This window comes from Merops nubicus, unplaced genomic scaffold, assembly GCF_000691845.1.
Source record: "Merops nubicus isolate BGI_N331 unplaced genomic scaffold, ASM69184v1 scaffold22747, whole genome shotgun sequence".
Taxonomy (NCBI): domain Eukaryota; kingdom Metazoa; phylum Chordata; class Aves; order Coraciiformes; family Meropidae; genus Merops; species Merops nubicus.
Genome location: NW_008621283.1, coordinates 20,640 through 85,063, shown reverse-complemented (window position 1 = coordinate 85,063; position 64,424 = coordinate 20,640). Strand labels below are relative to the sequence as shown.

General features: G+C 38.4%; 1 protein-coding gene across 1 annotated transcript; it reads right to left on the bottom strand.

Annotated features, from left to right (window-relative positions):
- Positions 1-3,730: 3,730 nt before the first annotated feature.
- On the bottom strand, positions 3,731-33,723 carry B3GNTL1 (UDP-GlcNAc:betaGal beta-1,3-N-acetylglucosaminyltransferase-like 1; the record flags this gene model as incomplete). Its single annotated transcript, XM_008944440.1, has 5 exons — positions 3,731-3,805; positions 5,520-5,588; positions 15,305-15,440; positions 24,453-24,577; positions 33,628-33,723. Coding segments are annotated over 5 exons (501 nt in total), but the record flags the coding sequence as incomplete, so codon positions are not given.
- Positions 33,724-64,424: the final 30,701 nt, after the last annotated feature.

Below are 64,424 nucleotides of genomic sequence, written 5' to 3'. Positions count from 1 at the left end.
CACACACACATATATATGTATATACACACACATATAAATACACATATAAAAAAAAAGAGCCCAGATACTAAATTAAGTGAATTAAAACCATATTTTTCGTTTCCAGCGCACAAACCTGAGCTGACACAACAAGGAAGGGTTTACAATAACTGGTCTAATGGTAAATTTACTGAAAGCTTTATACAATCAAACTAGTGGAATTACTGAGCTAGAAAAATAAATCCCTTTCATTTCAAGCACTTGGAACTCACGCCAAAATGGGGCACACAATACGTCATTCCTAAGAGTTTTGATTTAACCCCAAAGTGAGAGAAAATAGACCCTCAGGTGGAGTGGTCCTGCTGGCTGCTACAACATTTTGATGAGCTAAATGTGTGATTTTATTCTCTTCAGCAGTATCTTACACCCAGAGCAGAATTTCAGCCACAGCCCTTTGTGAAGCCCTTTTAAATGCAAACTGAGCAGAGCTCACACATCCCGACTGCTTTTCCAAAAAATGATGTCCCATGGCAATGAAGTGATACTACTGCTAGCAAGGGATGAACTGCCTGAACAAATAAACAAGCAAACACTGCTCCAAGAGCATGGCCAGCAGAGTCCTCCCTTGCAAACGACCCACTTTATAAACATTTCTGATCTCCAGAAGTGCCCTTAGAGCTGCACATAAACACGCACGTTTTGCCTGCATTGAAACTCAAAATACTCCCCTGCAGTGGACAGCAAAATAAAAGACAATAAGGCCCCAGGACACTTTGTGCTTTAGAAGGCTGGTGCAGAGCCCATGTTGGTAAAAAAAATATAGTTAAGTTTGGAAGTTTGGGATGTTGATGAATTTGCTAGTGACTGTTTAAGGAATTAGCTAAGACGACTGCAGCTAATTCTGCCATACATGAACTGGCCCTCGTGCCACGCACCACGGAGCTGGGTGTAGCTGGTGCAGGGACAGCTGTCTACACAAGCCATGCCTGGACATTCACTGGGGTTTTCTATGTGTTTTCTTGTTGCACGACCTGCAGAGCTGGGCAAAGCTACTTGCCCAAAATAGGTTGAAAATATTGGTTATTTGTAACATCTCTAACACAGGAGTTCCCTGCCCCAGTAAGCACATAGGTAACAACTTTTTGCAGAGGAATTTTATATCTCCAGTGCAGTCTTTCACATCAGCCTGGGACTTTAACTTCCAACAGCAACATTTTTTGTGCCATTTGATTTGATAAATCAGGGTGGAATAGCACCAGAGAGGCACCAGCAGCCACCACAGAAAAGACATTGTTCATTTGGTGCAGTTTTAACATTTTACATACTTATCCCCATCCTACTTCTTCCTACGCTCCCACTTTGAAAAAGCATGTTGAGAAGAAGAAATGTAGAAAAGGTGATTAAAGAAAAGCAAGTGGGAAGTTTTGTTTGTAGCTGCTCCTTTAGATGTGGGCTGCATGGAAAGCAGGGGAGACTCAGACTATAAGTACAGCAAAGCCCAGCCTTCAGGTTGTACTTGGCCTGCACAACATCAACACAGATGAATGAAAGAGTTCAATACTCTGCTCTTCTCTGCCCGTTTAGAAACCATTTCCTTTAGGGGTCAGGTCTAGAAGCTTGAAAGCTGCTGTAGACAGGACACCTGAATATCTTAAACCACAGACATTTATCAAGTTGCTTTGTTTTAGTAGAAGACTACTGTCCATGACAAAAGTCCTACTGGGAACTGTGGCCACTGCAATCCACTCACAACCCTCCAGGAAGGAAAAGCGGGGTTTCAGGGGCTGCAAAAGCCTCCACAAGGACTCCCAAGAGTAATAAAATTCAGAAGAATTTTATTATACTCTTGGAAGAGGTTGCTAAAAACTATTCCTTAAGATGAGCTGTAAAACCCAAGGGTAGAGCAAAGGAGGGTCCAGCAAACTTGGTTCTGGGGTGGTACCCAGAGCACTGCTGCTCACTTCCTGAGGCCTTCTGGTTCCTTCTGTCTCGCCACTGGGTTTTACACTTCCTGCACCTCAGTACAGATATTCCTGGGGTTTATTTCTTTCTTACACTGTCTGTGGTTTCCCAGGTGGTAACAGGGTGTGAGGCACCACTAGCAGAAAAATTTTGTTTCAGTTGTTCAAAATTTGTTTTTCTAACAACCTGAATCTCTGTCTTCATGATATTGCTGATAGGGCATAAGGACATAGGTGTACTGTGAGGCTCAGATTATCAACAGGTATTGGTATGTTTAAAACCTGCAGAAAGGTCACCCCCATGATGGACTTTCTCTGTGTTGTTATGCAAGCTTATTATCACTGTATTTGATATTATTATTTATTGTTCTTGTCTGTTTGGCCACTATTTATTTTGTTTCTTCAGTGTATAATGCTGCTGGACGCCATGTGCACTGGTCTTTATTTCCCTCTGCACTAGGATGCTTTGCCATCAGCTCCTGTAACACCAGCTTTCCCAGCAGCCAACTCTGCAATTCAGTCATGAAGTGCAAGGGGGAAGGAGGTGACCTGCCTGCAGGTTCTATAGAGCTGGCTCCATATGAATGCCTGTTGACTTTCGTAAATTCTCCTAACTGAGCTGCTTCAGAGACAGATTTTACAAGCAACTTTGCAAACTCTGAAACTATGTCAAGTCGATCAGATTGTATTTACAAAGAAAATGCTGCATGCTACCTAACGGTGCTACAGCCCACAGCCTTCTGTGACCAGCAAGTAGAAAATGCTCAGTGGCCATGAGTGGAAAAATACACTGAAGTCACAACTGAAGTCACGGACCAGCGCTGCCAGGCAAGATGTTGTGTAAGAGTCCCATTGTCAGGGCTTCACAAATTAAATGTGCTTTAAAACAGGGTTGCACAGATGTTTTGTCTAGGGACTTCCACCCACCATTATACATAGTATGAAAAATTAAATTAGTTGTAACGTTACTATCTTATCCAAGAGTTTATCAACCAACAGGACATGATAATGCCCTAAGGTACTTTCAGCCTGGCTTTACAACTCATAGTTATGATCTCAAGAGTTGACCAAGAAGTTGGGAGTGTTAAGTTAAAAGCAGACTGTACCAGATGAGATGAGATTCAGCTGATCAATCTTCAAACAGATCTAGTACAGCCTTAGAATGTCAGTGTTTATATGGAGCTACAGGGTTTAGTTACTGTTAGAGACTCTGTTACTAGTGTTTGCAATTACAATGCATTTGCTATTTTTGCTTTAAAACTTCTATGTTACTCTGTCCACTGTGCTTTGCTATTTTAAATATGGCAGCAAAATAACTGCTGGTTATCTTCTTCTACTTACGTTACTAGGTCAGTTAAACCCGTTGAAATAAGAAAGGTACCACAGTCGGGCAAAGAAGAGGCTTCAGAACTGCTGGTGCCAAACAAATCAGCTTTAAAGGACTGATTAAACAACAAAGCCTTGGCCATGCATAGCAAGATATTAGGAATAAATGAGGCCAGGCAGCTGTGACTATAAATCCTCATTTGTGTCTATAATGTTGTCGAGCAAGAAAGTAAAACAGATTCAAGCTCCTTTACAGAAGCTGCACCTTTAGTATTCTTAATACTACATTACTTACTACTGCTGGTTTAAATCCTGACATACTCTGCACAATCACTTTGATAAAACAGGCCATTCAACTGCATGGTAAAAGCTGCTGGGAAAAGCTACTTACAGTAAACAAAAATAAATTTTCCAGAGCAAATACTGATGTTACTCGTGAAGCTGAGGCTCAAGGGGGTACTCACCAGCTTCACGCAGATGATGAACGGTGGGGTCGCGTCTCTGAAGTGACATATAGGAACTTTTGGTTTTGGTCTCTCCTGTAGGAAAAAACAGTCACCTTCAGTAGAGAGGCACACAGCGTTACCTGTTAGCTTAGTTTTAGGGGCTACGAAAGACTAGAAGGGGGAAAAATCCCAACATTTTGATACATCATGCTAAATAGTCCAGCTGGTCACGAGCTCATTATTTTGCCAGTCGTTTCACGTACCCTTTATTAACCATAATCTTTCAGTACAATTGTGTTTCTTTGGAAGAAGCTACACATTACATCAGAACTGAATGAAGAGCTTTCTGCTGTTGTAAGAACATCTCACTCCTCTCATCCACAGCTTCTTCCTCACCTCCAAGCAGTACTTTTAGCCCTTTCCCAAACAATTCCCTCTCGTAATAACAATTCCCTCTTTTTAATAGCCCAGCCATAAAAAAAAAAAAAAGTTCTTTCTTTTTTTTGGCTGGTTAAATTTCTGCCACTTCAGTGAGCTGCATCAGCTTACTGAGCCACCAGGGAAGCACTGGAGGAGGCATGACAGTGGATACTAAGGAGAATCGTTCCCTCTCTGTGGGAGCTGTTACATGGCTCAAGTGGGACTTCACAGACCCGGGCTGCAGAATGTTTTAAGGAATCCCAGCAGGCTACAGTAAAGTCTTCTTTGTGACTGATCTGAGAGGATGAGTTTGTCTTAGGAAGACAAATACACAGGATCTGTAACAATTACCTGGCACTATTACTGGTAGGGAGTCCTCAGTGTTCCAGGTCAAAATCCTGACCTTCAATTGTACAGCTGAAAGCACTCCACAGCTTCCCAGTATAGAACCTGGTGTTACAGTTGCTCCAGAGCACAAGGTGTATCTGAGGAGGTCTTCTCCTCTCCCTCTACCCCTCTTTCCAGTCCTACTCCCATCAGATCTAAGGCTCATGCAACCTCAGGGTAATTTGATTCACAAGATAATTTGCTGCAGAACTTTTTATTTTGAGGGTTCTTTTTCTGCCAGATCAGCCCCCTGAAAGAAGTCATCCTCCAGCCACAAGACTGCGAGACCCCCAGTAAACGAGACAGTGGGGGTGTGTGGCTGGGACCAGTGTGCCCAGTCAGACCACCCCTGGGGTGTGACCGGCAAGGCTGGGATGGTAAAGAGCTGAGGACCTGAGCCAATGCCCAGGGAAACCAGGACTGTCTTTTCACCAGCTGTTGTAGGGACTGCATCAGGATGAAACTTTACTCCAGGTCTTGAGGTAATTGCTGTCATGAAATTAATACTGCAACAAGACCATTGTTTTCTGTCTGGCTTGTTTATTGCCATCTAAATATCATGCTGCTTTGTCTAGGGAAGTACATGGTGCTGTCTACAATTTTAGGCTCCCACAGAACCTATCAAAGTTTTATTTGGGTACAGTATAACTATAATATTCAGAAATGGTTACAATTAAAATAAAGAAAGCTTATCCATCGTGAGCCAAATTCTACTCCCACTTAAAAGAAAAACCTGTCAGTGAAGGCTATGTTCTGTCTCATCATTAGAATCCTTTCAAGGTGTATATATATTTTTTTTTCTTTTTAAACAGACTTGAGTGAGTGTGAGGCCCGTAGTTCACAATCCAGGACTAATCCCCAGCTCTCTAGTCTTCTGTCATGGCCTCGTTACCAAAATGCGTCGCTATGCAATATTTAAAATCAGTGATGTATTCTTTCATCACACGTCCCAGAACACTTCCAGATCACAGTAAAGAATGCAAGAGTAATTGTGACTAACCTCAGATTCTTCATAAGTGTAGAAACCTTTTGTTATTTTCTTTTCATCAACATCACAAAATGCAGTTACCTGGCAAAACAGAAGCAGAGCCTTTCAGTACCATTCCTTGCTGCCAGCAGGTATCTCACCTGTAGTCTATCTATCTCTGTGTGCAATGCTACAGGCATGTGAATAAACACAGGAATGGGGCAATGCACCCTTGTCTTCCTCTGGAGCTTCAAAATGGATTTAATAAATCCCTTCTGGGTGTCTCTTAAAGAGATGGGCCAATTCTGCAGTTGTCTATGAGCACATTATGTTTTTATGAACATGAGAACAGGTGACCTAAGCAACTGGATGCATAAGAGGAAACATCTATGAAATAATCAGCTTCATCCTCAGTGATATGCTAAGTAAACTAAAATCAGAGACTGGTTGCCTCATTCTGGCATTCCCACAAATCACCTAAGATGAGCTAATACAAACCTTCCTCTTTCTGTCCACCCACACACATCATCCACCATCGGACACCTCTGTGCAGCAAGTGCTGCACTGTGGCTTTGGAAGCTCTGGTAACACCAGCCTCAATTCTATGTCCTAACACAACAAGTTTGGGAATTCTCATGCTTTTGGACTTTGTATTTTTCAGCTGAAAAGTTCAGCAGATTTGGTGTTTAAACAGATATAGTTACTGCTTCATGTTGGTTGCTCTTACTGTAGTTACAGAAGCATTATTTGTAGCCCTAGCTGCCAAATATTTCAGATGTTTTTTTATTTGCATTCCTCATAAATAAGCAGGCAGAATGAATGCCTGCAATCCAAAATACACAGTGGCCTCATTTTTGAACCATTAGGTTTCCAGTAATGTTTCAGATGACTTTTTAAAATAAACATAGCCATATTTCCTCCGACTTCCATCGGATCTATTCATATTATCTACCCAGAACTCTTACACTGAAGCAGAACAGTCAAGATAGTTGAGGTCTTGCAGAAATCAATTTTTCTGCTGAAAGCTGGAGAGCAGTTTGCCTATCTTTTTAATTGTTGCATTAAAAATTGATTAACAACACTTACTGCTGAGTAAATCTGAAAAGCCAAACAGCTGTTTATGAATTTATTAAGTTAGAGAAGGCTGCAAGAGGCTGGCTTGCTTGCTGTGCCTACAAATCTCTCCCAGGCATTTCCCTTCTGTGATTAAGAGTCTTCTTTTACCTAAAGTGACCTCACTCTGTTTGTGCAGAGGAAAACACTGACACAAAGCACTGGTGTCATAATGCTGAACTTTTGCATCCTTCATTGCACTCCCAAGGCAGTGTCACCTTTACAGCCAAAGGGCAAAACTGCAGAGGAGCAGAACTGTGTCACGTGTGTCCTCAGGCAATGGCCAGACAGAGCTGCCTTCTCTTGCAACATAGAAGGTGTTTCTACATTAAAAAAACTCTGGAGATCTTTCCACTATGCAATGGAAGAGTTTTCTATCCAAATCCTTAAATACCATACTAGCAATTTTTCCATTAAACATAAATAAAAAGAGAATACAAAAAACAAACTATGGCTAAACACCACCAGCACATAGTGTCAGTGTGGAAAATACAGCAGGGATAGTTCTTGAAGCACCCAGAGGCAGATGTTCATACCTGGAAAAGAGGTAGCTTGAAGTCAGGCACCAAAAGAAATAAAGAACATTAAGGAAACTTTCCTTTTTCACTTTGGGGCTGTAAGACTAAAGGAATCACACCACAGGCCAGCAGGTCCAGACCTTCCCTTGGATGATCCTGAGGCAGGGATCACACTAAGGACACTTCCCCCTGCTTCAGGCATTGCAATGGAAACAGAAAGCAATGAGGGAATTCGGGGCAGTGCTGGGAAGTTACTAGGCATTGCACAAGGTCCTTGTGGCTGATACAGGCTGCAACAAACAAAACTGTTTGCTGACAGTAGCTAACACAAGCAGCTCCTTCAAGCACAAAGACTCAGGACCAGGATCTTTCTCAGGCTTACTTTTTCCTCTTAAACACAAGTTAATACACTTTACATCCCTGGCCCTATTTCCATAACCACTGTCATGACTTATTGTAGTTGAAAAATCAGATGGTGCGGACTGAGCACAGTAAACAACATCCCAAGATCTTCTCTACCCATCTTATTTATATGTGTACATACATACACAGATCTATAAATACATATATAGATGAAGGGAAACAAGTAGAAGTCACTGTGGAAAGAAAGGTTACTTAGCTGTATGCTTCTAGTTTTGTGTTAAATACTTTTACAATTCTCCAATATTCTGCAAACCTCAGTTCCGCCACTAATGTTTTATTGTCCTAGAAGAAGCTCTGATCATTATCAACAAAATTTAGCAGGATATGTCTTCATTGCCAACCCAACAGAGTTCTGGGAATACAGTCCAGAACATCGACTTATCTCCCAGAAACTGAAGCTCTATTTTTTTTCATCTGCTTATACCCCCATAGACTTTAAAACAAAACCAAATACTTTTGACATAAGGTAAAGTGAAATTCTACCTACATTTTAATGTCAGTAACTGAGAATTCAGCTGTAAGATCTGTGCCGGTATCACACTGGTCACCTTCAGCATGTTTTAATGCAGTTAACAGAAACCTCTGACTGGCGCATGGATTTCTTTTCAACATGAACAGTGTTAGAGAACCAAAGATAATTCTTGTATCAGCAGATTAATAGTAGTCATACTACTTCCTCTCCTCCTGTGCCCTAACTGCCACTACAGTGTGTGGAAGTTTCTGCAGACTGCCTTTGCCACAGTAACTGCCCAGCCCCCAGATGATCTAACACATGAAACTCCTGCTAACAGCAGCTCTGTGGAAAAAAAACCCACTTGACAGGTAAGTCTGTAACAAATTTCCCTTGGAGGATGGAAAGGACTCTAACCTTTTCTTGAGTTGCTTCAGCGAGTTTAAATGTGATATTTACAGTATTATAAACCAGGTCAGACTTGAATGGGCAATTTTTCTGCCAGACTCTACAGCACGTGGGTGGCCAAAATGCAAGTCAACTATTTTTCTGACACACACTATTTATTTTCCAATTAAAGAAAATCTGTGTCTGGAGCCTAAATACAGGACTTACTTACACACAGTTGTTTATCCTGTATGGAGAGCTCAAGGCATCAGGCTTACATGAGCTATTTACTTTATACTATTAGGATAAGCCCAGAGTTACCTATTTATTTTCCTACATTAATGGGCTTCTTTTTCCTATCTTATGAAGACCATCTATCCATACATGAACTACTGTCTCCCAGGGAGGAGCCTATGAATTACAAAGCTATAAAGAAGTCTCAGGTTGTTTTTCTTTTCCTCCTCTTTCTAGCAAAATCACTCTTTTACAATCCCTCTGAAAATATGACACCACCAAAGCTTACAGAGTCCTCAGATGGCACTTCAGTTTTAAGCCAATACATAAATGATTACGTATTTTCACTTTGAATATCACTTGTACGAAAATCTGCACAATTCCAAACAAAAAAGACTGCTATTTCTCTAAGCTAAAAATTGGAAGACACAGCTAGATATCTGTTGTATACAAGCTACATCATTACTATAAATAATTTTTATAAATACAGATTGCAACATACATTAACGATGGTGTAAGGGAAAAAGGAGAATTGTTTTCTCCCTTGTAAGAGAAAGTTTATATGGCTCAAAAGATAAGATATTTACTCAAAAACAATCTCTTCAGGGGAAGACACGTTTGAAGAAGATAAAAGCACTTCTCTGGCTGGTTCTTTGTAATAAACACAGCAGCTGTGTGAAGGGACACACAGGCTGGGACTATGAGACCTCCCTGTGGGAGGAGATTAATGGGCAGCAGATTAATCCTACTCCAAACGACCAGCCTAAGCAGTCAGTCAGAGTGGGCCTGGGGTGCCACTGTAATTGCCTAGCTGTGGGAGCTGTGCTGCTGGTACACAAGAATTAATCATTTGTTTTACACTTGACTTGTTTACTGCCTTGTTGGCTACTGCAGAGGATGTTTCCTTACACTTCCCTTTCCACTCAGGTTTCCTCATAGAAAACCAGAAAGATTTCATCAGCTGAATAATGTCCTTTGATAGTGAATGATCTTCACAGGACTTGATTCCCTCATCTGACTTTTACCTGTGGTCTGGTTTAGCTCTGCAATGAAAGCAGAAAAACAACCACAGCAAATTCTCGAGCTCTGCTCTAGCTGGAAGGTTACAAGAGGCAAGTTTTACAAGGGAGAGTGAAAAACTTCACAGAGCATGGTATTAAAAATGGACAAATATTTTGATAAATGGTCATCTGCACATTGTCTCCCCTCCCTCCTCATTACATCAATAGATGTCATAAAATTTCTTCTTTAAAGACGCCAACCTGCAAACTCTCTACAAACTCCCATATGAGCAGATCCTCACTATTGCACTTGCTCCACTTCTCATGCAATCCTTCAGCCATTTTAAACTTCTAGTGACCTTGTTGATTCTTCTATTTATAATTCTTTCATTCAGACTTACATAAAACCTTGGAAGCATGTTAATATACATCGCCACAAAAGTTAAATCAATTCTGGCCATTCATGTCAAAACAAAGTCACTGAAAGCATTATATTGCAAGTTTAAATAGAGTTAATGACAAACAGAACAAGAGACACACAGAAGCATAAACATCATCCAGTACATCACAAGCACAACCATGAAAGTAGCAAGCAACCCTCCGTCAGAATCTGAGTGACTATCAGTATTGGGGCGCTGCTTTTTTCCACCTCTTTAGCATTACAGCCATGACAGAAGCTGTTGGGTGTATTTAAATTCCAAGCATGCACTTCATGACTCCACTTAAAGACACTATTCCATTAAAGATAGCTGCATCTTCTCTCCTTGCACATACACTTAGCAGGGTTGCACAAGAGAAGTTTAACCCCTGAATCCAACATGCAAAATAAGCTTCTAAATACTGTATATGCAACATTTCCCTTCTCACACACAACTGCCTTTCTAAGTGCCAGTGTGGGAAGTAGTCATGAGTCCCTCATTTCTCCAGAGCAGGCAGCTACAGGAAATCTGCAGGTCACTCTTCAGGGGTGCCTGTGCTGCCAAAAGAGCCGCTGCTAAGAGCCCACCTTCCCGAACGGAAGCAGCAGGGAGACTTCTCTGCCATATTTCAGCATGAATATTTGCTATCATGCAAAATGAAGCCTCTGTTTTATAACCCTGTCATTTTAGGATGCTTTATACCTGGATTTAACTGAAGCTTTCCAATTTAGTATCTCTTCTTGTTCTGTAGGGTCTCTTTTAACTCACTTTCACATCGTCATTCTGTCTTTCACCCCACAGCCAAGGTGGGTGGAATATTCTGCCCTTTATTTATGTTTATTTGCATTTCCATGTACCCACTTCAGTCTCTCATACTGCCATTCATATACTTTAGAGTAGTTAAAATGCTACAAAACTTAAACGTTTCTTGCATTTGGGGTTGAACCAAAGGATCATAGTTGAACTACATGGTTTGGTGATGTTCCTCTTTGAAAAAGGCGAAGAGAAACTAACAGATGATTTTAAATGGTGAATGAGTTAGGAAAAAGTGTGTACAAAATACTTTCTCAAAGCCTTCAAGTCTGCAACTGGTGGACAGGGTTGTCATAGAGAAACTTCATGGGCTGGCTGTGTACTAGTACTGTTTCCATGCCACTAATTAGCTGATGCTTATTTTGTCCTTTCCCCCTCCTTTTCTGTTAACTACTTGAGCACTATTTTCAGCTATCAGAAATGAGACAAAATGTTAATGCTGAAGTTCTCCTTTTAGCTGAAGTTTGATGGAGAATAAAAGAGCAGACAAGACAGCTCAGAAACCCTCGAGGCATATGTAGCATCCCAAAAACATTTGGTTTCCATCTTCAGCTGCAAATTATAGACAAGACGGATGTGTTTTAAACAAAAAAAGGTCTGTTTGACTTCATTCTTGCAGAAATGCTAATACTGAACCACTGTCAACTGCATGAATCAAGACAGGGACAGCCAGGAAGTGGAATTTCCCTAAGAATACTGAGGTCCTGGTAATTAATTAATAAAAAAATCCTACTAGTTGAATAATTTTTTTCTTGTGTTGCTGTTTAGCAAAAATACTGAGCCTTGGAGTTTTGCCTGAACTCTTGGAGACAAAGTATTATTTTAATATTCACCATACAGATGTCTGGAGGAAAAGAGAATACTGCTTAGGTGTCCTTTTCTCTTTTAACAAAGCCATAATTCAAATTCAGATTGTTTTCCAAACAGACTGAAGTAATAATTTGTTGGTGAGTATGAACAAACACAGGCTGCTGCTTCCCGGAATTACCAAAATTTTGTTTTCTAAGAAACAATACTCTTTGGCATACAACATTCGTATACTTTTCAAACATCCCACAAAAACCCAGTCATTGTAAGAAATACAGCTGCTTTGTTTATCAGGTTCTAAAAATACTAGAAACATTCATTTTTTAAAAAGATGTTTTCTTACATGTCCTAAAGTTGACAGTTCAGACTAATTAATTATCTTCCTGAAGATTTAGTAGTGTTTCTGTCTTTTCCATAATTACAAAATAATACAAACTGTATGTTACAGAGTGTGTAGGGTGGTATTGCTTATTGTAGGAGTAAGTGTCCCAAGTTTTCTAAAGGTACTTAGTGTTAATTTAGAAAACAGCCCTGCTGTCACTCCACATTCCAACCAAAACCATTCTTATGATAGCTAATGAAATTCTGAATCTCAATGAAAGGATGCAGCAACAGTGAAACACAACGTACGTGAAATTTTCAAAGTCTAAACTGACTTAAAAGTATAAAAACAACTGAAATTAAATTCACACAGTTAAATTATACAGTTTATTTTGGCAATTTAACCTGCATTTCAAAGGGCAGTAGACCTTTTAAGATCACAGTGGATTACACAACTAGACCTTCACAGGAGGAGATGGTAATATTGATGTAATACATCATATTTTGTCTCAAGGGGCTTTTGGAATTGTTTTTTAAAGGTGTCTATTTTATATAATTGATTAATCCATATCCCAGGGCATCCATTTACAAGACAACACTAGATTCTACTTGTAGATTAAAAATTATATTGAATCTCCAGTGTTCTCATAATTAACAGAATATATGAAAGCTTAAATCTTCTTAAGGTCGTCTTTAAAGGGTGAGACAGGGAAGTATTCTATTGTTTTTAGGGATGGAAAGGATGAAGCAACAACTATTTACAACCTCTGTTCATATGGGATTTTACAGTCTTTGGCAAGAGTTGAAGATTTGTCACCAAATACCTGAAGGATGTTTGAGGAAGAGTATAACATGGAGTTTAACTAGCCTCCTTTTACTGTTATTAATCTAGAACAAAATGAAAGCTGCCATAAATTTTATTAATTTATTTCCTGAAACTCCAGCAGCATAATCTCTTGATTAGCACTTGGAGAAGTGAGATGTTTTAACTACTTCTACAGCCTCTTGCCAGTGACTTCCTACGAAATATTAGGATATAATTTAAGCTTCAGTTCTGACTGAGATGGATAGACTTGGGATCTCACTTTTGGAAAAACCAGGAAGTTACAATGGTAATCATAATGAGCCAGAACAACTACATAAAACTAGTCCTTTAATCACTACAGGTAACACTAATTTCATCTGAAATTAGCTATCCAAAAGCTAGACCTCTTCTCAGGATGGTGCAAGTCACTTTCTGAAGCTTTTTATCTTCACTGGTTATTAAGGAAACCTCTGAATTCTTCAGATAATACGTCAGACTTAGTTGATAAAGTTTGATTACCCTGTATAAGGTATTAAAGATCAGCTTGTGACTGCATTTTAGCAGTTTTCTGCAGTACATTTGCAAAATGAGTCATACCTGGCACGTGCAACTGCATCTGGTGTGTAAGCTTGCTAAATCTCTCTGGTATAGTGCCCAGTAATCAGTGGGTTAATGCTCAATGCAATATTTCAATATCCAACTAAAGCATACTGGAATATGTGCAATTTTAACCTTGACAGAAGCAAAGCAGTGTGATGGCCTGCACCACTGCCAAAGCAAACGTTACGGGAAGGTCAGCGGGACGGAACGCCGAGATCCAGTTAACTGGAACCACGCTGCCAGTGCGAGCGAAGTGGGAGTAAGGGGTGTCCTCACTGAAGGACAGGTAAGCTGCAGTGCTTTGGCAGAAAAGTGGCAAAAAGAACCAACAATATTATTTTTATCTTGCTCTTTTTCTCTCTCTGCAGTGACAACTTCACATTATCATTGTGTTTGTTGAACAGGATGTGAAGTCCAGAATGAGTCACCTATAGAAGTAGGTGGCAAATGTAACCCAAAGCTAGAGAGGAGTTCTATCTTAACAGCAATCTCCACTCTCACTTAAACAAAAAAAAGCTAGAAAAGAAAACAAAACTAAAAAAATCCAACACCTAGGATGGTGAGAGACTGCTACAAAAACAACACAGTCAACTTTTTCCAAAACATGTCAAAAATCTACCAGACAAGTTGCCATCTCTTTCCTTAGAACTTATTTTCTAATTCTCAAAATTTTGCAGACAGAAAGCGCAACAGTTGCTGGCAAGTCTGGCAAGTTAGTGGAATTCACAAAATGCTCTGCAAAACACTAACAGAGAGAGTATTTTCATAAACCCCTTCAAAGTCACATGCACACTGCGCTGCACGATCCAGAGAACTCAAAACATTTCAACGACAGCTCTTTGAATGAAGTGACTGATGGGAGAGACATATCATTTAATCATCTTTCTTCATACAGTTCACCCACTGCTACGTGATTGCAATGAAAGAGGGATGGCATTGGAATATCAAGCATGAAATCCAGGTTCAATTCTTGTGTTCGATATTTAGTGTGTCTCCCATGTCTATTCGGTAATTTCAACTGTGCGTATACAAAATTCTTCTGTTTTTTTTAATGTGTGTGGTCTGAGAACCACAACATTAATCACATTTATATACATGTATGTCATTTTGTCTTCCCATCCATATTTTTAAGAAAAGAAAACACATTCGGTAATAAAATGAATGTTCTATGGCTCTTGATAAGAAACAGCCATTTGACATTAGCCCTAAAGCCTTTATCTAACAAAATGTTATTACACAAAAAGCTATAGAAATAAGATATTTACACTCTCAGACAAATGTCTCCTGAGAAATATCTACCATTACCAAATATAAGTAACCTCCACATTTACAACCAGTTGTAAATGGAATGAGATAGTAATATACAAGTTTGTACTCATCTATCCACCCCACCTTTGTTTTTAAGCAACCATGATTTTTAGAAGGGAGTTACAGTACAACCACCCCCCCATCAAACAAACCAGGTTGATCAGCATCTGACAGGGACCTGTACAGGATCCACTCAGGAAATGGGCAAATTATACATGTATGAATTATCCCAAGCAAGGCAGTTTAGTATTATACCACCCAAATAAAGTTATTCTACTCACCTTGGGTACATGGCTACTATACTGTTAGTTACACAGCAGTGGGCCATAAACAGCTATGTAGTGTGTCTAACCTGTTACTATGCTTAGTCACCAGGGAGCAGAAACATGGGTTCATATGTTCCCCTACATATACATCCTAAGCTCTAAATAAAGTGATATGGCATTTTAAATGAAGAAATACATTATGAAGAATATTGAGAACTTCCCCAATTTATATTAACTCTAGAGACACAATACCTTTTGAGAAGCATGCTGCATTATGTTAGAAGCAGCAAGGGGACATATGAAAAAGAAGAAGGTGGTTTGGTACAGATATTACCAACCCTTACTATCTCACCTTTTCCTGATTAGCTGGTGACAAGCTTCTGTAGAGCTTCTTGCCTTGCTTGCCAGCATTCCAAATGGTGAATGATGTCCAGGAGCTCAGAACTCTGTCTTCAAGAAACCTGACCCGGTAATTCCAGATGGTTCCCCTGGAGAGTTAGAAATTAGCATTATTATGTACCTAGATGCATATGTACATACTCACATACACATAAAAACGACCAAACTGATTCACACATGGTACAAAAATATCACACCAAAACATTACACTAGAAATTTCCAAGGGAAATGCAAACTTGCTAGAAAAAAAGAAATTCTGTAGAAGTTCTCAGATTAAAATAATTAGGAAAGGTTTGAAGCTCTAGCTAAACCATTATTTTCAAGTAATTAAAAGAAAGAAAGAAATTCAATTCCAACTGCCCACCCATACAGTGTGCCCATACCCGTACTCACCACACGACCTGCTCTAGAACCCTGCAGTGCATACACACAAACGGTCTCCTAAATCCAAGATGACCTTTTCATGTTCCATCTGCCCTTGCATTCCTCCTCCTTTGTCAATGTGAAGACAAAATCTCACGAATTCAGTATTTCAATCGACCCAACTACACAGCCCAATGCTACAATCAAAGTCCATTTACATAGTGGTATTTGGTTCAAATCTTCAACAAGTCAGTTTTCGAAGCTCTGAATCAGCACCGTACAGCAGCAAAAATACCCCTGAACTGCAAAGTCACACGCAAGACTGAAACTCCCCCTTTTGCTGTCCATGATTCACACTTAGGAATGCACACACACTCACTTCAGACCAAATAAGTTTGATTTTATTTTAAAGGTTCTGAGATATTATTCAGCAGTGACACGGGTGTGACTGTGCCTTTACCTGAAGATGACTTTTACCAAAATAGCATTTCTAGAAACAAAGAAGTTTTTTTGAAGAAGTGATATGCCACACAGAACTCCTTAAAACATGCTTTAGAAAAGCAAGCTGGCAGATGTCTGTGCCCAATTACACCTCAACATCTTCATGTTTGTAGTAAGACCCACAATATAATTTAAGCCAAGCAGTCGAGGTAAACAACTGTGAGACCAACACCAGGTGATGGACCACATGGCTTTGGAACCAGTAATAAGGGAACATCTACCACCCTCCAATACTGAACACCTGCTGAGATCTTCAACAAGTTCAAGACAGGTTCTCAGAAAGAGAAGACGAAAGGAAAGCATTTTGATCATGGACCATTCCTCTCGACCATCAAATTCACTGTGACAACGACAACTCTTTTTCACATGTGTGTGTACAATGTGCACGCCATATTTCCTATCAGTTAGGCTTTTTGAACAGCAATTCCCATCCCATAATGTAATATTTAAGACTACATCATTTACAATGGCTTTCTTTACACCATTGGTTTTCTTAAAGCCTGCTGTAAAGAACATCTGTGTTATGTCCAGGGTTCTTTTAATGTCTCATACTTAATGAATAGTTTTCTCGATACGATAAATTGATTTCTTTCAATTTATGGCTTGACGGTTGTATCTTCCTAATCTACATCTCTTGAGTAAGGCACACTGAGCTGAAAATTTCTATCATAGGAAATGCTGACAAACACCTAATCGTCAGATTTTTCCATTTTGTAATGGATTATCAAATTTCACAAAGCCCTGTAGCAGATACAAATTTAGTACTCCAAATTATGCTTATGAAGTATACCTCTGAGGTACAAATGTAACAGTTGAAAGTATTGAGATTAATAGATAACCTCATCTGTTCCCAAAAGTTTCTTAGCAAACTTTTTTAATATTTTAGTGATAGGAATTTTGTGGTTTTATTTGTGTTGTTCCTTCACAGCCCTGATTTATGGTTTGAAAAACACATAACCCTCATGCCACTAAGACATATGGATTCTTGCTGGGATTATTAGCTAGCTCCAGAGCTCACTTCACTCTGTGATTTTTGAATGTAGCCAAATCCTGCTTAGCACTTCATCATTGATAGTGGTGTGATAACTTGAAAAGAACTTTATACACAAATAAATGCACCCAAGAAGAACAGCTACCCCACAAACTTTCTACACTGTTTCGAGAACTATGGCTGTGCACCAGCACTCCAACTAATGAAGGAAAAAAAATACCTTGGCTCTGATTGCAAATCTCTTCTAATGCAACCACAGGCTGTTTTTTGCAGAGCTTTAGCTGCTGCTGGCATCCTTTGACACTTGCCTTTTTCCACGTTCATTAGAGCATACTATATTCCCAGAAGGAAAGTTAAAGGAAAGAAATACAAAGGTCAAGTATTTTTCCAGGATCATTTTACTGGAAATTTTAGAGCTTCTGCTAGCTTCTAAAAAGAAAGATTATTGCTTCACACGTAAATGGAAAGGTTTTATAACTGTTTTTACTTTGAACTGTGACTTCAGAAGGATAAAACTGTATTACATTCCAGAGGTACTTCAGAGCCTGTTGTCTTGACTGGAGTGACACAGGCAAGTTTCTTTTCTACTTGAGTTTGCAAAGTTAAGAAAGCTAAAGGGAAAACAAAACAAAACAAAACCAAAAAACAAACAAACAAAAACCACAAGCCCCAGACATCCTTACAAGGCATAAAAAGAATTATCAATTAACTTCTAGTTGTAGGGCAAGCACTGGAATCTATGTCCAGGCACACAGAAAATGTTTCCAACTGTGAGGGAGATGTCCCAGTACATTCAGTATCGGTCCCTTCCAGACAGTCAGCACCTGCTCTGGGGGGACGGGTGCCTGGATTCCACACAAGTCCCTAGAGAGACTTCAAGCAGACCAAATCTGTTGGCAAGCACCCACAAAGACTTCAGACTGAATCAGATTTACTGACCCCATATTAACTACGAAGGTCATAGTGAGAAATGCAACTGGGGAAAGTAAGGATCTGCACTCAGTAATAAAAGGATATGAAAGTTAATAAACTCTAAATTAATTGGATAGCTGTTATAATACAAGAATATTGTCAGACAGCTTCACTTAAGCACCAATAAATTGTTTTCACAAATAACTGTTTTCGGTGCTGAAAATGAAGCCAATATCCCCAGCACTTGTGATTTTTTCCTTGCATCACTACAAGGCATTTTTATGAAAATTCCCACAGAAAATAATTTTAAAATCACATCTCCATATTGCGTGTGCCCTTTTTAATGAAAATCTTAATTATATCGAACACTTTGCAGTCTTGAGTTAACCTTGAAATACTTTTAACAGTGCAAGCTGAGGTTATTAGATAAATACAGAATTGAGGGGAGAATTTGTGACTGAACTTTCAAGTGACGATCACAGACAATCTCTGAGGAAACGTGCTCTGCACAAGCCACGTATCTCACCCACTGAAGTGGTAGGTAGCTTACGGGGTGTCAGAGGACAGAGTTTCAGTTATCCCCTTCAGGTTGCCGGTTCACCTAATTTGCTGCATTTTTGGAAGTTTCCAGAACAGATAACTGGGATTCCTGCCTTGAGGGCTAAGGGAATGCCATTTTCCCATCCCTTCAGAGCCAGTGCAGGTGCAACAGATGGGAACTGTAGCAACGTGCTAAGGATGATGAAAGAAAATGCCTGAAACGATCTAGAAGTTGTTCAAACCACGGCTCAGAGATGATTCTCACAGCTATTTTCAGATTTTGCATTATTACATATTCGTAGCCACTAGCAAAAACTAGGAGGTATTATTACTCTGCATCATCCCAAATCAAGGCTGCTTTTCCTGCCCATGCCAGGAAGGATTAAAGCTGTCTCCCAGTAGCCTTTAGTATCATTTCCTAGCTTGCATTCAGTTTACTGGATTTTCCTCAGCCAGAAGGTGGGATACAAATTCTTCTGACCATAGAAGTTTCATCCTAGTACTCCTCCTTGACCCAAATTCTTGAAGTATATTGTTTTCCCCACTTCTTTTGTTTCCGTATCGCTTCTTTACTTTACAAAAGAAATGTTAGACATGTACATTTTTCTACTTGGAAAAATCATTCCTGAGGCTTGCATAATTTTCCAAAGAACTTACTTGCTGTGGCCTCTCAATACTCATCAGTTACAAAGCCTGGAAAGAAAAGGAGCCAAAATTCTGCGTGAGTGGAATGAGGGTATTCATGCAGTGGGTGAGAATGACTACGAAGTGTGTTCCTCAGTCCCAAGTAGTTATTACCATACCATCCACCCAAGGAATATAACAATGGAGCTCTGTTAAAATGTGTGGTGACCTACTAACTGAATACAGGAGTCAAGAAACATCTGCTCTATTCCTATTTTGAAATGGAAGATAATGTGACAATAAAAGCTATATGATTTAATGCCTGAGCTCAGTTAAACCTCACCATATTGTTTGACTGCCTTTCCTCTCCTTCCCCCAGCGAGGGTACATAAGTGAATCACCAGAGCAAAGACAGATGTACAAGTACTTGAGAAATGCACAAATGCAAGCCCAATATCCTAAGCAGTACTGGAATTTTCGGCATTGATTACCATCCACAGTAATACTATAAATCTATACATCTGACATTGGTCCCACACGCTACTCAGCTAACACCAGGCAGGAACCAGGCTGTTCAAGTGAACAGCCCCTGCCAGTGGTTTTTTTTATTCATGGCAGGACAAGAGAGATCTATATTAGAGGTGAATCTTACCTGATAGATAATCCAGAGATGGAAGAACAGGGAACATTTTAATCACAGTGCAAGCTGAAAGAACAGATTTCTTTGTAGCTAGTTTTGCACGCAGAATCCAAGGTTCTTACAATCCACAGGAAATTCAGAAATTAATCTCATTTGAATCTTGACCATACTGATGAATAAACTGAATTTTTTTGTGTCGTTGGTGTTCTGCTGAACTTCATATGAACTTATTAATTGCTGGACTATATCGTCCCACGGAGTTATTACATTTATGCTGTTAATAGGTTCTATTAATGTCTGAGTTCATCTTCAGGTCATGGGTCATTAACTGAGGCATGGTTTGCATTGTGGCCTATTTTTCATGAAAGGCTTATTAAGAGAGACAGAGACTATCAATGTTAATGGCATTTACTTTTCAAGAATCTAATGAGGTCATTAGTTTCCATGTTTAATTAAGTGCCAAACGCAAGCACAGAAGATAAAAATGCAGTTGACCTCATCTTTATTGCAGTGGCAGAGGAATCTTTCATGCTATTCCTCTCTGCTGCCTGTTTTTGGATGCATGTTTTTGCAGGAAATGAAGCAGGCCTTCCTGCACCCATCAGCCACAGGAGCCCCGTGCTGCAGAGCACCTCTAAAACAACCGTGTGTTGCAGACTAAGTGCCTGCTCTCCTTTGCTTAGATGACACTGGAAGCTTCTAGTGCCTGAAACCAGATGGTTTCAATAGATGATGTAATTTTGGTTATTTCAGCAGAACAAGCTCTTATAATACTGTACTCATTCTGAATACACGGCATGTGGAATTACTGCAAGCCCTGTAAGTACACTTCACATTTTCTGCATAAAAGGGAATCTTCTGAATCTCAGGTGGAAAGTACAAACCTTATTTTCTGCATATATTAAATTTCTCTTGGTCAAAAGCTTGTCAATTGCTACAAGTATTACCTATCTGCCCAAATTGCCTGTCTTCATGAGCAACACTACCTAATGACAAGTACAATGTTTTATGGCTCATCTTGTTCCAAGCTGACTCTTATCTTGCAATGAGGTACGTTGTTTTATATACAGTTTCTTTTTCTCCCCTTGGGCAAGATAAAAATCTATGAATTTTACAATGTTTTTGTTATACACCAAACTTCCTTACTAGAGTACTCACTATAAAGCCATCTCTGATATTGTATCAAATCAGTGTAATGTAGCTCTGTAGCACAAAGTACACACAGCCCTAGGATACAAGCTGCAATGTGAGATAAAATTATTTAGATCTAAAAGATACAACATGAGATTTTGTGTCCTAAATTCCTGGCTGAAGAGAAGATTCTCAAAGCTTGTATTGCTCCTTCACATTTAGCAGGCATCCATCAGAGATTTTTGATGAAACTGCAATGGGAATGTTTATATTTCTGTACACACCTAATGAAATCTAAATATAACCACTGTACTCCATTCCCATTGTCACACACCCAAACCATCTAATAATGCAGTCTGAAGCCTCCAGGGTAAGGGAGAATGCAAACAAGATTTTGTTTCCTGCTTCACAAATTCTTTCACCTCCAGATACTTGTTCCAGAAGGATACTAATCCTAGGAAATGACCTAAAAATCATTAGTGTTTACAACTATACACACTAAATAAAAAGAACTAAATGGTATTTGCCAAGTAGTTTTATATACATTTTAGGAGGCTTGAAATTGCAAAATCAGGCTTCTTTTTTCCCCTGAACAGTAATGAAAGACACTTGTATAAACTGAAATCAGCCCATAATAGGCTATGAGTGGCATTGTCTTTGCTGAAAAGATTGAATAATGCACCTTGGTATAAACATGTCCTATCGAACACCTCTATTTTTTAGGACTGAAACTAGGCACAAACTGTTAAAAAAAAAAAAAAAAAATTAAAAAATCAATTTGCCTGCAAGCACTGTTTTGATCTCAGACAAGTTATTAATCTGGTTGGTGAGTCAGTACTTCCAAATCCAGGTCTAGGCTAACTCGGAAAAATCAAAGGCAACATAGGCCAATGGTGAAACAAAACTGCTCAAATAAAACACACAATAAAAAAAAAAAAGACTTCCAGGAAAAGTAGAATATGTATTAAATAAGGTGGGGTGACAAAAAGACAAATTAGTAATGACCCAGTTGAAATTATAAACTCAAAGCTTTTTGTGATGATGCCATGAATGTCTTTTTGCCCAATGCACACCCCAGTCTTCACAAAGAAATTCTGGCCAAGCCTTCACAACTTGGGCAACAACCAGGGGAACAAGCCAGTAAGAAGAGATGTTGCACAACCTCATACTTGAAAGTTCACACAAAATGTTATTAACAGTAGTACCAGCAAGGAGCCAAGAGGAAGAATGGCCAGTCTGACTTCTTAGAATGAGACAAGAAAGGCGCCAATTTGGACACGGAACCGGCACATCTGAAACAGCTTATGGTATTTCCACATTCTCACAGCATGCTGTAATTCAGGGTGCTTGTGCCACACAACTGTGTAGATCTGAATAAGCAAGAGCTTGCAGTAAATTCAAAACAAACTCATTTCCAAGAATAAGATGTTTTCCCACAGACACAAGCGGCAGGCTTCCAAGAGTTCTAGCAGCCCATGATGCGTGGCTGAAAAGTTTGTGACTAACTGCCAAAATGATCACACACTAAAGAAGAAAAGAACGCCTTACATTTAAATGCCAATAAAAAGGAAAATAATTAGCTCATATTTGCTTGCAAAATTCAAAGTATATATTGTTTGCTTGAAATGACTGCTTCAGAGTTAAATGATTTAATATATATATGTATTTATATAGCTCTGTGGTGACATTAGCCATGAGCATGTTATTTATGCTATCATACTATAGTATTTACAGTCATACAATAATATAGTGATATACAACTAAAATGCACATTAAAATGTTTAGTTTTACTAGTCAGTTCTACCACGTCATACAAATAGGACTGTCTGAAAAGTGTATCATTAATCAGTAAGAAAACAGTTTACTTAATTACCACTGTGATTCTGGGGTGAGACTCCTAAAGGACAATAAAACTCACATAATTTTTCATTGCCATCAATACATAGGAGAAAGAAACGACTTTGGCTCAGCTTGCAGGACTTCTAATCACCAAGAAAGCCTTTGTGGGGTAAAACGAGCATGTAGAGGAATTGGCAGCTGACAAGCTAACATTTTCTTCAAGGGCAGACCAGAGCTGTAAAAGCAGTAGGGAACAGCTTACAAGGAAGCACCTGGGATAATTGCTCCTAAACATCCTCAGGTATTTTTCAGACCTCATTATCTGATTTAGGTAGTTTAGACCTTTTAAAATAACATATGTAAATGCAGCACATTATCAGATGAAGGATTTAGGTTTTATTATTTCTTTCAAAAGAAGGTTTCTGTTGATACTACAAGTTTCTGTTCACTTTTTAAAAATGGGGAGTTCATTTTGAAATTAAGCTTTACAATAACAATAAAAAAAAGGCTTTTACATTATGGCTCACATGGCAAAAAAAAAAAAAAAGAGAATCAAAAGTTCACTTATTAAAAATCCTAATTAAAAACCCCAATAAAATTTTACCACTGGGATCTATTTCAAACATGTTCAAAGTACTGAAGAAGTTACTGCTTCACTGCTCACTTTTGCCGTATTCAGCAGATGAGATATGTGATCACACAAAATATTCATAATCTGCTTTGAGGGTAAGAAACTCAGATGGTTCAGATAACCAGAGAGGTTGTTCAGGCAGATTACAAGATCTCACGTGGTCGCTTTACGGAGTCTCAGCTGAAGGAATGGTAACTGGAAGTTGAGAAAGCAGCACTGCCACTGCTGTAATGCAGTCCCCAAAATGTTTCATTGCTCTTACAATACCTATTGTGAAACTATTTCAAAAACAGTTGCAAAGAGGAAACAATTTCTTAGAACATATGTCAAATGTTAAAGTGTCCCTGAGCCCATCCCTGCCGCACTAAATCATTAACACGGGTGTATGGGCAACGGGACCTGAACCAAAGATTCCAACTCATAGAATCAGTGACTCACAGAATGGTTTGGGCTGGAAGGGACCTTAAAGTTCAACTAGTTCCAACCCCCCTGCCATGGGCAGGGATACCTCCCACTAGACCAGGGTGCTCCAAGCCCCATGCAACCTCATCTTGAACACCTCCAGTGATGGAGCATCCACAACTTCCCTGGGCAACCTGTGCCAGTGTCTCACCGCCCTCAGAGCGAAGAACTTCTTCCTAATTTCTAATCTAAATCTACCCTCTTCATTTTCAATTCCTAATTTAAATTACAGCATTACAGTATGTTACTTAAAAGCAAAGAACAAACAGAAACTACCTTCCACCATCAAAAGTAGACACTACCAACACGTTGTGTTCTGCTTGCTTTTTTTCTTAAAAACAAATAAGCAATTAAACACAACTAGGTAATTATTTTGCTGTGTGATGTCTTGAAGAGATTAAGTATTTTTCTGCCAATTATCCAAGATGAAGCTGATTTGTAAGTTCTACCAAAAAAAAGCAACTTACTCGAGGATGGAATGAGTTGCAGCCAGTGGATGGTAACGGTACAGCAGGAGGCAATGGTTCACTCGGAAGACTTCACCACCCTTCTGGATATGTTTATAAAAAAACAACAAATCTTCTGGAACACCCTGGAAGAGAAGCAGTTATTTCATATCAGGAAGTGACCAGTGTTCAGAGTTACATCTGCAGAGACACATTTTATTTTTCTGCCAGATAAGTAAGGCTTAACATAATTTGATTCGTATTATTTCTGCATGTCTCCACAAAGTTATCTAATGGGTCATTAAACAGACATATCTGTAGAAAAGATAAAGCTATTAAAAAAGCAAGTCATACTATTTAAAAATGCATCACAGTTGACCACAAGGACAGGTAGGAAAATAAACATTATCTCATTTTGACAGGCATATAAAGCCCAGGTTAGCCCCAAAAGAAAGAAACTGAGCTCATGAAGCCTGAAGTGCCACGCAACCAAACAGGTTACTGAAAGGGAGCAGTGACTTCAGAGGAGTGTCTTTTTGTTTCACTAGAGTTATTCTTTCTTTGGTTGCCATACAAAGATGTATACTGGTTCTAATAAGGAAGGGTGAATCAGGCTCTATAATAAGAGACCTTAATAAGAACAACCTTAGAATGACCAAACAAAACTCTTTTTCTCTTGCAACCCATTTCCATGGGACATTCTTCACAATGGGATTGCAAGCAACACTGCTGAAACAGTGCAAGAACATAAATTCCCAGAACTGGGGATCTATCAGGCCGTAGGAAATATTTGATATTTCGTGATCATATGCACCATCTTCCACCTAAAAATCAGAAAATCTTCATGCCAGAGATACAGAGTCATGAGAGCAGTCCTATGGCACATAGTATTCAACTGCATGTCACAGCAAATGGAAGCTCAAACCCACCGCTGGGGATACAGCCTTACACTGAAGGTTTAAATGTATCATCTATTTACATTTTTCAATATATGGCTAGAATTATTAATTTTCCTATGTTTAAATACAGATTTTTCTTTCCTCCAACCCAGTGTTTAAAAGGTCACATGATTTTATCAGGCTAAAAATATCTCTGACATATAAAACCAGGTGAGCCAAATAAAATATTTCAGTGTAGCATCAAGAAAAAGCTTAAAACATGACAAAGCTAGGCAGGAAAAGTAGAAGAAGGAAAAGATACTGAAATACATTTCTTTCTTTAGGCAATATCACATAACAGAATAAAAGGGGCATAAACCTCAACCTCAACTTCAGGTATTCATTATCAACACAGAAAAATAATAACAGCATAAAAAAAAAAAAAAAAGAATTTTTTCCCCTTAGCAAAACTTCTGAGTAAGAAAAGGAGATCTCTAATGAAAGTGCTGGACACAAAGTCCCTCTGTGGTGTCTTCTGTCCTTCTGGTTACAAGAGCAATGAAGTCCAGTGACTGTTTTTCATACCCACCAGGCTGAGCAGCCAAGGGGGCGTGGGGAGGGGAAAGGAGACAAAAAAAGCTTTGAACCCTGGCAAACAAATCCAAACCACTCAACTGAACATATGTATCTTGGGAGAAATCAGAACCAAATCAAGCTCTGTACTCTGCAGCTCCAGACTTTGCTCTGTGATGGATTAAGACACTGAGCTGGGCCACGCTCCCAGACCCTGAACAAAGTGGGTTCTGATGTGACTGCTTGTGAAGGGCACCTTATCTGCAGCTATCGTTTGTCTTTGTAGATATTTGTCTGGCTTCTAGGTTAAGAGCTGCAATGCAAAAGAAAACTTTTAGAGAACTTCATACAATTTATGCTTTATATGAACCTACTTCAAAAGCCACAGAAGAAATGTGGGGGAAGTTGGAGGAGCAGACAGGAACCACAGTACAAGAAAAACAAATTCTTTCCATTTATCTTGTCGCCTTTTCTATCTTTTTCTTATTGTGGACTTTGATGGAAGTGCTGAGAGTCAGCAGCTAAGTTTAAACCTTTTCCTCTTTTCCAGTCACACACCAGGGCTGTGCCAGGCAGGGCACAGACTTTGTAGCACATATCACATTACTGCAGTAGTCATATCTTGATTCAGCTATATGATTACATCACACACGAATCTGCAATTCATTTTCTCATGGACAAGCATTCACATTATTCAAGATAGCCATTAATATGTATATTAAAAAAGAGAGTTACTGCAAAAATAAAGGATCTTTCAAACTGCTGTGTGGTTCCAAGTGCTCTTTTGCTTTACTTGTACTGGCAGAACTACTTTGAAATGAAGTGCCCTGAGCCCCAGGAATGGGCAGGTGCCTTGTACTGCTCAGCAGTGGCCTCTCCCATTACAAAGGCACAGCCCTGCCCTGCATTTTTCAGAGGAGGAAAGATGTTGACTGTGTTATAGATCCTGCAGGGATGGGACTTCCTACGGCTCTTGAGCATGTTAAGTTTGTTGCAATACAAGAGTTTCTTCCTAATTGAGACATATTATTTGATCCAGATGGCATTTTAAACACTAGGAATCTTTGTCCAACAACACAAAGTTCAAAGAAAAAGCTGTTTAACCACTAAAAGGATATTTTAATGTATTTTTTGAAATTTAATACTAGCTAAAAGTATCAATTAACAATCCAGCGTTTCAGCAGTAGGCTACCATATAAATAGTTTTCAGCGCTAATAAATACAATTAAATTTCACAGTTTACATGTTACTGGACTCTATACAGAATTATCCACATGGTAAATTTTCCAACCCAATATGTTCTGCTGCACTGAGGGATAAACTCATGGGTCTGCCTCACTCAAGGCTGTGCTCATCAGCTGCTATTAAGAACTCCTAGTGAAAAACAGAGCCCACATCTGCTCTGCTCTTACCAGCACACACCAGCAAAATCATTGTTCACTTTAACCGCTTACCACTAAACAGGTGAGGGATTTGTGTTTGCCCAATATCACTTACTGTGCTGATGGCTGGCTGTACATGAGGGGATTGATTTTGTAGACACGATGGGATGTCAAGAAGAACCCAACTTGAATTAAAGTAATTCCTTGTTCAGGGACCAAACTAAGTATTCCATTATTATTCTCCCATCATCTTCTCATTGCTTGCTGTCCCTCACTTCTAGCAGACTGTTGTGCATGAAACAGCACTCCAAACACAGTGTCCTCAATGTACATTTATGGCTAGGAGGTACAAGCCACCCAGCAATAAAACAAGCAATTCTGGCTACAGTTTTTGCAGCTTCACCATCAGTAATGGTGAGGAGAATCAGTAGGGAGGAAGACACTAATCAGTGATTTTTAGAGGACTTTTCATTAAAGAGTGGCCCTCTGTGCAACAGTGGAGCTAGTAAAACCTAGTGAGGGATCATGTTGTAGTCCTGGGATGACCAACAGCAGAGCTTGAGGAGTCAGCCTGAAGTCTTTTTTGGTCACTCGGACAGAATTTACTATTAGTCTATCCAGACATAAACATGCTCTAAGAATTGCCTTTTACTGCTAATTCTAACAAAGAGACCCTCACAGGAAAGAAGTTTTTCCTTACGTAAAGAAGTTTTTCCTGCCATGCAATTATAACAGAAAGTGTTGAAAAACAAGACAAAGAAAGTAAATTTATCCACACACGGAAAATACCTTCAAGTTTGGGAAAGCTTATCCCTTCCTCTTGATCAAAGGCATCAATGAAAACTGGGCTATAACTTGGTATCATTTTTGCAAACCAGACAGCAAATTGGTGTAACTGTTGGACAGAATAAGCCAAGTTGCTTTAAGTCCTCAGAGGAGCCGAAAATTGGTGAATGGAAAGAATGATTCAAAAAGGAAGTAACTTTTGATCCCATGCTAACCTGTTTCTTACAGGACATTGGAAAGAGTTGGTTTCATTCCTATTTTTTAAACCAATTCATTTCATACTGCACATTTTAGAACACTCAATAAAAAAGAAAAACATTTCAGCATTAACATTGCACTAGAGTTGCATAAAAACCAGATCAAATGGTGTGTATTGCACCACCTGAGATGAAACAGGAAAAAAGATTCTAAGCTCATTTATCAAGAAAGCAGAGATGTTGAGTAAAAAATCAAAGTACTGTTTTGTTTTTTTTCTTCTTTTTAAGTATACTTACATCAACAGCTGCCCGACAGCGTTTCATCAAAGTCTTGAGCTAAATCTTGGACTTACAGAAATAACACATACAGAGGGGTTGGTTGCATGGAAGTGAGCACAAAAGACACCCTAATTTAAAGGAAGTATTCCTGCCTCAGAAACAAATGTTGTTCTGCCAGGCATTAAACTCTAACTCACTGACAAATGCTGTCCAAAGGGTGCTACTAATGGGGAACTGCTACAGAGCTGATAGAAGCTAAAACTGAATGAGAAATTGCAGCTCTTTTCCAATTTAAATGTAAAGGTCAATAAAATTAGTAACAAACGTAATAGAACAAGATTATAGAACAAGATCATCTTTTCTTTCTCCCTAAAGATATTTTGTATTATATGTCAGTTATTTTTCTTTGGCAATTAAAAACTTCTCATTGAAATACTTATTTCAAGGAGACATCATCATTAATTGAAAATATTCAGTTTAAATCCCTTTAGGATAGTCACCAGAAGCATGCAAGCAGACTAACCACAAGCTATTGTATTATTAATAGCTATTAAATAGCTATTAATAGCTTCTCTTCAGGATTATCCAGAGTATTCTTAAATCTTTCTTTCTGCAGCTCTGTCACTTCATTTTTTGCCTCCCAACCAAACCATGTCTTTACATCATTTTGGTTTGATTATAAGACCTGAAGCCTGTAACGTTTACTTCATTGTTTGGGAAATACCAGGTTAGAGGAAACTCCAAAAGACTGCTTTCATCCAAATATATTGGCACAGAGAAATTCAGTTAAACAAAGATGATGGGGAAGGCAAATGGGAGGGAGGTGGTAAATTCTAAATTATATTTAGTAATGGACTACGACCATGTCATTAGACATGGGGCATGGGGTGAATTTTCAAATAGCTTATAGTGTAATTAATCACTGGCTCCATCACTTTTTGTTTCCTTTTGCGATCAAATACTTAATTCTGTCCAGCCTTAACTATACCAAGCCAAAAATATTACTGCCTATGTTTTATCCAGATTTTTCCCCAGAGCACCTTGATATGTTATTTGACAGACTGATCATATTTTAATTCATGTAAAAAAAAAAAAATCCTACTTAGCCTTTTACCTTTTGGGTGTTATTATAACTGCCTGCTTTTCTGGAGAGAATGACTTTTATGGGCTCTGGCAGAGAAAAAAAAATGGAAAAATGCTTTAGCACCTAATAGCCTACAAAGCTATCTTAGAGCTTTGCAGCATGTGCTACAGTCTCTTGTGCACCAAAGGGTATTTTGACACCACCCCAAGTCGTGTTTTTTGTGACCTTTTATCACAAAAATAGATCAAAACTGAGCTCCAGACACTTTGTTTGGAGCCACAGTTTGTATTCAGAAAGGCCAGTGGCTTATAGTATGCTATTCCATCTGGGGCTCATTAAGAATAATTTCCCCCTGTTTTCACTTTGAGATTAGTTCAGAACTTTAAGGCAGTCACTCTATTTTTATTTTTCATACACTTAAAAAGGAAGGTTAAATGCAGAGGTGACAGGAAACTTGGGACCAGGTTGCGGTAAAACTCCAGTGAAAGAAGCAAGTCTGGCATGTTACAGTTATAACTGTATTCACTGCTTGAATAAAGCCGAGACTGTAATTTGTCCAAAGTGGGGTCTGCAGGTTAGCAACACTCATTGATACAGTTCTTACTGTACTCAAGATCTCCTAGAGCACTTATCTAAAGCTAGAGCAAGGCTGTTTTAGTGCCATTACACACGTGACTGGAACAAAAAGACACCATGCCAAAAGAAACAATGTGCCTTCACAGAGACCTCCTTTTGGACTTTAACGGCAAATAAAATCTGTTATCCATTTGAAGAATATATTTTGGTGGAGATACACAAGGCCAGTCAGATAGAGTTGCAAAATGTTGGGTTTGTGTGCAACTTGAAGTGCACTGTCAAAGGTGAAGCAGTAATTTGCTTAGCTAGACAGACACCATGTCTACCACTGCACGTGACTGTAAGCTCCCTACTATAACAGATGACAGAGCTTCAAATTCTGCTTTTCATATCATACAAGACCATGTACATTTTTTCCTCAGCATAACTTTTTGTGACACTTTTGGATACGGTTATGACTTTCCAACAATGGTGTTAGCTGTTAGAAGACACCAAAAAGGACAGGAGGAAAACCAATCATATGGATAACATCATACGCTAATTTTCAAGTGTGATTTCTGAATGGTTTAGTGAAGTCTTGTTACTTCTTACAGTAAGGAAGTACTACACTCTTTATTCAAATCAGTTGGATAATGGGAATATTACTTCCGTTTAGTTTCCTAAAAAAATAAATCAGAAATACTGTTCATGTGACTCTCCTCCTAGCAGTGGATACTATTTTAAATGTTACTTCATAGGCTTGTGACCATTTCTGTTGTATTATCTTAGTCCCAGCACACCATCAGAGCTGGCTAAAATCAACTACTTTTAAGTACTTCTGCTTTAATTATCATAGCTCAGAGGTTGTATAAGTAACACCTCTACCATTTTAGTTAACCAGTGCATGAAGCAAACCTGGTGGGTTCCGAGCCACCATTTATGAAGACGCTATTTAGAATTTTGTTTGGACATTGCCACAGTGACTAGATAAACGGAATCTATTTCCCACAGCTGCAGATCTTGACCAGAAAGAACTTTATTTCTTAAAACATTTTGTAAATATTTCTTTAAAATCTGCTGCACATAAAGCCTGGATGGACAGAGAGACACAAGCATACCTACCCGGAATAAAAAAAGACTACATCAGAACTTATATGTTTATATTCTGACAGTCCACCCATACTATTACCATAAACATCAAACCACACTTTTTTTTCCATGGAAGAATTATCTTCCATTTGTTCTAAGCACTGAAATATGAAGAACAGGTGTTTGGATTTAATTCCAAATGAGAAATGCAGCTTTTTGGCACGGCAACAGTTTAGCAAACAGAGAAGGCTGAAATGTGGAGATTTGTTGGCCTGTTTCTGTATTTACTTGCAGCAACATGACACTTTGAGGTTGCATAGTTAAATACTAACCCAATAATGGAGATGGAAGTGATCAAATTAACATAGTCAGATTATGGGTTAGGTCAGAACATACACACGCATGGATAAGATCCATGAGAGTACTCAGTACTAGTTCATAACAGCTCTATTGATACACAGGGAAAAATCTTTCTTTGCCTCAAAGGAATTCTTTGCAAACAAAAATGAATGAGTTAGATCAATGCTAAATACTTTACAGTGCTAAATGCTGAAAGATTTAGGACTTGATTTTGTGTCGTCTAAACCCACGTAGGACAAAGGTTTGACTTAACTGCTTTGTTCAGATCTCTCATCACCCTTGTTCATAGGGTATTTTTTTTGAAGGTCCTCTGTATCAGCCAGAGTTTGAGTTTTGACATGTTGGACACTTCACAATAGGGACAAACAAAAATTTTAACTTCTCACTGATCATTTTTAAAACTAGAAGGACATATCATGCATTGTGGCTGAAAAATCATTAAGATTAAGATTGTCAGCATATTACATCTGAATAACCATTGGCATAGTTTCTACACAATCATATATGAAGCAAAACAACAAAAAAACCCTCACCAAAAAAAAAAGAACAAAGAGAAAAAAATTCCAAAAGTAAAAGCAAAAAGCACAGAACAATAGCCTGTCTAACCTAACCTCTTGAACTTTATCATTAGGCTTGCTGTTCTATTGTTGTTACTATGCTTTAGCTTGCTTGCTTTCTCTTTTTGAGCTTACTAACAATGCTCAAGAAGTTAAATCAAACATTCTTCAGAGCATGAAAACACAATGATAAGGAATAATAATAAAAAAGAAATAAAGAGCATGGGTCAGCGGACATAGACTGTACTGGGAGCCAGGCACCATTCCCAGCTCTTCCACTCAGCCGCCATGTAATTAAGGGTGAATCTTTTCACCACTTGAAGTTCTGTTCTCTGACTGCTGTCTCCTTAAATTATAATTTTTTTGGCAGCCCAAAGAATAATATTTGTATATCCTCATACATACATATACATGTGTATGTCTGTGTGTATATGTACACACTGCATGGCACAGGAGGGCTCCATTTAGAGGCTATAAAAAGAATAATAATTAAAATATGTTGTAGTTGAAATAATAAAATAGGAAATAGCCTTAGTAGATTTTTTTTAGACTACTACTAAATGAAGGCTTTCCAAAAGAAAAATCAGAACTACCCCTTCTAGCCCTAAAATATCATCAAAACCACAGGAAGCAAATGCCCTCAGGTCCAAAACACACAGAATAGATCCAAATGTGTCTGAATTAGATCTATTTGCCAACATATTTCTAGTACTACCACACTAAATACTGCCAATAGGTATCTCTGGATTTTATTATGTAAGCATGCTGATGAGACTAAAGCAACAAAACTAAACTAATACAGGAAATCTATGAAGAATAAGAACATCTGTCAGTGGTGAAACACTTCTCAGATAACAGTCCTTTAATTTATAAGCTCTCAGTCCTGATCCTTGAGGAAAAGCTACCTGACATCTTCCAAGAACAAGCCCAAGATCTAACGATAGTTTTACGGCACATTGTGACCTCACCTCCTCCCTTTTTTCTTCATCTTAGTGATATAAATCTGTGCCCTTCAGAGAATGTATTACCACCTCTTTGCCAGCCTGCACCTTTCTTCCCTTCTAATCTCTTTCACCAAATCTACCTTACCTTTCAGAGATGGGTCATAATGAAACTATGAGCTGGCATCTATTTCAGGGGCTGAAGAGGAGCTTGAATGACTGAATCTTTCTTTAATTTTTCCATCTACTATGCTGTTATACCTAACAAATGTGTTAGATTTGTCTACAAAGCCCTTCTCAGCTATGTCCTTCAATCATCAGAGTTTCCCAAAACAACTGCACTTGGTTAACAACTGGTTTTAAAAAAACAGGTAGATTGGTATGATCCAGACTTTTTTAGACCTCACTTTTTATCTGTACCTCCTAGCCTCGTGCTTCTTAACAAGTCTTAGAGGTTCCAGAGGCTATTGGACAAAGAGGTGGTTCCTGGACTACATATCATCCATAGCACTCACCTTTCCACCTTCATCAAATTTTCCCACATGAAAAAACCATTCTCGAGAACAGAACCAGGTTGGCATGATCACTGTAGGTCCATGGGAAGTAAACACCTAGGAAAAAGGTGGAAAAAAAAGTCAGTCTTTATTAATAGAACATCGAAAACAGCATCTGCTGGACAACAAAGTAGATCTTACACATTCACCCTGAAATCCTGCAAATATTTATGCCAACACTTAATCATCAGCAATTCTAAGTGCTTAAAATATAGTACATGCTTCATGTTTAAACTGCAGTGTCTGCCAGCACATTTGAGGTGTCACTGTCCATCACATGAATCTAATTCTTGCTTCATATTCCATAACCTTGTCTTTTATCATAAGCTGCAACACATGCAAAGTGCTTCAAACTTTATTTCAAGTTTAGAGAAGTACACTGGAAATGACACTTCTCTTAATAATGGCAGTGTTGATATTAAAGTGAAGGAATGGAGGAGAACCTTAAAAAGTTAAAAGTTCTTAACCCTACAATTGTTGTGCATTGATTTTGTATTTTATCTTCCTTTACACATATATTAAGGAGGACCTTTTATTATCTTTTGTTTATGACACCTAATCAAGTTTGGAAAGTAAGATGCAATTTATTTTAAACATTACCAGACCACTATGGATTTGCTACCCAGTGGTACCTAACTTAAAAGATTTTTTGAATGAAAATGCTTTAGGGACTTAATTTCATCCCCTTGACGAGTGACAGCCAAGAACTACACAAATCAGTCTTTGCACTGTTAAGCAAACTTGCTGTAAACACAACTAAGAAATAAACCAGAATGTGGATTATGGAAGTTAAACTGGTTCTTTCTTTTTATTACAAGATGAAGTATCTCACCAAACAAGAGACTGAACGTGTCAAATGGAATGTGCAAAGTTCAGACTTTGAGACTGTGCCTACTTCTTAGGGAATAAAGAGCACAGCCTGGTTTACAAGGGAAGAAGAAAGAAACCTCACAATTTCTGCCAGTCCTCAAACACTAATGAAAATGCTGATCTTATGAGCAGATGATTTCATAGCATGCTATAGGGGTAATATTAATATTCCTATATATATTTCCTATATAAACATTTTTAAACATCAGTGCATGAATGTAAGTTTTGTCACATGCATCTAAGCATTTACATTTTCAAGGTGCTCCTCTTGCTTTCAACCCAGGATGAAGCTCCTTAAACTCCTCTTAAGTCTGGCAAATTCCATTTCCACAGATAAAACATGGATTATATACCCAAATTTTACACGCTGTTTTATACAGACACATAGACCAGCTCTCCAGCCAAATTAGATTAGAAACCTAATCAAAATTCAACAGGTAATCTATTCCCACTTTTCTTATGTCATGAACCACCTGACACAGGCATCCACCTTAGGGTAAAGCACACTGATTTCTAACTCCAGGAACATAAAGCCAGAACTTCACTGTCTGTGAATGGGTCCTGGGGTGACTCATCTGGACATAGACAAATTTTAGGCAGTCATATTTAGTCAGAATAATCCTCTCGCTCAATGGTTATGATTTAGCACATTAGCAGCTGATTCATAACTGAAATACACTAGCTTCAGAGGTGCTAAATGTCAAAATCTGTCCCCAAAGGTCAGTGGGAGCTGAAAGAGTCAAAACAATCCTGGAAAATCAGAGCAGACATGATTACTCAGTGCACAGTTATTAGCTCCACACTAATTACAAGGGCAATTGAGTATGGTCTGAACTGAACAATGACCAAGCGGTAATCCCAAAAGAAAACAACAGGAGGGAGAAAAGCAAGGCTAGAATGCATTGCATTGAATCTTGATTCTGAATGAAAGCAAATCTTCAAAAGAAAGCCTTGAGCCTATTGGGATATGCGAATGTGTTTGGAGAGGCTAGAATGCCATGCCCTCAGTGCAGCCAGGTTCATCAGAGAACATAAATGCACTTAATCTTAAAGATGTAGCTCAATGTAATTAGTCATGCTCATGTGCAAAGAGCATTCAACCCAAACATTTTAGATAATCTGTGTTCCATTGAAGTACATACTTAAGTGAAGCCAAATAGAACAAATTTGAAACACTGAAAAAAGAAAAAGAATCAAAATATCACTGCTTTTAACAAAAGATGATGATGATTAACTACCAGACTATCACACACTGAGCACACGGATGTCTTTCCTAAATCAAGGAGTATACTATGGCCCACTGTCCACCTCAGAAAAGATGCCAGAGGGCAATCACACTGACAAAACTGAGACTGGTGATGAGGTGGCTGGACTGTCACAATTTCAGGGTCTTATCCTTCAAGAGAGACTTTGAACTTAGAACAGTACACTGGCTAAGAGTCAATGAATTGGCAAATTAGCTTTTGCTATATGAATATTTATAATGTAATGTCAAAATAAACTTTAGGAAATTTAAATCTGTGCTGCTGCCACAGTGGACACATTCACGCTCCCTTGTCCCTTGCTATGGTAATGACAATATTTGTGAAGCTGAAATTCTTTTTTCTGCTAGCTTAGATTTCAGCTGGATCTACTCCGTGTGTTACTCCAAGTAACAACAAACCCACTTGTGTTACCCCAAAGGATGAGGTAGGAAAACAGGGCACCAAATCCAGAGAGGACAGCAAGATGACTCTTTCCAGCAGCAGTATAGATAATTCATAAATAAACCATAAATAATCTTTAACCTGATGGAGGAACTGTACGCTTAAAGCCCAGACTGACAGTACCTCTCTATTAGTTTAAGAGTTCTACTCCTGCCTCTGGCTGTGCATCCCAGTCACTTCTACAACACTGCCACTCACCCACTCACCTGACCCCATGGTCAGCTAGCTCCAAGCACTGCCAGTAAGAAAGCTATTCTTGTCTTCTTTTCTTTTTAGTGTTAGTCTTCTATAGCCTCAGTTCTCTGAATCGGTTCACTCTGAGGTCAGACTAGCAATACTGCTGACATACTGGAGGGGGAAGGAACAAGCTTTGGAGAAGAAAACAAGACCTCCCTTTTTGGTCGTTGTCCACAGTTAATCAGTCCAGCTGTAATCTAAAACTGCACCCTCTGTCTAAATACTTACACTGATGGGAGGAGAACTGGCTCAGGAAAAACACTGAACTCCTAACAACTGTATTGAAACACTGCAGCATCTGCCAAACTTTTGAAAGGTACCTTCAAGGGCTTTTTGAAATTTCATCTGCAAGAGGAAAAAAAAACGTAACCCAAACCCCTTCAACCTTCTGCAGTTTGGAAATTCTAGATTTCAGCTTGCTTTAGTCAGATGGGAAAGTCTCAGGATTTCTTTTTTTTGCCTACTCTTGTCATACACTCTTGCCAAGGTGTTAAAAATGGTCGAATTGGCTGACTGATAAAAACCGCAACTTCTCACTTTGTGAGACTGCCATTCCAGATTTTATCCATAAATCTTTTTGATTGCCTGGACTGAAACAAGGGAAACAAAGAGAACACGTTAGTCCTCATCTGAAAATCAGTCAACAGCAGAATTTGAATTATGAGTTAGCTCTGTATCTGCAACGTTTAGTTTTCCTGGAAGTGTTAGCTCTGCCCAACAAATGTCCTCCTCAAGAAATTAACTCAAAATATTGGAAAGCGGTTTGGACCTCGGAACCTTTCACACACAGTGTACTAGATTAATGCTTACTTAGTAATAGTTGTTATCTATTACAGTACACTGCACACTGTAAAGATTATCTAAATATAACCTAGTTGAATGAAGCCAACCTGTTAAAAACCAACTACACGGCTTGTAGATGAAAGTATAAATCTGTTAAGATTTGGAATTCCTGAAGAATACAGTGTTGTTGTAACCAAATTGGAATCCATCTTCATCAGTTTCCAGGTGACAGGCTGCTATTTCAGCACAGCATTTGTTAAATGTTTTAGAATTTTTATTGTCAACTGGTTTTATTCCAAGGATCAAGTAGCAAGTACTTTAAATTGATTTACTCTGGTTTGTCCTTGCTAACTGTTTGGCTATCAAATTGCAATCCACCATTACAAGGATTCTCTGAAAATAAATCTAAAGAATATAAAGAGTTGATAAGGTGACTTTCATTTGTTGTGTTTCAGAGCTGTCAACAGCACATGTAATTCTGGTCCCCACTGATGCTCACTTTGGATTGTGTCAGCATTCAATACAAAAGCTCATTTCCAATACTGAGAAAGGCATTCATGTGTTTATAGTAACTCTTCAAGGAAAGTTCCATTTCCTGAACCAGCAAATCAAAACCTTACAGCATTGTGCCAAAAGAATACATGCAGATGGTGAAACAGCCTTATCACAGTAAGTCATGCAGAATACAGAGAGGAAACCAGACAGCTCACAAAAGCAGCATCTTTAATTAAGGGCCCAGACTGCTTTCCACTGTAAAAATCTAATCCCTCAACATACACTATGCATTTAATTCTACTTATGCTATAGCATTTATGAAAAGTATACCCACACAGATCAAGGTTTAGAAACAATCTCCTAGGTTATGATAAATAAAGCTTTCCGTTACCCAGGGTGATACATTAACATGTTAGAAGGTGAAAAAGAAAACAAACAACAACAACAAAATCAGATGGCAAAAACCTCACAATGTTTTTGTGAGTTGTAGGCAGAGCACAGGCTAAAGGACATCACTCCTTACTCAGAAAAAATTCTATGTTAAGATACTGCATTAATTCAGTAGTGAATGTACCAGGACCTCACCACCAGCTTTACACCCAGACTCTGGTGTGTGTGTTAGTGTGACAGAAGTGGTATGGAAGGTTGGGAAGAAAAGAAAAGACTCCTCAGCCTACTTCAAAAAAGTATTCAGCAAATAAAATTTAAAAAAAAAAAAAAGAATTACAACAAACTGTATGAAGTTTAAGGAACTAAACCCCCAATCTAGTATGGATTACGTTTAGTTAGTTTATATTGTTCTGACTGTTTTACCCTTTCATATGCTTATATAAATAATTGCCTGTATCACCTAATCACCGCACGCTTTGACATTAGCTGACAGTCCCTGCTCTAGGGAAGCTGGGATCTGGCACAGCAAAAAGGACATGTCAGGAATAAAATATGCTATGACTCTCCACACTGGAAGGTTGATATATACATTGTAATTCTATGACTAAAAGTCAGCACTACTTAACTTTCACAGTCCCAAACTCTACCCAGGAACAAAACTAACCAAGAATTCAAGAGTCCCAAGCACTGCTGATGCTAAAGCAAGGGAGCATCCAGGACCTCCAAGAAGGTATCCAGGCCTGCTCCTGGAAAACTTCTGACCTACAGCTCCCCATGACTTCCCCATGACTTGAAGCCTTAGTGAAGGCTGAAATGTTTCACAGTTTGCAGGAAACATGAGGTCTATGGAAGAATGGAACCAATGAGAGCAGCTATAGGATGATGTTTTTTTGGTTGCTCTATCTGTTTTTCCTTCTGGTCTTTGCTACCACTGTTTGAAGAGACCTATACCATTTATTTTCTGTAACTAGATTATACAGCTTGTTCCCTTTTCAGTATATAGCTGGAGATTACAAGTACTGCAGTGCAGAAATGTCCCCTTACACCTGTGAGTATGACCCCTTTCAACATTTCAAAACTTAACTGAGGTGCAAATTACAATACCATTAGAAAAAGAAAGAAAAGGGTTATACATGTCAAGTGACCTTGTTCACTTAGGTTAATCCTCCACACAAGTTCAGTCCAGTGATCAAATCTGTGTTCAAGCTGTAGGAATAATAATTTATATCTGATACTTAAACCTACACAGCCACTGTAGGATTGACAGCTAACTTTTTTGAAATATGTTAAAAGTCTTAAGTCTTTTAAAAGGCACAGCCAGTCAACAGTGCATTATAGAGTAGCTATTTGACAAAGTATTGCATGATTTACAGAGTGCCAGGAATATACATATCACTAAAAAAAAAGGAAATAATGGTTCCACATTCAAAATTAAAATCCCACCTATATATGCTAAATAGTGACACTTGAAAGTGTTCATTTTCATACATATGTTGTTTTGTGAAAGCCCAGAAGGTTAACCAGGACATGAAAAGCTGAATTTTGCTATTTGTTTTATCTTTTTTTTAAAATTGAAAAAAAACCCCACAACTGTTCATTAAAACATTTATGGTATATTTTAATACTTGCTAAAGCATACCTAAATCTCGAGGGTAGCAATGGATGAATCTCTCATAAAAATCCCCGCTCCCCACTTCCCTACATCTCAACACTTCCAGTTCTCACAATGTAGTTAGGAAAGGAAAGTTGGGAAAGCAATAGTGCTGGGAGAAAAAAAAAAAGCAGCTTAATTTGCTTGAACTGTTGTAACAAACTCCCCTGTCCCTCACCGTTTATTACATTTTCATAATGCTTTCCACCAGTCCATTCCCTTCAAGAAAAACATAATAATTCTCTTTATAGCTATTTGGCCATCATACCCAAATACAAAATTCTATGTAAATAGTATTCCCTATATTATATAAAATTTTAATATGAAGTCTTTGCACAGTTGAATGTGAAACCATCATCTGAAATGAGTAAGAGGGTGTGTATCACTGTGGCATCACCTCCTCCTGGCATCTCTGGCTAGAACAGCTCCCCACAGAGAATGAAATGCAGGTAAAGGCTGCCTCGAGCAGGCTGCACTCTACCTACCTGTCAGTTTTTTTTAAATCTGCTGCTGAATGAAAATATGTTTACCAATTTTCTAAAGGTAAATATATTAACTTTGGGTTTATAATCTAATATATATGTGTTGAATTAGCTGTGGTTTTGCTTTATGTGAGCTAGCGTGCTGGATAATTGAGAGCTGAGTATACTGCTAAATCTCTCTTTTTTGTAGTTGAATGCTCCCAGTAAAACCCAATAGTAAGCATAATTCTTCTAGTCTTTTTCAGAGCTTTTATCTACTAATGACAATGAACTAACCTACTGCTGAAACCAAAAGAATAGATGCACGCAAAGGGAATAGCCTTTATGATTTTAGCATGTCTTACATCTTTTTTGCTTTTGTCTGTAAGCTGCTAAAAGTGGTCTTTGTAACATCCATGCCTTAACAAGTCTCTGTATTTCTTGGAGAGTTTCCAATATTTAAAGAGTCAGGTATTTACAATGGAAGAATTACTCCATCCAGTAAAATGAAGCATTCTGTACCAAAAGGTTGTCTACTTGGCTTGCTGCTTATGCTGTGCTTCTACCACTAGAGAAAGAACAACCTGCCTAGAGTCATAGTAGCAGATACTAAACTGTGAATAGAACAAACAAGAAATTTGTGAAGAAACAATACTGACCAATGTTCATGTAATAAGTCTTAAAAACCATCTTTCTATTTGACTTTTGGACAGGTCATGTAGTATTTTTGTACAATGACAACTGAACAGACCTTTTACACTTTGAGACGGTACCCAAATGAAGGTAACATAACTGAAATCTTCTAAAATATGTATTCACACAGCAATTTTCATCCCAAAGATCTATGAAAACCTAAAGATAGCATGAATGTCCTTTTTGCAATGATAGGACAATTCTACTCAAGAGCTACAAAAACTACTGTTCAGAAGATTATTCAAAAGTAATTATTCTTCATTTTCCATCTCTAAAACCATCACTTATGTTTCTGACTTATTTAATAATATTTAATAGATAACATATACAGCATGAAGACAACCATGCTAGCTCTGCAATGGTCTGGGAAATCCTCTTTTCTTTGGATTCACCTCCTGCTTCACTAGGAGGAGGGCCAGCTCTGGGCAAGTAGATGCTGCTGTGAACTGAGCATTTTGCTAATCTTTTCCTTTCCCACCCATTCTCCTGACAACTTCTTCTCCAACTCTATCTCCCTACATGATGTGCAGAAAAAAACCCAGAATGGTACCCTGCCTTTAAAGTGGATTATGCTATGTCCACAATTAGCAAAGTAGAACGTCTCTAGAACTTGACAGTAAAGAGGAAAACCGATTCATATCAAAAGCAATACACAAAACTTTCTGATATACCATCTTCTAAAACTAACATTCAACCGATATGTGAATAAACCTCCTGATAAATCTCAACTTCAGCAAATTTTAAAATGCAGGGTTTTTTTCTTTAAAAAGAAACATCGAATATTTTTGACTGTCCAGGTTTATCTGACAGCATAACATGTCCTACCTCCTAATGCTCACTGATTCTCCTTTTCAAATGGATGCTTATATTACAAAAGTTGTATGCAACCCCCAAGGGGGGGACACATGAATCTCACTTAAATACAGCAACTTCTAAACAAGCACAGAATTGTAGGTAAGGAGACCACTTTTAAATCTGAAAAGTTTAGCTATGTGCTACTGAACACACAAAAGATCCACAGGAGAAATATTAAACAGTCACGCAAACTTGCTGCGTTTATTTCAACAGAAGTGGCATTTCTTTTGTGTGATTTTTCTTTTTTCCCCTGTAGGCTTTTAACATTTAGAGTAGGTAAAAAGAGAAAAATTAGACTGGGTCTTAGACTACAGATTCTGATTATTTGATTAACAACAGCAATAGTAGAATGTTTTCTTTAGGAAACCAAAGCAAACTTTACTCTAAATCTCTCCCTCATGTCTTCCATCATATCACAAGTCTTTGGGGGTTATTAAAGTACCTAAGGCATTCCAGTGCCCTGAGAGTGGTTGATTTGCATTCTATATCACTTCAAAATTGTGAATGGGAGAACAAAGAAAAGTCAGAAAATAAAAATCAGTTATTTAATTAGTTTAGAAAAATGAATTTCACCGAAACAGTAACACAACATATTTCACAGGAGGGAAAACGAAACTCCTCTGAGTTTTGGTTTATATAAATGGCCTAATATAAGCCTTCTGCATGCTGTTTCCAATCTTCTACCCCACAATACACTTTCTAATAATGATATATAGTAAGGGGAAAAAAAATAAATCAGTATCTCAGCAAGAGTTTTTACACACACAAATTTTTGATAATGAAAGGGCCCTAATACACGTCAAGAACTCAGTGATCCATTACAAGAGTTTTTCAACAGTGCAGAAGACAGAACTGGAACGACTTCAACCAATTCTAAGAATATGCAGAAATAAAAATTAAGCACCCATCAATTTGTAAAAGTCTGAGAAAAAACAGAGCCAAGAGCACTACAAAGCTTTTCCCTCCTATCTGCATTCTCTTGTTTCAGCCTCCCTAATAACTTGTTGATGGGTTTATATGTGGGATTTGGTTTTGTAGGTTCTTTCACTGCCTCCCAGCCAACAATCTGATCAACATTTCCTTTTATTTGTGACTGCTTACTCTATAACCCAAATGCTCATAGCACGGGTAGTTTGAAGGTCACATCATATCTCTGAAATTGGGCTCCAAGTATGCATCACTCCTGACATTTATTCCTACATTAAGTTCTCTCTGAACTTGGCTTTCCCCATCACTGGTTTGAATTAGTTACTATTCAGTCAGTCACTCAATCCATCCAGCATGTTAAAATATTTTCAAAGTCTCAAGCATTCAATGATAAGAAAGAAGGTAATAAAAACTTAAGATCTTCCAAGTGGAGGCTGGTATGAATTAGCTCCAGGGCGCCTATGCTGCAATTACAACAATACAAATCAACAGTATGGAAGAAGCATTAGGGTCCAAATTCATCCCAAGTCAGAAATGTATAAACAAGCAGCTCAGGCAATATGGGTCCTCTACAACATAAAGAATTTCTGACATGGGGCAACTCGTCTAAGACCTCTGTTGCTATATCTAATGAATGCACTGGAGCTCCTACAGAAGGAAGTTTCTAAATTCACTAGTTAAGGTAACCACCTTTAAATGGGTGAATATCTGCCTAAGCCTCATGTAATTATATATTCCTACAATTTATTATAATTATTCTCAAATGGATTACATTAATTTCTGTAATAAGAAATCACCTCTAAAAAAATGCTTCAGTATGCTATCAGAATCTGATAATACCCAAAGTGCACCTGAAATGTTCAAGGAATTAAGAGGAAGTCAATTCTGCTACAGATATGAAAAAGATATTTTACATTCTTTCTAAATACCTTTTTCTTATCCTGTCCTGCAAAAATATTTGCACCTCAAAGGACAGTAGACATGTACTGTCTGGCATGTATCAGCATGTATCATTAGTAAATGGTAATGGCATCACAGAAACATGGCAGCAGAAAGGGGCTTGCTATAACTTCAAAGAAAACATATTAATAACTATATAATGGAAGCCAACTAACTGAATCAGAACAGAAAATGCTGATTTTTCAGCTGCCAAAAAGCTGAAAATCAGTGAAGGAAACAGATGCTAGAATAGTACTTAATGTAATTTAAAATTTGAAAACAGAACAGCAGTTTTGGTGATAATGAAAATCAAATACGGTTCTAGCACCAGCTGGGAAGGATCTACTGAGCAGCTCCTGTGATTTATAGCTTCGAAAGTTTCATGGGTCACTCAACATAAACACCTTTGTCACACATATCCTGCTAAAAATGCTTAAGATTTAAATGAGGCTTCAAATCTCTGAATGACAAATTCTGAAAAAAAGGTAAAGCACAATAACAATGTATCTCAGAAATGTCAAGTTTAAAAATATTTAGTAATCCTAATATACCTGCCATTCCTTTGTAAAATTTAGATAAAATCTTTGATAATTTCCCCCAAACTCCATGAAATTGGTAACAAGAACTTTGCACACACTTATAAAAAAATAAGATAAAACACAGCAATCCAAGAAGAACTTTCAGTAAAGCTTTCTCTATGTTTTTCCTAATAATTGTACTGAAATTATTATGAAAGTTAATCCAATCTTTTCTGTAGCAAAGGAAGACACCAGCTGGAACATCCCTATAGGGAACACCAAATCTCTCTGCCAGCCTAGACAGAGTGTTTGGTGTTGCAAACTAGGCAAATGAGAAGTTCCACACTGCACAAACAAGCCACGGTGACAAGCAACTGTAACTCTGAAGCTCAAGTACAATGCCAGTAAAATAAAAAAATGGAAAGAGCATTAAATCAGAACTCCAAGCGATGCTTTCTCTAACTCTGCTTTAAGCACAGTGTACCAACAATACCTATTCCTATTTCTTATAAAATATTTACTATTCTTTGTATTTCCTGCATTACGCCATTATGACTTTTAACTCCTGTTTTGACTCTAGACAGCCACTGAGATCGATTAGAAATTAAGCCTCTAACTACCCATATACATGATTTCTAAACATGAAGCTCCGAGTCCCTGTGCAAGATGCAAAATAAGCAGATTTCTAGGATTAAGGCACCTCTGCCCTGCAGTCTCCCCGAACACATTCAGCTGAGTTCCTCTTGGCCAGTTCAGGCAACTCTGGCTGTTCTGAAACCAGTTCAGACACCAACCTTCACTGCATTGCCTAAGAAACTCAGCAAATCTAACACTCAGGGAATTAGACTCCTGTGTTTGGTTTAATAATACCCAACATAAGCAGTGTAACCTCTTTTTGCAAGAGGGGATCTCTGACCTTTTCAAAACTCCACCACTTCACAGAGAAATCCTGTGTAAAAATAAATCATAATACCCACATAATGCAGTAACGGAGTCAAAGTTCCAAAATCAGCATAACCTCAGAAGTAACCTGTTAAATCCTGGTTGAGGAAACCATTGCTTTAGTAGTATATATGTAGGGAAGCTGTATATGTTGAAATATTTAGGTAGGTTGAGACACTTATGAACAGCAATTTTTCACACATGAACATGTGTTAGTCTGACCAAGCAAAATTCTCTGGCGATGGGAAAGAGAAAAAGACAGCTTTATAAAGAGAAAATGGATCCTGAAAAATAAGACAATTAATCTATAAAAGCTACGTTTATGTTGTGAAGGTTGCTCACATCTTCTCTACTAGCAACAAGTCTTCTTTTCTAAATTGAATTCAGCAAAAGAACTGCAAGTTGTGATCTTCCAAAAGCAGCTTAAGTGTTTTAAACACGGACCCAAGTTCATGATAATAAACATGTTCTTCCCCTTCAAAAAAAACCCCAAACTTCAAATACTGCCAAAACACCATAAAACTAATGAGGTATAATACCTTCAGGACTTGTTATTCTGGCATACTTCAACCAACAGCCTGTGAAAAATGACAGCAATGCTGGACCTATGAAATACACTCTGTGTTACTGCAAAAACTGGACACCGAGGTACCAGGCAAAGAAGAAGAAGGGAACTGCAACAGCAGTTCTCTGGACTCAAACCTTCAAACTCAGGAACACTATTTCTAAGTATGCAAAAAATACTGACTGGCAAGCCTTCCTGCTTGCTAATGAAAATGAAGAGAAGACATCAGCTCTTAAAAGTGCATGGAACATTAAAAGACATTCTGTACAGTTCAAATTTCAATTTCTTTTCCTACTTCACTGAAATGTGAGCAAACTTAATTCTAGGAAGAAACAGAGAATATGGTGCTGTATGTTATTGGTGCTTTTTGTACTGTACATGGAGGACAAAGAAAATACTCTCCAGGCTAAGAAAACCCTCCGTTTAGTAGAAATACCAGAGGAAAGGAGAGAAATACACTAACTTTAATCCATACACATGCTTCAGCTGCTTCCCTGCACCAGGTGTGTCAAGATTTTAGCATTGAAGCAAGTGTGACACTTCAAGCACTTTAATTTGAGTTCTATTGTTTATAATTACCTCTTCCCTTCATTTCCAAGGGGAACTTCTCACATGTTTCATTCTATACAAGGATACTATGTTTATACCAACTGCCACTTAGAAAAGACATAAACCAGGTTTATATACAGTATCTGCAAAATGTAAAGTTAAAACATGACACGAAGTGGCTGCAGAGTGCTTTAAGTTAAATGGAAGATGTTTCTGTTTACACTTACATCAGTGAAAATATGGAATACCTTTGCTGACTTCAGTAGAATTACTGCATCCAGCACATAACTGGATGTAATTTTTATACCTTCTGATCCATAATATATGTCTGACATATCTACAAGATCCTCTGCAGGCAGATATCGGCACTCCCTAGGAGGAGGAGGAAGAGGAGGAGGAGGAGGAGGAAGAGGTGTGTTAGTTCAGGTGCTGTGCTGTACTAAACCTGCACACTCGGTTTCCCATCAGATCAGTGAGTCTGCAAAATTAATCCATCACTACTTTGACCTGGCATAAGACTCATCATCATCATCAAACAAAACAACATACCCAGAGCAGAAGGCATTTCTGACTATTTACAAGGTTTTCTACAATGGCTTGTCCAAAAACCAGGTCATTTGGACATCAAGAAGTTACCTGAAAGTTTTTAAGTATAAATATTTTAAAGCACAGCTGCAATTAACCCCCCCCCCCCCACCTTCATACACACAGAGTAGAACAGAATAGAATAGGACTTTTGAAGTTAGAAGGGACCTACAACAATCATCTACTCCAGCTCCCTGACCACGTCAGGGCTGACCAAGTTAATGTATATTAAGGCCATTGTCCAAATGTCTCTCAAACATTGACAGGCTTGGGGCATCGACCAGCTCTCCAGGAAGTCTGTTCAAAAATAACAAACACTTTTACTTTATCACCACCAGAAGATGACTGGACAAGTTATACCCAGCCTCATCACATTACTTTTGATATTTCTGTGGCAGCCTGGGCTTATTCTCAACTTCCAAGTTGTAATGTTTCCAGCTTCCAAGCTAGCAGTTCAGATAAATTTCTGCACAACCTTTCCCTAAGCATTTCCCCTGCTAATTCTACTGGGCCCCACTGGCCACCCCATCCCATCATCTTCTCTGAACTGCCTGCTCCCACAGCAGGCTGCAGTGGGATCACTGATGGCATGGCAGCAGGCAGCAGTCCACCTTTCACAGCACTCAAATTCAAGTATTCCCTCTTATGCCTAAAACTTTCATTAAATGAAGGAAGGGTGTGTCTTCCAGTTTTACTTTAGGGAACACAAAATAAACAAGCTGTATTTTGAAGGAAAAGGACAGGAAAATAACAAGATTTTCATAAAGAAAAGAAAAAATAATTAAAAAAAAACAAAACAAAACAAAACAAAAAAACAAAACAGGATAAATCTTGACATTTCCTATGCTGTCACAGCTGGTCTGGTCCTTGCAATCTGTTTAAATATTTTTCAGTCTAACAGTCAAACAGTTCAAAATAACACAACGTGTATGCAGTACAACAACCATCAGACCTGGATTATCTCATTTCTGCTGCAACATGAGACCTATCATCTCTTCACACAAATTGAAGCAAATAAACAAAAGGAAACTTTTAAGATAATGCCATGACAAGTGATTCAAACTTCATCCTTCCTTTTGTTAAATCTTAGAAATCTAACTGTATCTTTCGACAACAAAATGTTCATTGCAGCTCAAAGAAAACAGTCTATTTATGTTCTAAGTGTTTTTGGCAGAAGTACATTAATACAAACTATGGAACTGGTTAATAAATTTTTATTTCAAATAAAAAGATATGTACCTTGAGGGGTCAGTTTATCTTCTGAGCTACACAAAAGATTACAAGGATAGCTATCAGTGATTCAAAGCAACTCATTCAAGTTAAAACCCACCATGCCCTCTTCCTAAAACCCATGCATTTCCTAATGGTGACACTTCATAGAAATCACAAATCACTCCAGCTTCAGTAGCAGTTCCCTAAAAATGAATCTCAATGTTTATTGTACTAAACTAAATATTATAAGTCAGAAGTACTATGAAAGAAGAATGGGTACAAGGAAGCATGTGCCTCTGCTGCATTTTAACAGAAGTTATTTTTACAGGGTGGCAACTTTTACAATCTCAAACAAGTTTTTTCAGTGATGAACAGTGATACACAGGTTTGCTTTTCAAGCATATTTCATGCCATTCATTCCTTCCCCTTATCAAAAAAAAGGACTGGGCCAATGTGTTTTTGTTCAAATCAAACTATGCAGTTTCGACAGCATCTTAGTGTTTCACTGATTTTTTCGGTCTCATCACCTGTTGTCACAATAGTCTTGTTGTTCTAAATTGTTCTTGAGATAATTTCCTCACTTACCAAGAATAATAAAGTAACTAGTATTTTCCAACTCAATATATTTTCTCATTAGCCAGCTGCAATCAAAAGATACCCTTAGCAATGCAGCTGCTTTGCAAATCCAACAACTATTTTAAATGTCAATATTTAAAATAGCAACATAAGTTAAAATCCAAAATCTATTTCATATTAAAAACCATAACCTTGTCAGGAATGTCCTTTTATGTTCTAAATATTGCCACTTAGTTGAAATAAACCATTTTCCTGATAACAGCATGCAAGCAAGACTTTTTTTAATGCAAGAGAACACTAAGAACTTTTATGGTTTACATTAGGAGCTCTTCCTGAGTATGCAGTTTCAAACCCAGTTTCAGCCGACCTGGTCAAGACCACACTGCTCCTAAACAAGCCCTTGGACTGCAAATGAACCCTGCAGCATTAAAGTAATTGCAGAAGCATAGAAATGTATTATATGCTACTATGTGGTCCTGTGCTGTAATTCATTTGCAACAGTTGGAGCAAGTATGAGCTTTTTACAGCATATTACTTTGCCATTGTTGTTGCTTTTCATAAACAAGATAAATTGTCCTGCCACACGTTGGCCTGAGTCCTACAACTCCAAGGCAGTTCAGACCCTGTGGGCTGAGCTGACCTTGGCTGGCTGCCATGTGCCCACCAAGCTGCTCTATCACTTTCCTCCTCAGCAGGATGGGGGAGAAAAAAAGATGGAAAAACTCAGGGGTTGAGATAAAGGCAGTTTTTAATGGGGGGGGGAAGGAGGAAGAAGAAAAAAAAAAAAACACTACACATGGAAACAAACTTTAAAAAGATTTATTCTCTACTTCCCATCAGCAGGCAACATCCAGCTACTTCCAGGGAAGTGGGGCCTCAGCACACATAGTGGCTACTTTGGAAGACAAATACCTTAATAGCAAACGCCCCCACCACCACCCCTTTGCTGCTGAGACACTACATGGTCTGGAAAATCCCTCTGGTCAGCTGGGATCAGCTGGCCTGAGATCTTGCCCACCCCAGCCTACTTGGGGGGAGTTGCAGAGACAGCCTTGATGGGCTGTGAGCACTGCTCGGCAGCCGCCAGAACACCAGTGTGTTATCAACACCTTGCTTGCTGCCAACAGACAGCCCAGCACTGTAGGGGCTGCTCTGGCGGAGGTTAACTCCACCCCAGCCAGACCCAACATAGCTTCATTTGTACTCTAAAAAACTTCTTTAAAAAACAGTTTGTGCATTCTGTCAATTAAGATCAAGCAACCTCCTTAAGCCACTGTGCTTCTGAATATTTGCAAACAGTTGAAGTTATTTTGTCAGTAGTTGATATCAGCTAGCAAAACCATGAGATTTTTAAATGCTTATCTAAAAATTAAAAGCTTGGCTACATATTTAGCCCACAGTTAAGTGGAGGAAATAGCTTCCCCTAAATTCAGCAAAAGACAGAATGTGGTGTTAAAATCTCAAATAAGTAACTCAAGATATGATGACAGATCACAAGTTTCAATCCTGTAAAGCGAAAATTCTTTACTTAAAAGAAAGGCTCTTGGAACTCCTAGATGATTTATGTCACCCTTGGGCACTTCTCTCTTGGTCTTAAACTAAAAAAGAAATTGTTAACACAATCTTCTGATCAAAGAGTGTCACTAGGAAGCAGAATATAAATTTTTCTTTTTGTGTTTGAAAAGGTAAAACATCAATGTCCTATGGAAAAAAAAGGAAAAATAATCACAAGTAGAATTACAAAAGAAAGATTCAACGATAACGGAAGATTAAAATTCAGCTCTGCTGCTAGATATGCTGTCAGCCTCCTGTGCAGACATTCCACACCAAAAATGCCCAGACACTGTTCAGGAGCAGTCTGCCAAAATCTCTCTCAAGATGACCTGCATGCGGCAAAACCAAACTATATTCAAGTTCCAGCAGGGAACTATTAACTAAAGCAATAGGAGAAAAGAGAAGAAGTGGAGAGGAGGGAGAAGATGATGGAAATAAAAATGGAAATAGAAGCACCCTGCGGAAGGCCTTGGGCAGGACCCAAAAGCTGCAGACTGCAAAAGACTGCAGAAACTTGCCGAAAAGCCTACTAGGCTGGGAACAGTGAGCAAGAAAGTGCTTACCTTTGCTTCCCTTATGCTTTACTCAGGAAAAGAAAACAACCACCAGATTTTGCATGGGTGAGGAAACTAGACTATGACAAGAAATACATGATGCTTTCATCAGCTTATCACGTAACAGAAACAACTCAAAAATACCCCAAAGTCTGCCCAGCTACTCAACTCAAAAGAGGTGATGTTGTGTTTAAGGCTAATACCTTTCAACATGTTCTAACACATCTCCCAACTCCACAGTTGAGTCTAATTCACATGACATCATCTTAAAGAAAAACAAAAGTAACATGATATATTAATTTATGTCTGCATTTTACAGACTAAAACATGTGGATTTGGGTTTAATTTAATCTACATAGTTGTATGGATGAGCTTCCTAAATCTGTCCTAAATCACCTTACATCAAATAGATAACTATAAACTAATTTTAATATATTTTCTCACTCTTTGCTGCACTGTAGAGGCTATTGGAATATACCATAAAAATCCATTTTACAAATTTCATATAATAGAGGGAAAACAGAGAGAATAATTTCAATCATTAATCAAAAATTACTTTCTTGCCATTAACATTTACTGATTTCTCTGAAAGATTATGAATCCCACAAAGCAGAGACAAGTAGACAGTTTTTGTCTTTTCAAACATTGCCCTTTGATGGAATCTGGTTGAAGCTTAAGGTTTAGCCCAGCATACACGTTCCTAAAGAGAGGACCTGAGACACTGCTCTGACAGAAAGGGCCACAGTAGCAGCTTACGAAGGGAACCCAGGGGATGCACTTGCATGGAATATATATTCAACATATACCAAAATAAATCCAACCAAACATAAAGCTTGTTCACAGTTACGCCTCATTTCATATTTGAATATAGACCACATGTTTGAGGATTAAGCTGATGAACCCAATCTGTCTCTTCCAGGAAACAGCAATGTAACAATTGGCCATAGAACTGTCAATTATTTCATACAGAGCAGCTGCACATGAAGTGAGTTGTGCTCTAGAACACAGACCCTTACTACAGGAAGAAGATCACCTGTAATAAGAGTCTTAAACTCAAAACACACCCACATGTAATCACGCCCGTGGTCTTTCCACAGAAGAGAGAACTCCACACACATTAGCACTGCAAAGGGACACCCACTACACTTCTGAGTTCTCCCAGTCCGAGGTGGACTTCAACCATCCCCTTTTTTCATTTAATACTTAATTTAATGGGAGTGTCTTTTTTATGATTTTGTATAGGAAAGAAACTAAAAAAGGGAAATTGCATTTGTACTTTTCCATCTACTTTATTGCTGCCTAAACTGTGTTTCACCAGACAGCAAGCAAACTTCTGTAGAGCAAACAGTCTGCCAAATTCTAGAATTACAGGTTAAAAACAGACACGAGCCAAATGAGCAGCACAGGATCCATAAATCTCAGGCAACACTAAATTGAACTGAAGCTTATTTTTCCTTTTGATCTCACTCAGCAGATTAACCAGGCTTTTCCAGCGATCAGTACCTAATACTTTGAAAAAAGACACACAGAAAAGCTGACAGGTTTTGTGATTCATTTCCAATACTTAGGCTTTTTTTCAGCTCTGAAAAGAGTTGATACTTGCACATGACTCCAGAGATATACAGAAAAGATGGATAGTAAATCCTGATGGGAAAAATGCCCCTATTGCTTCTTGTCTTCCACCTCTAAGAAGGTAAAACTTAATGTTATGTTAATTAATTATGTTAATAAGTCATGTTTATGAAATATATTTTGTAAAAAGCTTCCAGGCAATAACAACTGAGCCAAGGGAGGTGTCCCTGCTCATGGCAGAGGGGTTGGAACTGGGTGATCCTTGTGGTCCCTTCCAACCCTGACAGATTCTGATCTGTTTTGGCAGAGGACTTTGGAGCCCTGGTGGCTCGGTGGTTGGACCTGATGATCTTGGAGGTCCCTTCCAACCTAAATGATTCTATGATTCTAAGAGCCACTGCCATATTTATGTGGGCACCTCTTTTTCCTTTAGAGGAGAAACTCAAAGAGTAAATCAGGTTGTTAAACGAACTATAGAAATAGGTCAAAGTCTCAGCTCGGAATCTCAATGCAATGGAAGAAATAACCACTGGTACAAGTTAGACAGTCACAATAGCCTTAAAGAAAATGAGACTCACAAAGTTACTAGAAAATATCTCTTAGACAATCAAAAGCTTATTTCTGGAGGTACATTGATTTTCAGTGTTTGAAGAATTTCCCTGTAAAAACTTGCCTTATGTGACCCTATAACAGGAGTAGGGTACAAGTCCTTCAATCTTTTAAAAATTGCTCAAGTCTCCTGCAATGGAGGATTCAATTTTGTCCTTCAAATCACTTGACTTACTAAACCAAACATGCATAAGGTTACACAATCTTATGCATAACAAACTTTTTCTGCATATATCACCTTATTACAGAAAAAAGATGTAACAGTAAAATGGACCCATTTGAGAACTGTCGGTCTAAACATAAAGCTGTACATGATTTTCTGTAAGAATACATCTGCAGTACAAGACAGAATTGTTGAAATTCTGTTCCAAGCTGACACCACATGACTTAGAAGTCTGAAGATCTGGTGCCCAGGACTAAATATTGTCACCTACCACCAGCATGTCAGACAGGTGTTTATTTTTTTTTTATTTTAGAATAAATGCTTCAGGAATCCACTGATGACAGAAAAAGGTCATGATAAAAGCATGTACCTCATGTTCCAAAATTATGCTTGCTGTTTGCACCATTGGTATTCATACATATATTTCCAATCCTATGACAAAAATTTGTGAATTCAAGAACAGAGCCTAAAAGAAGACTTAGAATACTTTGATGGAGCATCACTTCATGAACTGAAGCAAACAGTTTACCTTTGTTGTGAAACACTGACAGGAATGGTTCAAACACAACTCCACGCAGGTCAGAATCACACCTTCCCTTGGCAATCAATACAGAGTTAGGACTGTAGGCTGGGGACTTTGGCAGCTTCCTTGTGTCACACTGTGGCAAGCATGATCTGAAAACTCTCAGCATAATTCAGTATTGAGACAGGAAAAGAGATTAGAAATTAAAATCTTGTTCAAAGTTGATACTTATGCCAGACCCACCAAGTTGCTTAGAGAAAGCTTTATACAGAGCGTTAAAGCTGCTTTGTTAGGCAGCTTTAGAAATATTTTGAGCTGTGGGAATTTCTCCCCAGTTCCCCCTTCTCCCCTCCTTGTTTTAAAGAAGAACTTTTATGAACCAGTATTCAGCTCCAAACATCAGAAAGTGTACAAGGCCACTGGGTCATCAGTAGTACAATGCCTGATTCATCATGTATTTATATCGTAAATTATGTTTCACTACAAGAAAAATAATTTCCTGTCAAAATGAAAATGCTCAATTTTGACAGTTAATTTATATGCCTGACCAAAAAATAGACCCCAGCCAAAATCTCTCATTATCTTAATTTCATCTAATGCACATCCATATGGAGGCAGAGAGGACAATTACACATTCGTAATTTTATTATTTGGATCAGAAGATTATTTCTGAATAGGCAAGGAATTGTCTTACACAGCTATAAACATATAAATTAAAGATACTGGACTATTAGCCATATCTGTAGTGGTTACATCCATGTTTTAGTAATGTTTTCATTTTTTCCTTATGAAATCTAGAATATTTTAGTAGTTTTAAGCTTCAAGTGATCTCAATTTTCCTCTTAGAAAATTTTTGTTTGGTAGAGAAATATTGTATATTATCAGTTTTAGTTTGTATTCTTCCCTTACAAAATAATAGCTATCTGAGGCTTTGCATTGTTCTCTAAAGCACAGAAAAGTAATGTATGAATAAAACAAGTTACATTTGTTATGTAGCTGTGAATGCAAATAAATCAGTGCTGTCAAGTTGTTTCATTCATTAACTATGGAACTTTCAAAAACGCCCTTTTCTGAATGCAAATTATTTCTCAGCAAAAGAGCTATACAATTTTACAGTCTTATCATACAAGAAACTATCTGAACTTCTAAGACATTAACGTCTACATTTATTTGCCCTCTTTCCTTTGCACCCCCCTTTCATGTCACTTCTTTTCCCCCACCTCAGTGAGTCCTTGGCTTGAAACTTCACTATCTAGTAAGACAGCCTCCCCTGTCCCTGGGAAGAAAGGCCTTCTTTATAACCTTCTGGTTTTCAAAGCTGCCATTATCAAAGAAAAGACAAAAAAACCTCAAACAATCAACCAAAACGGAGGCAGGAAATTAAAAAAAAAAAAAAAAAAAAAAAAGTGGAGGATTTTTAGAAAAATAAGGAGAGCCCAAAAAGTGAGCAGAGCGCCAAGATTCTCCTCAGCAAAGTCTGTAAAAACTTTGTGAATTCTGCTAAGTGGTCAAGGATTTAAGGTGCAGAAACATTTTATCCACTTGTACTCTAGCAGTACTCACATCTTTACAGATCTATTTTGACCAGATACTTTTTCGGATCTCTATGCTTGGAGCTTTGCAAACCTCTGAAAACATGCAAGTGGAAATGGCTCACAGAGGGCACGGACTTCCATTAGCAGAATTATCAGAATGATGGAAAGCAGACATCACACTGGAGCTTTACTTCTAATAAACAGGCTGAAACATTAGGAGACTTAGTTATAGAAATCTACTTTCTAAGGTGAGGAAGTTGTATCTTGATTCCCCATTTACTGGCATCTACTTTACTGTTCTCATTGGAGAAACCATAGTGAAGACCCTTGAAGAAGTCAACAGGAATAGTTAAGATATTTCAAAAGCCAGGGTCTTGTACCTCCTCCTCGTTAGCAGAAACTCTCCTACTACGTACAGACTGTACTACTGGCAGATGCTGCCAATATTTTGAGGCATTTTTGAACACATTTGTTTCTCTGTATCACACTAGAAAAACCTCCTTATCTCTCAGGAAAAATTATACATTCAGGTTTTTATTTCAAAATAGCAGACACAGAAATGTCCATGTAGACACTTCCCCTCCCATACACTTTTAAGTCAACTACGAAGTCTGGATACAAATCCACAACGAACACAAAGCACAGTTAGGACAGAAAACCAGCGTTTGCTCTCAACACCACACCTAACAAAAAGTGGCAAGTAAGGCTTCATCACTTTCGAACTTAAACTACTCCAGATTAATGCATCTGGAATTAATAGACCTGTATTAATACAGAACACATCACAAAAACCAGACCTTGTGTAACTGCTGGAATAGGGATAAATACAACTAATTTTCTACTTTTTTTGGAAGACTGTTTTCCAATTGCTACAGGTTTTAACTTTGCTCCTAGATGCAAACAACAGAGATTCAGAAAACCACCCCTTCCAAGTAGCTTGAAAATATAAGTGTCACTGTTAGATTTCATTCAATGAAAATGACATTAACTGTCAACAAACCACATACTATGAATGAATTAGAATTCCTTTTCTTCATTAAACTCTTCTAATCACACAATTACTGCTTGTTAGGACAAGTTCCCTACACAGACCTTCTGTCAACAACAAATAATCAGCTTCACCCACCTGAAAATTCAGAAAAAAATATCTGAAATAATAATGGGGAGTCTGCATAAGTCCACTCTTTGTCTCCACTCAAGGCATGTTCAATCAAACAAAAAAACCCCACAGAACAGATTCAACGAGATTGAGCAGTGCACTCATCTGCTCAGTTATCTTTCTGATATCTTGGGTTCATCTAGGCAGCTACACAACCCATTACCAGTTGAAAACGTGATCCATTCTCATCTGACAGCCTTTTCAACTTGTCACAGGAATGTTAACATTATTGCATCCAGTTCAATCAGTAGGAAGACACATGACCCCCTGGTCAGGAGCCTGGGAGAGAGCCTAAATCAATCTCAGATACAAAGAAATCTACCAGCACTACTAACACATCCAAGTTATTTTCTTCCCTTGACCACCTATGGCAGTTTACCACATTTTCTGACAGGTAAGTCCTTTGACTTGAGATTCACATACAGCGAGTCCTCCAGTTTCTCACCTGGAGAGATGAATCTTGCCTTAATCCACCCTTAATTTTCTCCATAATTCCCAAATTAGGAACCCTGAAAAATGAGGATGTATTCTGTTTATCTGCCACACTTTACTGGAAGTAAATCAGATTTGGCCCCACTGTCTTACCCAATAGAAAACTGGAAAAGGCAGCTCAAATTAAAAATTTGATGCACAGAGGAGTGTAATGCATTTTCAAGAAGTTCTCAGTGCTTTTAATAGAGGATTACTGAAGGAGACACTGCAAGCTGTGATGATACTTAAAATAACTGTATGAATCCAGAAGGAAAAGAGCTTTGCTGGAAATCTTATGTAATGACCAATCCCCCAGATTAAAGGATTTATATAGTGAACTGTCGAACAAGACTTCTACGGGTATTTACAAGATGAATCACTATTTTAAAATCCATACAGAATTTTCCTGTACTGTCCAATGAAAGCCTATATAGCCATTCATTCTCACATTCATGCCAAGAGTCCAGTAAAGCTCTGTCACACTAACAACTGCAATGCTGAACAGACTACGAATGAAGAGGTATCCTGCTTCTTATGGGAATGAGACTCAAGAAGGACATTAAAATGCCCAACTGCCAGCTTCTTAAGACCTGGTTTTGGATTCTACAGAGCTAAAATCACAGAAACAACAGTTGGAATATGTAAAATCGAGGAGAAAATAAATTTACTGGAACAACCCAAAAGTTCTGTAGTGGAATAAACATATCCAGTAATTCTCATATTCTGTGGCCTGCACAACATAATCAGAAGCAAGATTTCATGGCATTTGAAAGACAGTAAACAAGAACCATCTATCCACATGCTAACTGTCTTCTGCTCTAAATATGCAGCACATGCACAAGAGAAAAATGCATTATTTTGCATACATGACAAAGGCTATTAACCAATAATCAGTGTTTGAGATGACACACAGTGTCAGTGTGTAAAGCTTCTATAAAAGAAGTAGCTAATCGAAATTATCCTCCCTTGCTAGGGCTTTAACAGCACCACATCACCACCTACACCGCATAACTGCCTGTTAGATTGTTTCCTAATTTTCATGCTACTCTGCCCAAATGAAAACATTGTAAATGCCTATTTTCCTAGGACTACTTATAAACCCACTGCATTCCTGTCATGGTTACAGGGGCTGGGACCAGTTTATCCTTATGTGGGTAGAACCAAAACTGTATATTCTATACTCTCTATGTCAGTGCTCATGGGCTGTTAAGAAAATCATGGGTAGCTGCTGCCCAGGACAGACCTCACACCCCAGGCTATAACAGATAAGGAAAGAGGTTCAAGGTCAGGGGAGATGTTAACACCTTTCCCACCCAGCAGGAGGAGTCCTCCCTGTTAATGGGCCCATCCATGCCTCGCCCCATGACTCATACAGAGCTCCCCCCAGGAGCTATTTCTGTTTAATGGACCATCAAGGACCCACTGCATGACTCATAGACTGATATCAACCCATTGTGAGATGCTCCACCCAGGGGGAGGAGCCAAGTGCTCCCACCTGGATATAAACTGGGGTTCAGTACAGCACAGGGGGCCTTACCCACTGGATTTCCAGAGGACAAGACCTACCAGATCTTTTCTACGAGACCACTGTTTCATCTGGACTGCTACCACCACCCTAACTACAGAGTATCAGGTTGTATTCTGACTCTGTCTGGGGTTTTCCTTTGTATTATTGCTTTTATTTTTTTTTTTTTTTTTCTTATTAAATTGTATTTCTGACTTGGAGTCTCTCACTGGTTTGTTTTCAAACCATTACAATTCCACATCTTTGTGGTGTAACTCAGTGATGTATCTGTATGTATATACATACACGCAAAGATCTGAAAAATACCCAAAGTCTGCAGGTGCAAAATTACATCTCCTGTAGCCAGATTTTACTTTTCTGATCTTAACACACGTCTCAGTACTACTCTGGATACAAGTAGAAATATTATTTGCATTTGATTTTTGAAGAGCTCTAAGAAAGTTAGAAAGCTTCTAAGAAACTTAGATGTGTACCTCTAACTTTTATTAGAGCCTTTGAAGCCTAGAGCAACATCCAATTGACTGATACATTTCCATCCAGTTCAGTAATTCAGAGGTTAAAGGGGAGAGACTGGAGGGAGGAGAGAGGCTTCAGCAACTTCTTGACAGTATTGAATGGTAATTAAAGGTTTAAGGCACTCAAAATTCTATCTTTTGTGTGGATTTCATAAAATCTTCACAGATATCAACTAGTATTATTCAAGGCCTACAGGTGTCTCAAATTCCTCAGATGCCCTGGTGATTTTAAAGTGCTTTTAAATGTATGTCTCTATAACCACCGTTATGCTTTCTAAACAAGCAAATTAAAATTCCATAGACTAGGAAGGCAAGGACTGTTTCAGTTCATTAGAGTTTGATCCCTAGCTTTCACCTTCTGAAAATGTATTTTACTAGATAAGACTATATTTATATTGCATGAAACACTTCTCTTCATTTTTTCCAAATACGTACCTCAAATTAGCTCTACAAATTCCCCAGGAAGCTTTTCAGTGTGAACTTTTGTTTATAGCCAAGGGATACTAGTCTAATGGATTAGCACATTGAACATATAAATTGCCACACTCCCTAACAAAACTAAAGCTGAATTACTGTGATTTCTCCCTTAAGAAAATAAATTGCAATTTTTAGAATCTCCAGCTGTAACTACAGAGTCCGTAACAAAACGTGGGTTAATTCTCTTATGATGAATAAGTGTGAGGGTTAGGAACCCTTAGGAAATAAACAGAATAGATTACAACTAATGTTAAGAGAATGTATTTGGATGAGTTATGAATACACCAATGAAATGACTACAGATGATAACATAGCAAAATTAGGTAACATGGAGGTGATAAATTTATGTTCTGCAAGAAAATACATACTTCCTCTGCATCAGCAGCAATCTCTGCCAGCAACTAATAAAGATACCTGTTGGTTTAGAGTTGGTTTCTTCATGCTTGCTAGTTACAGATGAACAGAGCCAGAAACTAAACCCATGGGAAACTTTCTGAGTTACAGCTAACAGCAAGCTAGGATCAGCTCAAACTGAAAAAAAACAATTTGGATATTTTGAACCTTTGAAGTTCTTCAATAGACAAATGTCATGTAGGTTTCATTCACAGTGCAAGAACATTGTAAACCCAGAAGCATTCCGACTGCCAACTGAATCTGCCCCAGCTACATCTGAAAAAGGGCTGATACCCACAGACACCAGCGTTAAAATGCTTTATTAGATGACCAGCTAGCTAAAGCAGTGCCTCGGTTGTGAAGAAGACTTAAATACTCCTGTTGGTAAAGCTACAGGTAGGCATTGGCCCTGATCATGAGGATTTTGTGTATGTATTATACTGCTTCTCTTGCTTTGTGGAGGGGATGCTGGTTTCCTCCTTTATAGAAACGTGATGATGAAAGTGAAGCTACAGGACAACAGCTGTACTGCTGAACAAACTCTTATCAAGCAGAGGCTCAACTAAAAATTTTCTGACATAACAGGCTTTCTTCAACTCCAAAATATCTATGATATTTAAAAAAGACATTAAGACCCATTATCAGTTACTGTCTATACAAGACTGGGTATACAAGACCTATTCTCCTATGTTCTCCTGAATCATATATACAATTGCCAGTAATTTTTTGTCTGGTACTTTACTATATAAACAACCTGTTAGAAAAGTCACCATCACCAGCAATGCTCCTCTCCAGCTAATTCCCTCTTTCAGTTTTGCCAGACTGTCTTTAAACAGGAAGCTGAAACATACAGGTTTTCTTTTAAGAAGCAACTTTGAAGTCTTCACTTGAAAATACTTCAAACATTGAGATTACCCTTCACCCAACTGCTCCACCCACAGATCAGCAATATAATGCTGAAAGAGAAGCAGAACTTTCCATAAGTCATATTCATTAGTCTTTGATTCAAATATTTAATTTTATTTGTCATTTTTGGTTTAAAATAATGTGCATAGGCAATATGTCACAAACTGCAATGATCAAGTGTGACTGTGTTATTTTCTTCTAGTTCTTGACATACATCTAGGGCAAGTGTAAGTTCTTCTGAACACCATGTTGAAAGGCAAGAGTGACTGTACTGGTGATATCAGAAAGGAAGACAACATATTAAGGCAGTGAAGAGGTGCTAAGACAGTTTGATTACTCATCAAGACAAAGGGGAGTGAAATTTGGATAAACAAATAACCTCTGTCAGACTGTTACCACTCTCCCTTTTAACTGAAAGTGCTGCACCACGAGTTCAGCTGCGCTGATCCATAGCCAAAAGGAGAAGAGGTGGCCACGTATTCCTTATGACGACCATCCCTCCCTGGCCCCAAGCCCCCATCCCTCCCCTGCACGGGTTTTGGCACTCCTTCAGCTATACGATGAACAGATTCTGCTTGCTAAACGGGCCAGAAAGGATACCACCAAATGAGAAGAAAAGGAAGCGAGAGGAATAGAAAGGGAGGAGCTTGGCTGGGTTTTCTGGTGGCAGTAAGCCATGAGATCAGCTCTGCTGCATTGTGTAGCTGCACCATGAACGTGAAGCTCTGCGAGGCTGAGCTGACGTAACTGCACACCACGGCAGTTACGAAGAGGATCTGCTGCTCTCTCCCTCCTGGCCACTCATTCCCCACCAGTTCCCTTGCTACAGCCCCTGCTACAGCCCTGCAATCTGTCTGAACCCTCAACAAGTCAATTCAGCTTGCTAACCAAGAAAAAAAAAATCAATAAAACCAAAAGCAAACACAAATACCTCTTTATTTCCTACCTGACTAGCAGGCTAAATTCGTTCATTCAGGAGGATACAAGGCCCAGAAATGGGAGGAGAGAGGGTGCCAGGCTGGCAGTCAGGTTTTTTGGGTGATGATTTCTTAGACAGGCTCAGCAGCTCTTAAGGAAACCTAGGCTGTGACCCTTATCCCAATCTATGTTACCAACTGCCTTGCTTCTGCCTCCTCCCTCCATTGTGCCAGCGCAGGTGCTCCTCCACACCTGGATGAAGTAGTTCAGTACATTAAATAAACAGGAAAACTTCTTTTTTCCTTTTCTTTGTAAAGAGCTGAACTGGCTCATTAAGCATTCAGTTAAACCCTGGTACCAGCAAGGAAATGGGTGGGATCATGAAGAAAGGAGAGTGAGAGGGCAGGAATTCAGTAAACTCTCAAAGAACCACAGCTTAAAAATACAGGGAAGTGCATTTAAATACAGAAGCCCAGGTTTTACTGAATACAATCTGAAATGGGTATTTCTTGTAAGACAAACTTTATGTTGAACTTTATGTTAACAGTACAGCTGGATACTGGGTGCTCTAAATAAACAGCCGTGTGAATCTGGCAGTTATATAATACTTCAGCCCATATCAGACTGACCATATTTCACTTTTAATCCCACATATAAAAGAAGCCACGTGAGCAATGTGGAGGTTTTCAACCTAATCCCAGTTTTGCTGTTGCTATACATCCCATTACAGTCTTCACTTCTCCTGAAAACAAGCAGACAGGACTGCTGTGCTTGGCAGAAATTAGAAATCTGGAAACTCTGAATTTAGAATGCTGGTTGAAAGATGCCATAGAAACCAACTGCAGGAATGTAGCCTGTTGTGCAGACCAGGGAAGGCAACGAACGAACAGAACAGCCTGTGCTTGGACACCACCAGCAGAGTGGTATGGGAGTCCTTAAAGGATCAAAGATGTAATTCTGTTCCTAATTCAGGCACTTCTTCAGTGTGGAGGTCTTTCACAGAGGCTGGCACTTGTTTCCATGGAAGACCTGAAACTCAGCAGAGTCTCATCCCAGATGGGATGCAAATTCAGCTGCAGACTCCTTTACCAGTCTTCACTGGAGTAAATCCATAGCAGATGTCTTTCAAGCCAACAGGGCTGGAATTTGGTTAGACAGTGCCTGTCGCGTGGCTAGGCTGGGTCTAGTTTCTTGGTTGAGCAAGTGATGAATCTTAAGTCTGAGACTCATTCAAAATCCAAGAGCATTGCAATAGGACTTCTCTCTCAGCCATTTTCCAGGCAGTACAAGCATCAAGAAAGAAAATCTGAATGTAGAATACGCTGCTCAGATTGAAGAATAAAAACAGAAGACTTTCAGAAAAGGCATCAAAACAGAAAAAGAAAAACACTACACAGCTGGAAAAATCAACCAGCAGGTTTTCTGACTCAGAGATGGGTGAGACATTATTCAATGGCAACCGATGAAGTCACACTGAACTGAAAGCCACCGAGCAGTTACGGCTCCTCTGTACATGTTGCAAAACAAAAGCTTTCCAGCCCCTGAGGACTGGTGATGGTTACACTCCGTGTGAGAGTGCACACCAGGATTCTCTGCCAAAGGACCTTTCTGTCAGGCTGCTGCCTCACCTGCCAAAATTAACTATTTACTAAAACAGTCCTTTAAAGGAGCTTGGTTCCAGTCAAAGAAAAGTTCATAAAAAACCCCCAAACCATTTTCATGCTCTGGTTTCAGCCACATTCAGAAGCATATTTGAAAGCAATTTTGATTTCAGAGACTAATTTACATTGTAGCTTAAGGTTTACAGGAGAGAGGTGTTTATGAAACATTCAGGTGACATTTAAGAAAGTTCTCAGAAATTCTAGATACTAGACATAGCCTGAAATAAAATTTTGAAAGTTTTGAAAAATTTTGTGATGTTTCTTCTACAAACTTTTGCTATTATTATATTACTGAGGTGACTTTCCACACTCTTAGAACAGGGCTTCAAGTACTATCCAACCTATTCTTCCATCTTTGCAAGTGACTATGTCATGTTGCCTTATGTAAGACACTGCTATTTGTTTTCAGTGACTCTGAAGTCAAGCAAATAATCTAAATATTTCATCCCAAATAGACAGTGGCACTTAAATCCTTTTCATGGTCTTCATTGGTGGATATGTACCTGTTGCCTCCTCCCAGACGTTACATCATAGCATGGTACCACAACTAAGCTCCATTTGTCCTGATGCTCTCGGAAACCAATGAGCCAGACTTGACAATACTGATCTTTAATGATGGTTAAGTCCTTGAAACAGCCACAAACAAAAAAAAGCATATCAAGAACCTACAAAATGGTCAAATACTAGAGAGAAATATACAACCTTTTTAATCAAGTTTTCACAGGTTTCAGAGATCAATCCTGTGATGGTTTAAAGTATCACAATTCCAATTATATATCCTATTTCCAAGCATAAATACATTCCATTTAAGCAAAGTTCACAATGAAGGTCCAACCTGTGAATCCATATAGAACTTCAATTTACTAGTGGCTAGAGAAAAGTCCAAGCAACTCTTGACCGGCTGTAACTCAAGTAATTGTTAAGAAAAATACACTTGAAAAAGTAGCAGTGGAATAGAAGAAGGATAAAAATCAACAATTCAGGGCTGTGAGATGAGAATAATAACGGGTTTAAATGAAAACAATGCATTTTTCAAAAAGTCTATGCCAGACATCGGGGTTTTGACAATGAGCTGAGAACATTTTCTGGGGTTTTTTTTGCAATACACAAACAAGTACTTTACTCATATACCACATGCATTGTTCTTTTTTTCTTGGAGCCTAAAGTGGTGAAATAACAGCTAGTTTATAATGTAAGAAATAAAAATGGTTAAAATCAGTCACTTCTGTGCAAAGTTAAGAAAACCATGCAGTTTTTTATTTTACCAAC